Source organism: Salvelinus fontinalis, chromosome 33 (genome assembly GCF_029448725.1).
Source record: "Salvelinus fontinalis isolate EN_2023a chromosome 33, ASM2944872v1, whole genome shotgun sequence".
Taxonomy (NCBI): Eukaryota; Metazoa; Chordata; class Actinopteri; order Salmoniformes; family Salmonidae; genus Salvelinus; species Salvelinus fontinalis.
In genome coordinates, this window is record NC_074697.1 from 40,684,060 (window position 1) to 40,754,748 (window position 70,689).

General features: G+C 44.2%; 2 protein-coding genes across 9 annotated transcripts; both read left to right on the top strand.

Moving 5' to 3' along the window:
• Positions 1–3,950: 3,950 nt before the first annotated feature.
• Positions 3,951–14,548, top strand: LOC129832277 (tubulin-specific chaperone cofactor E-like protein). 3 transcript variants are annotated; one of them, XM_055896212.1, is made up of 10 exons: positions 3,951–4,088; positions 5,557–5,675; positions 6,138–6,202; positions 7,521–7,754; positions 7,940–8,079; positions 8,280–8,461; positions 8,732–8,988; positions 9,364–9,490; positions 10,203–10,319; positions 10,579–14,548. In XM_055896212.1, exons 2-10 carry the CDS (start codon positions 5,671–5,673, stop codon positions 10,961–10,963), a joined length of 1,512 nt encoding a protein of 503 aa, XP_055752187.1. In that variant the 5' UTR covers positions 3,951–4,088; positions 5,557–5,670; the 3' UTR covers positions 10,964–14,548. The 3 variants fall into 3 exon arrangements, with proteins under 3 accessions (XP_055752187.1, XP_055752185.1, XP_055752186.1); XM_055896210.1 differs by having other exon boundaries at positions 3,956–4,088; positions 7,581–7,754; XM_055896211.1 differs by lacking the exons at positions 3,951–4,088; positions 5,557–5,675 and having other exon boundaries at positions 6,181–6,202; positions 7,517–7,754.
• A 994-nt stretch (positions 14,549–15,542) lies between these two features.
• LOC129832278 (ubiquitin carboxyl-terminal hydrolase 2-like) lies at positions 15,543–53,295 on the top strand. 6 transcript variants are annotated; one of them, XM_055896215.1, is made up of 14 exons: positions 15,543–16,030; positions 17,194–17,240; positions 18,163–18,280; positions 23,890–24,683; positions 45,165–45,215; positions 45,946–46,072; positions 46,212–46,323; positions 46,853–46,963; positions 47,202–47,266; positions 47,729–47,832; positions 47,960–48,119; positions 48,475–48,579; positions 48,675–48,795; positions 49,747–53,295. In XM_055896215.1, the coding sequence occupies exons 4-14, from the start codon at positions 23,934–23,936 to the stop codon at positions 49,829–49,831; spliced, it is 1,791 nt and encodes a 596-aa protein (XP_055752190.1). In that variant the 5' UTR covers positions 15,543–16,030; positions 17,194–17,240; positions 18,163–18,280; positions 23,890–23,933; the 3' UTR covers positions 49,832–53,295. The 6 variants fall into 6 exon arrangements, with proteins under 6 accessions (XP_055752190.1, XP_055752189.1, XP_055752188.1 ...); XM_055896214.1 differs by lacking the exon at positions 17,194–17,240; XM_055896213.1 differs by lacking the exon at positions 15,543–16,030 and having other exon boundaries at positions 16,054–17,240.
• The last annotated feature ends 17,394 nt before the right edge of the window (positions 53,296–70,689 follow it).

A 70,689-nucleotide genomic window follows, 5' to 3' on the forward strand; every position in this document is an offset into this window, starting at 1 on the left:
TAGGTTTCCTTGCTCGATTAAGCTTTTTCAGTTCTGCCCACATATTTTCTATAGGATTGATGTCAGGGCTTTGTGATGGCCACTCCAATACCTTGACTTTGTTGTCCTTAAGCCATTTTGCCACAACTTTGGAAATATGCTTGGGGTCATTGTCCATTTGGAAGACCCATTTGCGACCAAGCTTTAACATCCTGACTGATGTCTTGAGATGTTGCTTCAATATATGCACACAATTTTCCTGCCTCATGATGCCATCTATTTTGTGAAGTGCACCAGTCCCTCCTGCAGCAAACCACCCACACAACATGATGCTGCCACCCACGTGCTTCACGGTTGGGATGGTGTTCTTCGGCTTGCAAGCATCCCCCTTTTTCCTCCAAACATAATGATGATTATGGCCAAACAGTTTTATTTTTGTTTCATCAGACCAGAGGACATTTCTCCAAAAAGTACAATTTTTGTCCCCATGTGCAGTTGCAAACCGTAGTCTGGCTTTTTAAGGCAGTTTTGGAACAGTGGCTTCTTCCTTGCTGAGCGGCCTTTCAGGTTATGTCGATATAGGACTCGTTTTACTGTGGAAATATATACTTTGTACCCGTTTCCTGCAGCATCTTCACAGGGTCCTTTGCTGTTGTTCTGAGATTGATTTGCACTTTTCGCACCAAAGTACGTTCATCTCTAGGAGACAGAACGCGTCTCCTTCCTAAGCGGTATGACGGCTGCGTGGTCCCATGGTGTTGATACTTGCGTACTATTGTTTGTACAGATGAACGTGGTACCTTCAGGCATTTGGAAATTGCTCCCAAAGATGAACCAGACTTGTGGAGGTTGACAAATTTTTTCTGAGGTCTTGGCTGATTTCTTTTGATTTTCCCATGATGTCAAGCAAAGAGGCACTGAGTTTGAAGGTAGGCCTTGAAATACATTCACAGGTAAACCTCCAATTGACTAAAATGATGTCAATTTGTCACGATCGTCGTAACTTAGAGGAAGAGTGGACCAAGGCGCAGCGTGAGAGAAATACATCTTTTATTTAGAGAACACGAAACACGAAAAAACAAACACTTTTACAAAACAACCGTGAAGCTACAAACGTAAGTGCATACACAAGCTACAAACGTTAAACATAGACAATTACCCACAAAAGCCTACTGCCTATGGCTGCCTTAAATATGGCTCCCAATCAGAGACAATGAATGACAGCTGTCTCTGATTGAGAACCATTCAGGCAACCATAGACTTACCTAGACACCTACACTCAACACAAACCCATACACTCTACCAAAACCCCCTATACCATACAACCACCCCAGACGAGACAACTATACACAAATATCCCCCCTGTCACACCCTGACCTAACCAAAATATTACAGAAAACAAAGATAACTAAGGCCAGGGCGTGACACAATTAGCCGATCAGAAGCTTCTAAATCCATGACATCATTTTCTGGAATTTTCCAAGCTGTTTAAAGGCACAGTCAACTTAGTGTATATACATTTCTGACCCACTGGAATTGTGATACAGTGAATTATAAGTGAAATAATCTGTCTGTAAACAATTGTTGGAAAAATGACTTGTGTTATGCACAAAGTAGATGTCCTAACCAAGTTGGCAGAACTATAGTTTGTTAACAAGAAATGTGTGGAGTGGTTGATGAATGAGTTTTAATGACTCCAACTTAAGTGTATGTACATTTACGACTTCAAATGTATGTCTCATTATTCTATCTGTGGTTAGAGTTAGTGGAAGAGTTAGCTAACATACTAAGTAGTTGCAAAGTGACTAAAAAGTAGTAAGTATTTGAAAGTTGCTAATTAGCTAAAATTGTCTGTGATGAGATTTGAACATGCAACCTTTGGGTTGCTAGGCATTCACAATATACATTTTGTCACGACTTCAACCGAGGCAGGCTCTCCTTCCCGTTTGGGTGGCGCTCGGCGGTCGTCGTCACCGGCCTACTAGCTGCCACTGACTCTTTTTCCTCCCCCTCCTTATGTGTTTATTTGTATCACCTGTGTTCAGTTAATTGTTAATTAGTGTGGCTTTATTAGTCAGCCAGCCCGTACGCTTCTTTGTGCGGGATTGTTTCATTGTGGCTTTTGGATTTCGGGAGTGGATGTTATTATTGTGGACTGGGTTTGTTTATCGTGTCGTTGGACCGTTGTGTGTGACACCCAGTACGTCCGTGTTGGACATTGTGTTTGCAAGTTGAGTATTAAAAGACTCAACATATTGAAGCTCTGCTGTTCCTGCGTCTGACTTCGCACCTCCCGACACTCAGAGCGTTACACATTTATTACATTTTTTAATTTTACCTTTATTTAACTAGACAAGTCAGTTAAGAACACGTTCTTATTTACAATGATGGCCTAGGAACAGTGGGTTAACTGCCTTGTTCAGGGGCAGAACGACAGATTTTTGCCTTGTCAGCTCGGGGATTCAATCTAGAAACCTTTCGGTTACAGGTCCAACGCTCTAAGCTACCTGACACCCCGACCAACCACCCTCCTTTCATTTCTGCCTTAAGTAAACTTGTGTCTTATGCAACCATAACAAAAGTAACATACTATATGAAAATTAACATACTAATTTGAGTGTCATGGATTTACGTTTACTATGTTACGTCCCTATCCATATCGACGGGACTGCAGGGGAGAAGGTGGGAAGCTTCAAGTTCCTCTGCGTACACATCACTGACAAACTGAAATGGTCCCCCCACACAGGCAGTGTGGTGAAGAAGGCTCAAAAGAGGCTTTTCAACCTCAGGAGGCTAAAGAAATGTGGCTTGCCACCTGAAACCCTCACAAACGTTTACAAATGCACAATTGAGAGCATCCTGTCGGGCTGTATCACTGCCTGGTACAGAAACTGCACCACCTGCAACCGCAGGGCTCTCCAGAGGGTGGTGAGGTCTGCCCAACACATCACCGGGGGCAAACTACATGCCCTCCTTGACACCTACACCACCCGATGTCACAGGAAGGCCAAAAAATGTATCAAGGACAACAACCATCCGAGCCACTGCCTGTTCACCCCACTATCATCCAGCAGGCGATGTCAGTGCAGTCCCATCAAAGCTGGGACCGAGAGACTGAAAAACAGCTTCTATCTCTAGGCCATCAGACTTAAACACCCATCACTAGCACCTTAGAGGCTGCTGCCCTATATAAATAGGCTTAACATCACTGGCCACTTTAATAATGGAACACTAGTGACTTTAATAATGTTTACATATTTTGCATTACTCGTCTCATATGTATATACTGTATTATATTATATTCTACTGTATTTAATTAAATGCCACTCCGACATTGCTTGTCCAAATATTTACATGTTCTTAATTCCATTCCTTTACTTTAGATGTGTGTGTATTGTGGGTATTGTTGTGAACTTGTTCGATTTTATTTGTTAGATTTTACTGCACTCTTGGAGCTAGAAACAAAATAATTTAGCTTAACCCGCAATAACATCTGCTAAACATGTGTATGTGACCAATAACATTTGTTTGGTTTGATTTAGTATGAGACCAGGCTGGGATGTTCAGTAGAGAGGGCGCCAGCACAGTGACAGTAGTTTCCCAGCAGGGACAGCGCCTCTTCAAATTGAACCAAAACAACAAGCTTCTCTACCAGGAGAGGACGCTGCAGGACATGGTAATAAAGTGACGTACAGTCATTGGAATTTCAGTGACACTTGTCATGTACAAGTGGATGTACTCGGTTTTGCCCACCAGTCCTTCAGTCAATGTCATCAAACTGAATTCATCATTTGTATTTGTATGCAACAGCAAAAGGGGCAGGAAGTATATCCCTGAAAACGTTTTAGCAGAGATATCGATGTGCAACATATCACATCATTTCAAACCTTTCGCATCATTACCAGTCATGTCAGCTATAGTAGCATTACATATGATTGTAGATTGGTTATTATTACAAATTGTTGTATTGTATGCTATACAAAGCTGCGCATGCAAGATATCGGGAAAATATGCAGACGTTTCATAAAGCTACGTCATTTCCGGGATGATAGAGGGGCAATGACAGCTTGATCAACAACAAGACATTTACACAGAACAGATCAATAAAGGTGAGTTTGGAAATGCGAAAATATGAAATGTAAATATATTACTTTAGATTATATCTAGCTAATGCAATCGTATTATGACAATAGTAGTTGCGTCATGTTGATACATTGTCTTTGCATGGGTCGCTCAATGATGCTGACTGTGGAGTCTGGACCAGTCCCTGACCGTTCGTAGAAGAGCATATGCAATGTACAGTAACGTTTTAGATAGCAAATCTAGCTAGCCAATCGTACTTGTGTAATCGTAATACATTGCAAGCTAGCAAACCACTGATCCTGCAGATAACTAGCAGCTGAAAGCTACAGTCAAATTGTACAGAATGTTTACGTATAATATTTATGAAATCACGTTGTAATCAGCCTCGACGTTTATCCTATAAAATACGTTTCAAGCTTGACATATTTATTTTTCTAACGTTCCCTGTTTTTATTTTTTTGTGTTTTTTTTCATGCTCGATTTGATCTGCACGTAATTGTCCCTGATATGATTGCCATCTTTTTAGCAACGTTAGTTCTCTGCAGTAAATTACTCATTATGTACATTTGCTGTACTGTAGCACTAGCTAGTATATCAACTACTTAATTTGAGCAATATCTGAGCTGTAAATTAGCTAGATAGCTGTGACAAGGATTTGGCATGGATTGCACAAACAATGTTTGGCTTGACAATGACAGAAATGTAATTGGCAATAGCACAAATATATATGAACCAGGCTAATTATTCTCACAATCTCATGACCATATTTAAACCTCTGGAAAAAGATATGTAATTTGGTCCTTTTATTTCTTCTATTCTGAAGTTAACAGCACCATATTATGGTCAGTTTATGTGTCTCTTGATGTTCATCAGAGCCAAGCTATTCACAAAACATAATACAACGTCAGGGACATAACTTAGCCAGGGTTCCTCAACTTGGGGCCCGTGGGTGATTTTTATTTGGCCGGCCAAGTTTTCTGAGCAAAATGTCCAAAAATGTTTTAAATGTTGGACATAAAAGACAAAACACCAGATTATCAGTGCCAAGTGATTTTAATTTTGGAAATCTGTTCCAAAGTATTCTCACGCATAATAGAGAAATATAGTATAAGTGATCATATAAAAATGTAAGCCAGGTTTGAAATGATTATGTTTTAGTCAAATATTATATCTGTTTGGGTTCTTGCAGTCAATTTGCAGTCTACAAATGATTTGTAATGATGTTCCGGTTCCCTAACCATCCGCTCAAGAAAAAATCATTCCACGGCTGAATCTAGTTGATGATCCCTGGACTAGGATTTAGCCTAGTCAAACTAATATAATGAGTAGGCCTAGGCCTATTTACAATCTAAATTCATTTCCATACTGATATTTATTTTACCTGCCCCTCAAAGTTATGCTTTAACAAGTCAACAATACATATATATTTATGTAGATTTCTTTAATGTCATTTGAATATCATGCATAACTGCATATGGTTTGTTTTGATTCCAGTGTCTACTCACACGTGGTGTCTGCGTGTCCCTCCTGTTCACCTAGCAGCCCCTCACTGGAGAGAAGTCTGAAGGAGGAGGGCTCAGTCTCTCTTCCCCTGCCCAGCCAGCCACTATGGAGTAAGCATTGAGAATTCTAGAGATATTATCTTTATAAATGTCCCATTATGGCGTCTGTGAGCACACAGACAGCGCCATCACAGATAGAACAAAAAGCCAGATGTTCCATCATATGTATAAATCAAGTATGGTGAGGAGAGGAAGGCCAGTGGCCGGCAGTGGGAGAGTATGGAGCGAGATGGAACTGGGCCGACATTCTGCAGATTTTTCTCATCGATGAAAAGCCCGATCACAATACAGTTTTCTGTTCCCAAAACTACAATCTATTGCGAACAGAGTGCACTAAGTTTTGTAGATTTAAAAAAAAATTGCATTATTTGCAAAGAGTGCAAGGGCAAATTGAGTTATTGCACACTGTTCGAAGAAGAGATTTGTACTTCCTTTTATACTGGTGTTACTTGCCAATCCGTCCCACCAGCGCATGAATATCCCTCAATTCCAAAAACTGTGTTCCTCTGACAGAAATTCTCTGCAGAAACCCACAATGAGCTGTGATAGTGGACTGGTGGAGAGGAACATTGCTGGAGGTAAGACTCTCTTGTTACTGTAGTATCATTGTACTTTATATGACCTATTATTTTCCTCACACTCATATATGTTAATGAAATCATTTTGCTCATATTAGTCAATAACCTAATAGTAACGTGTCAGTTTTGTACAATGATAAGTATAAGGATATTATGGCTACTGTAATGTATCACTTCCTTTTATTGTTATTGTAATATAACACATACAGGCCATATCCCCTGTTTACTGTGACCTACACGTTCTGGTGAAGTACTTTAATATGATACTATTACTTTAATTTCAGTATAACCTCTACATTATTTATATAGCCAGCAGCAGATGGTGGTTTATCTAGGGCAACCTGCGAGGCGTTCAAAAATGTTTTTTTTTTTTTTCACAGTTGAATATTGAAAGAGAAATTTCACCACTTAACAACCTCATTCATCATCTTCAGCACCACCCCAATATCAACATATTTGAAAATGACGGGTTTCTATGTTTTGTTGTCAAACACTACTAACGCTTGCCTGCTCATCGTTGTTTAAAATCCCCTGATGCACACCAGATAATGTCATCAGTGTTTCCGGATTGTGTCAAACTTTGCCTGTTCAGTTGGTTATAAACATTCAAAAGGCACTCGCACATCTGAGCTATCTTTTTTTACAGGTGCATGGTAACAGTTGAATGAAATGAGAAAAAATAAGAAACCCACAAACTGCTCTTGATAGTATTCACTGCTCTTTAATACGCTTTACATATCGGCCTTATTAAAGCTTATTAAAGATCTGTGAATACTATCAAGAGCAGTGTGCGGGTTTCTTCATTTTTCCTCAGTTGGTTAAACAGGAAATATTATGTCCAAAGAGCAGAAGTCTATCCACTTTTTCAATTCATTTGTTTTTGATTTCGACAACATAATCCAGAAAAACTGTTTGAGAATCACCGATATAGGCCTGCCCTTTTCTCAGGCGTTCAGAGAGCTATGAAGTTTCAATGGGAAAGTCTCACTGTGTTTTACTGATAAGGACTTCAGGACAGACGACTGAATGTATTATTATGCTCTGGCTGTTTTGTCTCCAAGGTATTTATATCAAGCAGCTTCAACTGAATGACCATGCAAAAGAGTAACTGTTAACATGCCCGATTGAAATACTGTAGATGAGAATAGAATGTGTCGTATGTGAATAGCATACTTTTCAGTGAAGACTGGTATGTATTGTATGATCATAGCTGTTTAGAAGGTGAAACAGGTTAGGCTAGTGTTAGTGATGGGCGAGCCCCTCCAAGTGATTGGACGTGAGTGTGAAGGTGAATGACTTCCACTATTGTCTCAGCCAGCTGACCCTGCCAAGCTAACCTCTATGAGTGTTTGGCTCTTTTACCACTTCGGCGTCCCAGCCGACCCAGAGGGGATGTGGGACAGTGGGGCCGTGGATCCACCCGAGGAGGAGGGCCGCACCTTCATGCAGGTTCTCAGCGAGAAGTACAGCCCGGAGAACTTTCCGTACCGCCGATGGCCCGGCATGGGCATGGTGGTAGTGCCAACTCTACCACAGGGCTCGCCCTTGAAAGGTGAGGACTTCAATTTGATCCATCCACAGTTTTACCCATTGAACCCTGTTTTAAAAACGCCATTGGCATCCCTGAGTAGGTTCCTTCCTCTTCAGCAGCTCAGTTAAGATGAAGATGAGGATGATGATTGAGCGATGGTAGAGAGGCCCGGTTTACTCAAGTCATCCTGCTGTTTCTCTCTCCAGATCGTTTGAACCTTCCCAGTGTGCTCGTCCTGGCTGGCTGTGGAATCAGCCATGCGGGAGAGCAGAGAGAGATCGCAGCCTTCTGTGCCCACGTGATGGAGCTCGACCTGTCCCTCAACAAGCTCCAGGACTGGCATGAGGTGGGTGGGCTCAACTAGGGTACTCTGTCAAGATGGGAAACATTGAGTACATTTAGTATACGAATTGGGTACATTTTATAGTAACTTTGTACATGAATTCCTCTACCAGTATGCAATCTCACCCATATCCTTGTAGCTAGTTACATTTATGAATAATTATATTGAGGACATCACACTAAGTTTGAAGCCACTCCTTTCAGATCAGTAAGATTGTGTCAAACATCCCCAACCTGGACTTCCTCAACCTGAGCTCCAACCCGCTAAGTGAGGTTGTCTTGGAGCCTAGCGGTGCTAAGGCCTTTGCCCGAGTCCGACGCCTGGTCCTCAACAACACTCAAGTGTCCTGGAACACAGTGCTCGTACTAACACGGGAGATGCCTGAGTAAGATAAACCTTAATGCTACACTGCTTTTAAACACCTTTTTATCAAAGGCAACTCTGATTGTTCACTTCTCAAGACGGAAAATGTTGTTTTCCTAAGTCAGTGAGAGGGATTTTGTGTCTTTCTCAAGTATTGTGGACTGGAGGGAGTAGTGAGTGGTTATCTGTCATGAGGTCCAGGTTGCAGGCAGCCAACAGTACATTACAGTAGAAGCATTAAGAAAAGTTAATGGTCTATATACTGAGCCTTGTGTTAATCCCTGCCCGCCAGGCTGGAGGAGCTGTTCCTGTGCCTTAATGAGTACACCACCGTGTCAGCCTCTACTGTGCCCTGCCCCACACTGCGCCTGCTGCACATCACCGACAACAACCTGCAGGAATGGGCCGAGGTGCGCAAGATTGGGCCCATGTTCCCCGGCCTGGAAACTCTGGTCATGTCCAACTGCAACCTGAGCTCCATTCAGGACTCAGAAGAAATGCTGCGGCGCCTCTTCCCCAACCTACGCAGCATCAATCTGCACAACTCAGGTATCAACCAGAGCAGAGTCTATTGGGGTTGTGTCCTTCACTGGAAACTGTCCTTGGATATTTTAAGTGCACCCAACATCCTTATCGCTAACACTGCCCTCTACTCGGTCGGTCGGTCGGTCGGTCGGCCTGTCTGTCTGTCTGTCTGTCTGTCTGTCTCTCTGTCTGTCTGTCAATCCCCCTCTTCTCCCATTCCCACCATCCTCTTTGACCATCAGTTATCTCAACCGTTTGTGTCAGAGCTAGGGCACAAATGTAAAGATCCTTCTTTTTGACTGCTTATGGAAGTTATGAGTTTTAATCTCATTGACTAACAAGGTGTGCGTGCATGTGCATGTGCGTGTGTGGTCTGCTATGCGTCTCTGTGTGTGCCAGGTCTTAACCGATGGGAGGACATAGAGAAGCTGAACCAGTTTCCTAAACTGGAAGATGTGAGGCTGCAGGGGATTCCCTTACTGCAGACCTATACCAACACAGAACGCCGGAGCCTCATGGTAGCACAGTAAGTTTCTCTGGGAGTTACTGGGTGAGTGAGGCAACCACACAGACCTCAACACACAAATTAGTTGAAAGATCTCATTTTTCACTGAGTGCGGTTTTCATCCACACAATAATGCGATTTAATATAGTAGCTTGATTAAAACGTTTACATGCTTTGCAAGAAGAACAATTTCCCTAATAACCCTGTTTACAAGGACACATCTGAAATGGCGATTATTTATTTTTTTGCCAATCAAAAGAAACATTCTACTACATCGACCTTGTTATTTTTGGAAAGCAGTTTTCTTTCTGAGTTCGGACATTATACAGTTTGTCTGTGAAAACTACTTCTAAGACGGATACATTCAGTTGTTCCGAACTCACTTCTTCACTCACGCTAAAGAGGGAGACTCACTCGGCTAGCACATACACAGATCAAATACACCGCTGGAACGCCGATTAAGGTGTTTACATGTCCTAATAATATGAAAGATTATTCAGAAAATCTGGTGTTTTAATGGGCGTATGCTTACTTCGATTTTGACCGCACTCCGATTAAGATCAGCAGAGTGAGGTGTTTACATGACTATTGCATAAGCTTCCTACTGCCATAATTAGTTTAATATCAAATTATTACTGTGCCTGTAAACATACTCACTGTGACATTGCATTAACACAGACACACACACACACATATCTCTAGATAGTGAAAAGCTCACCCTTTATCCTCGCAGCCTGCCCTCTGTATCATCGCTCAATGGCAGTGTGGTGACGGACGGGGAGAGAGAGGACTCCGAGAGGTTCTTCATCCGTTACCATGTCGACTACCCAGAGGAGGAGCTACCTTACAGGTATACAACACAATGCTTCTCCTTTCACTGATCCAGTGAAACTGCATATCCATTCAAAGGATTTGGCACATGCATAACTGGCTTAATTGTAGTATTAGGTGCCTATTAAAATGTGTATATTAAAAATCTAATCTTCACATTCATTAAATGAATTACTATAACCTCACCTAACCATAATGTAAAACAACTTAGCCTACATGACTGTGGTCTATGTAGTGTGTTTGTGTGTTGATTAACCTGTCTTTACCTTCCGTCCTAGGTATCACTGCCTGGTGACCAAATACGGGAAGCTGGAACCCTTGGCTGAGATCGACCTTCGGCCCCGCTGCCACGCCAAGGTGGAGGTGCACTGCGAGGACAAAGTGGAGGAGGTGAGTATCCGCCTGGACCAGACCGTGGCCGAGCTGAAGAAACAGCTGAGGACAGTGGTGCAGCTGTCGGCCAATCAGATGCGTCTTTACTACATTGACAAGGAGTGTGTCTTTGGGCCGGAGGAGATGAAGTACCACACCAGAGCCCTCCACTCCTACAGTATCCAGGACGGGGACGAACTCCTGGTGGTGCCTAAGGCTGGCCGAGGGACTACCACCACTGCCAAACCACTATCAAACCTTAACTCCAAAACCTTAACTCCCCCGCCATAAAAAAATAATTACTAGAACGGTCCACCTATCATGGCACATTGACTTGAATGGGGATGCAGTTCTAGTAATTATATCTCTATGCTCATACCCTTCCCCATCCTAATCTTGTCTGAAGAACTCCCTGCACCCCTCCTTATGCCCATCCTATGTTTTACATTCAGTGTGGGACACACTATCAGGAATAACAGCGACTCTGACTCTGATTGGCTTGTGTTTCACCTCACAGCACCACACATGCACACACACCAATTAATCAGAACGAATGTGTCTTGTATGCTTCCCTCTGAAGGTGTGCATATTATGTGTGACTGAGTCCCCTCTTCGTCTTGGTGTAACGCCTCTGCCCTTGACTCCTAAAAAGTCGATATTTCGGGGGAGGAGCACAGGAGATATTGTGGAATACAACCACAGTATCTTTTATCTTTAAGACAATCTCTCATTTGCATACCCTGTGGTGTGCAGAGGATGTTGATGAAAGGATATGGTATACTGCTGTGCCACAGACTATTTTTCGAGTGTACTAGGTTGATTGTACTGTACCTAACGGAAGTCTTCATCGCGCTGTGTCATTCCACTTCCTCACAAGACCGAGCCATAGTTTTTGATGGGTTATTCTAAGTTAGGTTTAGTTCTTCTACGTTTAGTTCAGTAAGATTAGTATTTTTGGAGGATACTTGATATTCAAACTCAAATCGTGCTGAGTTTTCAAATTGTCTTTTTTTGGCCAGATGTATCGTAGTGTTTATAGGATATTGATGCCTCTGACTGAAATCATTGATGTACCATAGAGTGCTGCATGAGACTGTTCTTTCCTAAGTATGTTTTTATGTCGTTTGTGTTGATCCTTCCATTGTCTGGGACCGTCCGTACATGTTAAGCCTAAATTACGTTTGAACACCTATTGACACGTTTGCTTCTGTGCCAGAGCCAAAGTATCTCAAGTCTATTGCAGACAGAGGCTTTGTGTGTTCACCAAAGATTTGTATGAACTCTGTGTACTGTTCATTGCATTGTTGAGGCATTTTCCTTGTGTGTAAAGAGGCTCATGCTTGGTGTTATTTTTGTTATTGCGAGGGCAAAGGTCACTATGTCAGTAGCGGTTGTCTGGGACAGTAGAACTAAGGCATTGCTTGGTACCTCACAGCTAAGGGACACCGCCACTTAAAATCCCAATTTACAGGCTGTTTGTGTCCCTGTTGTATCTTAATTTACATAATTTGTTGTATTATGTCATCGTCTGATTTGGAAGACAGTAAAGTATTGGAAGATGCACTTAGTAGAGCTAGATCTCTCTAAAGTTTGGAAATTAGACAATAGCAACATATTTCATACCGCTTGTTGTATTTATTTAGTCACTACAACATTGTAATAAGCAGTAAGGGTCCGTTATTTTTGGTAGGCATAATATTTCTATGTCGCTTAGATGGCTACTTGGTCTACTCTAGACAGCTTCTCTTGGTTAGTGAACCCATATTTGAATGTAGTCAGTATGCACTGGCAATCAATCAATCAATCAAATTTATTTATAAAGCCCTTTTTACATCAGCCGATGTCACAAAGTGCTATACAGAAACCCAGCCTAAAACCCCAAACAGCAAGCAATGCAAATGTAGAAGCACGGTGGCTAGGAAAAACTCCCTAGAAAGGCAGGAACCTAGGAAGAAACCTAGAGAGGAACCATGGTCTGAGGTGTGGCCAGTCCTCGTTCATAGATGACCAACAGGGTCAAATAATAATAATTACAGTGGTTGTAGAGGGTGCAACAGGTCAGCACCTTAGGAGTAAATGTCAGTTGGCTTTTCATAGCCGATCATTCAGAGTTAGAGACAACAGGTGCGGTAGAGAGAGGGGGTCGAAAACAGCAGGTCCGGGACAAGGTAGCACGTCCGGTGAACAGGTCAGGGTTCTATAGCCGCAGGCAGAACAGTTGAAACTATAGCAGCAGCACAACCAGGTGGACTGGAGACAGCAAGGAGTCATCAGGCCAGGTAGTCCTGAGGCATGGTCCTAGGGCTCAGGTACTCCGAGAGAGAAAAAGAGAGAGAGAAAAAAAGAGAGAGCATGCTTAAATTCACACAGGACACCGGATAAGACAGGAGAAATACTCCAGATATGACTGACCCTAGCCCCCAGACACATAAACTATTGCAGCATAATTACTGGAGGCTGAGACAGGAGGGGTCGGGAGACACTGTGGCCCTGTCCGACTATACCCCCGGACAGAGCCAAACAGGCAGGATATAACCCCACCCACTGGCAGCCACACTAATGCATTAATGTGAATATTGAGAGTGGCACTGTCTAAAGGGATAAAGATTTAATCAAATATAAAGGAATAAAACATTCATCTGATTCTGGAGCCATGGCTCCATGTACATTTAGATAATGCCATAGACCTAGATGTAATGGCTTCCTGTGATTTCTGAAATAATGTTTTAGTGTAGGAAGTAGACACTACTGCTAACAATGTGTGAGAATTGAGAGTGGCACAGTACAGTAATTAAAGGAAAATTGAATCCGCTATAGGCTGATGGTATGCGTCAGTCATCTGAGCCTGTACAATTTTGCTCTTTGTACATCCAGTTCATACTGTAGTGATGCCTTTTATTTCTGTTTCATCATCATAAACATAGCACATTTAAGGATTCTGAATTAAGTTATCAACTTATATCTGCTAGAGTTTGACACGTTTGAAGTGCAGAAATGTGTAATTATTTTTTATTGATCATTTTAATTTATAATATTTATTTATTTATTTTTGTGTGATGCTTTCCCTAGTAGTGTCAGCACACACTGAATTGATGCACTAGTTATTTTCAAGAGCAGTATGTTTTCGTGTAAAGGATGTGTTTGGCATGTATTCCAGGTCACCACCTTACTCTAGTCTGGGTTTAATAGCCAATGCTTTATAATTCATTCATGTGTTATTTGTTCCGGAGTAGTACAAATATTTATCGCTGTTGTGGGTTAGTGCCTATCCTGAAACGCAAATTATTTATAAAGCCATTATGCAGCTCCACAATAATCAGGTACAGTACATATATCTCCTGCTGTTCTGTTGTAGGTATGAATCCTTCTGCTTATTCAATCTAACCTTGTGTATTCTCATCATTGTGTAAAATGTGGGAAGAAGAAAGGGATACTAAAGTAATGTACCACCTACTGTTGTTTTGAAGGTAATGGTTTAAATGTGGCAAAAGAATCTGAGAATTTCAGCCATTACAGGCTAGGTAAACCGGGCAGCTAGCTACATCGAAATTAGCATGATTCTAAACACCTGATATATGTGTGTTCCATGAGTTCAACCAGTATAGAGACTGTTTTCTGATTGTCTGCCTCCTGGATGTAACAATGCTGTCCAAATGTGTTTACTACAGTACATGCAAATGTTTAGAAAAGGTATATATATGTGTGGCATAAAAATATAAGTATGGAACATGTATCATTCAATGATGGCTGTATGAGTTTGTATGATTGAATGCAATTTAAATGGCAGATGAGCAGACTGATGTAATTCCTCTGAACTCCATATTAGTCAACTGTGTAGAGAAAGATGCATACAAGAATAAATAGTATTCTTCTTTCTACAGTGTAGCATTCAATTATTCTACTATTACTTTGGCTGGGAGATGTTGAAGGTCGATGCTGTCATTGCTATCCGCCTATATTTTTTTGTACAGCTGGCTTATTATGATGTTGTCTGTGGTATTGTTGCCAGTCCCAGTTGTCTTACCTTCCATTGCCTTGATGGAAGTTACAAAAAATTGCCCCATTTCAGCTCAAATACTTTACAACAATGTAAATCCAAATAAATGTGGCACTTTTGTTTAGGGCATGGGACTTATAGAGGTGTTGCTATGATAATGTTAAAGATTATGTTGGCTTCTAAACCTTTCTTTTCATAATAAGAGGCAGGGCAGGTGATAAAACATTCAATGACACATCATTTTCTATTAATGATTTGTATTATGTGAATTATCTGTGTCCCCCTCCTGAATTCCAAAAAAGACAATCGGTCGCTGCAGTGTGAGTAGACTGCAAATAACAACATTATTCTTATGATCTTTGGTAGCTGTGAAACAAACTGAAGGATTTATAAGGGACACACATGCACCTTTTTAATACATTTTTTTATGTTACCTTCATTTAACTAGGCAAGTCAGTTAAGAACAAATTCTTATTTGCAATGATGCCCTATGGGATTCCCAGTCACAGCCGGTTGTGATACAGCCTGGATTTGAACCAGGGTGTCCGTAGTGATGCCTCTAGCACTGAGATGCAGTGCCCAAGCCCAATTTATCTCATTGAACATTGCATTAAACATTTATTAAATATTTAATGGTGTTGTGTGTGTATATTATGTGGTATTGCTGAATTCCAAATCTAACATTTTGAAATGTCATACCCACTATGCTTCTCGTTAACCATGACATCTATGAACATGGCTGTGGTTATTTGACCAGAGAGATAGTAGAAAATCTTTGTTGTGACGTAACAGGCGCTCATTATGACACAACGCTGCCCTCTTCTGGATTGTCGAGTTTTATCTTGATTATTTTTCCGAGCCGTGTGTGGTCTTGGCTACGAACAGCAATCAAGGAAAGGCAAGCCACTGGAGTCAGAGTGGGGTCTTACAACCCCACGGACGCAAGGGGATTTATGATAAAGAGATAATTGTTTGCAAGCAGTTGTGTGGGCAATGTCAGATCAGATGTGAACGTGAGTGTGCGGACCTGAATCAGTGTGGGGGTCTTTTTATCTGTGTGCTGTTTACATCCGTCGCCAAGGTGATCGTAAGGGAGGCGGTCCTCTGGTTTTACGTTCGTGGACAGGAATAAACCAATCCACGACAGCTATTTGCTGAACTAACGTCACAGTTAAAGAGAAGGGTCTGTTACTTGGTCAGCTAAAAACTATTGAAATGCAAAGGCAGTGATATTTTATGTCTATCTATTTTATGTCAAATGTTATCGGTTCAGCATACCGATATTCAAAACTGTGGTCTAACGACGCCGGGGACGCTCTGCCAGTCGGACTGACAACAGACGGGATGATCTCAGAGTGGGGGTGAGTGAAGAATGCAGTGGCCACTGGCCAGTGGCTGCAGGCAAACCTTGGTACAGTTGATTTCTTGCCACTCTGATAGTTTATCTAAAATGTGTATGCTTCAATCTCTTAGTATGAATGCAGCTAAGCTAAAACTGGTGGTCTTGAGTCACAATCAGATGCTTAGCTAAAAAGAGACCCGTCCCGTAAAAAAATAAAATAATACACGCCCGCGCTCTGACTCGTTCGCGCGCACACTCTGCTAACAAGTTAGCTAGCCTAGCTAGCCAACTTGCTTGCCCTGGGACTGGTAGTGATATGTGGTTCTAGCCAATTGCTGCCGTATATAAACTCGGGGAGCTGCTAGCCCCTAGTGTATTGGCGGTTAGTCCATAAACTGTGCAAATTTATCACCCGTGAATCGAGATCATTTATCAATTTCGAAATCAGCCTAAAAAACTTCTGGCTGACTTTTTAGGTCGATATCGTGGAGGCTAGCTATCATTGAATTTGGCGCTGACAGTAGCTAACGTTAACTGTAACGTTACTGCTCCCTCGCCCCCGTACAGTACACCCACGCCCTTCCCTGCACTCAAAGTAGCTATCAGCCCAGGGTTTCAGTTTTCATCACTCAACTATCCATTATGTGATATGCATTTCAAACCAGACAGTGTAATATTGCGGAAGAGCTATTCTTAAAACATTCTTAAAACCCCCATTCTTAAAACAGTCCTAACACAAGTTATGACTATAGCTGCCTGTTTGTATCCTAATTGTGTCATACACCCGTTATAATATAAATATATTTAATATTTTTAATATAAACTAGCCATGGTTAGTTGTTGATAATCAATATGTAAATTAGTATTTTTCCACTTTTGGATGAAACTGGACATTTCACTGACTTCCATTCCTTGTAGGTTTACAATGAAAACACCTTTAGATAACAGAGACAGCACATCCCAGTGGTTGCTGCTGGCCTACACAGCGTGGTCTATTCGTGGCCTATAAAAAAACGTAATGCTAATCCTTTAAGAGCAAATTGGAATGCCAATGAGTGTTGAGTGACCTGTGGAGGTCATAGGCAACTGCTATATTTACCGTCTCTGTAACTTGATCTCTGGCATTCTGGATCGCTGTGCTCATACAATCCCTCCCTGGCTCCTCTCACTCTGGGGCCACAGCCTCCTATGCAGCACCCTACCCTGCCTGTCCGCTTGATACGCCACCGGTGAGTCCCTTCACCAATTTACACTTTGTTTCCCTTTTACAAGGGTACCTTTCTGTTATTTTCCCTGCCAATCATTGTGTGTGGTATTGGCTGTTGGTAGCCTAGGCCTACTTTTTGTTCATTTTGCTTATCCATCTTTTGTTTTGTTGAAGAGACAAGGGATATTGTTTGTCCGAAAATCATCTTGAGACCTATTTATTAATTTGCAATTTTCTGTTGGCTGTGCTAGACCTATTCATTGAACTCTGGCTGTGCCAGTGTTGTGGGGACACAGGTCTGTTGGTATGGTGTGTTTGGACCATATTGGGATGCAAGTGCTGGATTATTAAAATACTCAACAAGTACAGAATTTCTGAAACAGGACTTTAAATAGGAAGGCAAAATCATTTTTCCTGAAACCATATTTTCAAGGAAGATAATTTTTGTGGATTTGACAACAAGCACTGAAGAATAGTCTGTAGTCATTATACATTTTGTTGTATTATAGCTGAACCTAAAATACTGAGAACTTGTTGACTGGAGGCCTGTGGTGAATGATCACTTAGACCTATTTCTGTGCCTGTCAAGTGATGCAGTTGATGAGGAGGCATGAGTTGTAGCCTAGGCTACTTTAGGCTTCCGTTAGATTGTTTTGTTATGGGATGTTTTGCTCCTCCCATAAATCAGTCATGGAGCAGTGTTGTTTTAATGCAATTCATTGAATTCTGTGTAAATTGAAGAGGATAATTGGGCATTATAAAAGCAGTAATGTTATAAAATTCATGTTCTAAGCTCAATATCGATCTGCTAGCCTCATTGTATCCAACAAAGTCCATATTAGCTAGACTGCAAATCCATTACCTTAGTCATTTCCGCCCAGGTAATGTCCGCATGGCTATGTGATGTGTATCTCTCATTGGATTGTGTCTCTGTCTCCCCACAGGTCTGATCAGTGAGAAGTCCCTGTGACTGTGAATGTGTCTGTGAGGTACATTAGGATGAGCGAGCCCCACTCTATCGCTGCCTGCGGGGACTGAGAGACACCGCTCTATACACAGCAGGTAATCATAAATGAACAAATACACGCGCTGTCAGCAATCAGCATGCATCTCACAAATGCGATGAAGGCAATACTTTCTCATTGGTACTGAAAACATGTTCAAAGGATGCAGTGGCTCCGACACTCACACAGACACAAGGCTTAAAGGGGCAATCAGCAGTTGCTACATCCATTTTTGGACTTATAAATATGTACCCAATGATTGTTATTATATTGTCCCATCGCTGCAACTCCCTTACGGACTCAGGAGAGGCGAAGGACGCATGGCTCTCGACCTCCGAACACACCAAGTTGTCTGAGGAAACACCTCCAGCTGGCGACCAAAGTCAGCTTGCAGCAGCCCGGCCCGCAACAAGGAGTCGCTAGAGCGCGATGGGACAAGGAAATCTCAGCCAACCAAACTCCCATAACCCGGACAACGCAGGCCAATTGTGTGCCGGCTCATGGGTCTCCCAGTCACAGCTGGCTGTGACACAGCCTGGGATCGAACCTGGGTCTGTAGTGACATCTCTAGCATGTGTGCCTTAGACCGTTGCGCCACTCGGGAGGCTGAAGAATATAACTTAAATGCCTCATGAGCTTAGTTCAACTGTCGTACCTCATCAGGACCCCAAATATAAGCTTGTTTGTAAACAAATTAAATGTAAACAAACAGTATATAGCCTCAAAACATGGTTAAAACTATAATTTTGATATTATCGGTGGTCGCACCTTGCATCCATAGCTCTGTCTATAAACCAACCCCACTTCTCAGCTTTTTGTCAAAACAGGGGTGGGGAAGACACTTTGTTATTGTTTCTACTGCTGATTGCCGCTTTAAAGGAGACACAACGTTTGAGTTGACTCTTTTCCTATAAGTATTCAGTACAGATCAACATTTTACACAGTGGCACAGAGCACAGATTGATGGTGTTTAAAATATTAATGATGTCTAATTGAGCTAATCTTTAGGCCAATGAATAAATGAATAAGGAATGAAATCACTTACAGCAGAGATTGGAGCATCAATCACGCACACATACTGCCCTTTTGGTGTGTCACTTTTAGCTAATGCTCTCATCTGAGTTACAAACAGAAGAAAAGGGTTGTTGTTAATTGTGATATAACTAAGTAGGCCTATCTCTCAGCTGATATCAGAGTATAATCGTTACAAGCGTATGGTACACTGTAAAAAAGCCAGCTTAACCAATTTGCTCAATCAGCATTATTCTGTGAGCTGGGTAGACTTCCGAAGGACAGTAAATTGAGCTAATGTGTGAAAGTTTGCCCACAGTGAGCTCAATGTATAAAAACTTGTTGAGTCAAATTACAAATTCATCTTTGGAACGTATGTTGGTTCAGCTTGGCTATATGCCCAAATGTTTAGCAAACTCACAATGCTATTGCAACTGGTTGCCTTGCAATTGTACTTCGAATCAACAAACTCAGCTTGAAGTGAGCTGAATTTGAACAAGCTTGTTGAGTAAAATTACAAATGTATGTTTTCTCAAAATCACTCAAAGTCATGCCCATCATTATCATATTTCCCATCATATTTCCCATCATGCTCTACTGCAGGTTGCTTTTCACAATTGTTTATTTCAATACCTGTATTTTTGCATGTACATTGATTGGTTGAATAATCTTATGCAACACAAACATAAATAACATACATTTTTATAAACTAATCGAATCTGTCAGTAATTTGACTTAGGTAATCTCAATAATCAGTCTTCCTTACCCTGGTAGTCATTCTAAATGCAGGTGATTAAAAGCTCCAATTGTTGGATATTATGTTGAATTGTATGTTTGCTCAAGCTAAAATGTACATACAATTCAAATTCAAAATGTATGTTGGTTCAGCTATATGCCCAAATGTTGAGCAAACTCACAATCCTATTGCAGCTGGTTGCCTTGTAATTGTACACTGAATCAATGTATTTTTTTTGTGCATTGCGTTCTGATGTAGACTAGGCTGGCATGGACAGTTTGGTGCGATTGCCGTTGGGCCGAGTTAGGGCTTTGGCGTCAGTGCAGCCCTCACAGACACGAGTCTCTATCTGCTCACATTTCAGGGTAAATATAGCTCCCCCTAAGATCCAACCAACAAGGTACATTACGTGCACTGATTTCTAACAGTATTCCTATGAGAATTTGGTTCTGTAAGGAGAGGACCTTATATGAACTCAGCAAAAAAAGAAACGTCCTCTCACTGTCAACTGCGTTTATTTTCAGCAAATTTAACATGTGTAAATATTTGTATTAACCATACAAGATTCAACAACTGAGACATAAACTGAACAAGTTCCACAGACATGTGACTAACAGAAATAAAATAACGTGTCCCTGAAGAAATGGGGCCATACTGCTCGTTCTGTGCGTGATTTCCTGCAAGACAGGAATGTCAGTGTTCTGCCATGGCCAACGAAGAGAACGGATCTCAATCCCATTGAGCAGTTATGGGACCTGTTGGATGGGAGGGTGGGCTAGGGCCATTCCCCCCAGAAATGTCCGGGACCTTGCAGGTGCCTTGGTGGAAGAGTGGGGTAACATCTCACAGCAAGAACTGGCAAATCTGGTGCAGTCCATGAAGAGGAGATGCACTGCAGTACTTAATGCAGCTGGTGGCCACACCAGATACTGACTGTTACTTTTGATTTTGACCCCCCCCCCCCCCCCCCCCCCCCCCTTTGTTCAGGGACACATTATTCCAATTCTGTTAGTCGCATGTCTGTGAAACTTGTTCATTTTATGTCTCAGTTGTTGAATCTTGTTATGTTCATAAAAATATTTACACATGTTAAGTTTGCCGAAAATAAACACAGTTGACAGTGGGAGGACGTTTCTTTTTTTTCTGAGTTTATATATGATTATATGTTGTTATGGCACAGATACACAGGGATTGTGCATTTTAGGAGGTAAAAAAACACACTGTAGACTTTCAGTATCTAAATCGGTGATGTGCCATAGCTAAGGTAGATAATAATATAGGCTAGTAGGTGAGGAGCATTCTATTGCTAGCTAGCTTATTTGAGTTACTGTACCACACTGTCCTGTTATGGTGGCCTGTCTTGATCCCTCTCTGTCAGACTCACCTACTGGACTTTTTCACTTGTTTCAGTTGAGGCGCAGGCCTTGTGACTGTTTTTGAAAGTGTCAGGCGATCTACTTCGCTATGAGAGCATGAGCATTTTGAAACCCTCTGCAGACCATCGGCAGGCAGTGCTAGGTACCGCCCTGTCCACAGAACCCACAATTTGCGTTAGCACAACACTTGTTACCTGCCTCCCCTCCCAGCACTCCACAGAGAGTCCACGCTGATCCGACATTCTAACATGCAATGTCACGTTGGGTGTAACATAGAGCGTTCCTGCGTCATCACACATTCTATAACCCCTGTTAAGCTGAGAGATCAGAATAACACAGTTGCACTGTCATAAGAGGGAGAAGTAGGGATGGACAGAATGTGTGAAAGAGTGGCTCAGTGTGACGTTTCAGGGTTTAGGCCCTATTCAATTATATAGCCTACATCCGCTTGGGAATCACTGGATTTTCCAGGTAAAGATGGTAACAGGAATGTATCGTCTTTGGGAATAAACTTGGATTAGGTCTATAGATTGAAAAGACTATCTGCCCTTTCTGTATGCTCAAGTAGAGTCCCATCTACTGGGCCCTAGGCTATAGCTTGATGGACCTTATATTTCTGCAGGGCAAGGGAATCAGGAAGTCAATGGGATCAGTGCAACACCTGCTTTGACACATATTGTGTGGCGGTCAAATTATGCTTGTTGCCGTGTAGTTATGGAAACCACCGTTTAGTAGAGCCTTTGGGGAGGCTGAGATGCAGGGCAACCAGCAGATTTGTGTGTTTTTTGGTTGCAGAAGTGAATAACGTAATAGTGCTGTGCTGCAGTCATCTTACAAATCCCATGTCCATTTAGGCTGTACTCCCCATGGAGGGATGTTGTTTGCGTCTCTTTTTTCAGGTGGTCGCCAGGCTCGCCTGAACTTGTCTCAGTCAGGGCCCTCATTTATTGGACGAGACACCTGCAGTAGCCTAAATGATGTTGTGTATGTTTATAGGGAGGGCAATTAGGAATGTGTGGAAGTAGTAGTCAGGGGTTACAAGTACAATCACTCTCTCTGGTTATTATTCAAATAGACATGTCCAGATTTGCCTTGCAGTGCAAATTGGCACTGTCACTGTTATTTTGTAGTGTGGTGGAGGTAGTGCTCTATGTTTGTTATCACCCGTTCTCTTTGTATTTGAAGACATTTCTATGTGGCCAAAGTTGATTCTGACCCTACCGTAGGTGGCCTGTTGCCACATGCCAGGTCTGCTCACGTGGACATCCGTTAGATCAGGGTTGCCTATTTCAACAACACACTAAGAGAGGTTGACTTTAAAACATGAATCCCAGGGCGGACAGAGAACCACAAACAAGGTATAGTATGTCAACCTACTCTAGGACCTAGGCTTTGTTCTAGTACTGCTGTTTTATTTGGAGACGGGGGGAGGAAGAAAAGAGATGAACAAAACACAATAGTGATGCAGACTTGAGGTACTGGCCCATGTTTACAGCTTTTACAGTCCAGCCATCGTTGCGCAGGATACATGGCGAAATGGTAGGCCAGTTATACCCACATATCCACTGTGGTGTTTTGGTGAGAGCCAAAGGCAAGGCTAGGTTGGGCATGGCCTAGCTAAGCTAACCCAGCAGTAGTGCTCCAGAGCCTGAGCAGCCCGGCTGGGTCTAGCTAGCTGCACAGAGTATGTCTTTGCCTGGCTTCAGTGCTCTGCCTACTCCAGATCCATATGCTGAATTATTGATGCCCCTGTGGCCTGGAATGAGAGAGAGAGAGGAGGAGAGAGAGAGAGAGAGAGAGCGAGGCGAGAGAGAGAGAGAGAGAGCGAGGAGAGAGAGAGTGAGGAGAGAGAGAGGAGAGAGAGAGAGAGATTAAAGAAACAGGAGCCTCCCCCACTGAACCCAACACGGATCGACATCACCAGATACTTTTATTTATTCAGATGCTGCACTGCCTTGTGAACAAGAGCCCTGTCTCTCCTCGGGAACAGACTGTGCCACCAGAAACATTCGGTGCTTCGTTGACGGGGACTCTCCCGTTACAGGATGCCCAGGGGTGCGTTCAGCCGGCCACAACGTTGTGCTGTGCAACCCATCACTACGACAGTACATCACATTACCAAGCATCACTTTCCAGTTGGTTGCGTGAGCAGTGTTTCAGCGTTCTACTTCAGTTTGAATACTGATGACACAGCTGATATTGTGTTAATGTGTTCCAAGGAAGGTCACATGACGTTGCTTGTTGAATATCTGCATCCTGTACACGAGTAAAACCTCAGTCTCGAGCAATGAGAGATTGTATATTCAACCTGTTGATAAATAGTGCACCTATATGTTAAGAGTTGGACTTTGGCATCCTACCTCTCTTGTGATCAGATGAGACTAAGATGGAGCCGATCTGATATAAAATATAGAATTTAATTTAGTGGTTATAAAGATTCAAATATTGCTAAATAAGTTTTCATTTTTGGAAATCAAGTTGTTCCCACTCACAGTCTGAAAATAGAAACGCACTGATTTCTGCTCTCTCTCTCTTGTCTTGCAGTCGATGCGGTCTTCCACCGCATCACCCGTGGCTGAGAATCCAGCATGTCTCGCGTCTCCACTACCGCCAAGCGCTACACCGGCTCCTCCTATACCAGTACCTATAGCTCCTATGGCTCCTCCCTGACGCCCTCCTCCCTCAGCTCCTACACCTCCGACCGGGACAGGCTGCCCTCCTACAGGAGCAATGCTGCCTCCTCCTCGGGCTACTCCTCCTCCAGCTACCTGAGCAGCGCCGCCAGCCGCGCCCGCAACTACAGCACCTCCTTGGAGCTCGACCGGGGCCGGCCCATTCCCCGCACTGACCTCCTGAGCAGCAGCAGCCGGCGCAGCGAGAGCCTGAGCCGCACCCCGGTGAAGACCTATGGCTCGTCGGGCCTGAGCGGCAGCTCCGGTTACACTGGCTACAGCAGCTACTCCTCTTCCACCACGCCCAGCCGCTCCAGCTACCTCTCCTCGTCGCCTGGCGCCTCCAGCATCTCCCTCAGCCGCCGAAGGTCGTCGAGCCAGAGTGACCTGACGCGGGACCTGTCGTCCCTGGGCCTCAACGAGCCCACCTCCTCTTCCTCCTCCTCCAGCGCCCTGAGGGGTTACCGGAGCAGGGCCAGCGATGTGGCCGACTCCTACAACAGCAGCCTGCAGAACTCCAGCTATGGCCTGTCCCACAGCTCCACTCAGGAGGCCTTGAGCAGCAGCAGCTTGAAGAGCGGTGGTGGTAGCCGGTTCACCTCCTCCTATGAGAGGAGCGACAGCAGCAGCAATGGACGACCCAGCTCCCCCACCAGGGACTCCCCGGTAAGACCAATGTTCTTCTGTTTGCTTAACTTTTTGCTGTGTTGTCAGATTTAGACCTCAGGCCACTGACATGACAGGCTGCCACCATGTGGGGGGGCTCATGGTCAGTACAGCTGCTCTGCACTGTTACTGTACAGTACTAAGGTCCTGTATTGAGGAACACAGTCACTCACTGGCTTAGGGCAACAATAGGTGCATATGATGGGAACACTGTCACTCACTACATAGTATAAAGTAGGTCTTAGACAATTGTTTCAGTATTCATTCATTCATACAGTATTGATGTATAAAATGCCGCCATGTCAGCTATCTATATTAGGTCTATTTTCCATAAAAAAGGAAATTCATCTTACAGAGACAAGAACATGCTTAAAGAAATCTCCATGCCCCTGTATGTAAGATTGTAAACATGCCTGTTGCCATAGCTCCCAGAAGGTCCTCAGAAATGCACTTTTTTCCCTATGATGATGAATCAGGAAGTTCCTCAGTGAGGCCGTAGCTATAGCCCGGTCCCAGATCTGTTTGTGCTGTATTGCCAACTCCTATGGGTCCTGCATGTTTGGCGTGACAATGACCATAGGGGTTGGCAAGGCACTGGGACCAGGCTAGCCAAAGAGGCTGTGCGTCTGTCTGTGTGTCACTAATTATGTTTCCATGAACTTGTCCAGGGATTTTTTTGTTGTCGACATTTAGAAAGTTGGCATAGAAAATAGATGCGACAATTGCCTGCTAGGGTGCGTGTCCATTTAACTATATTGTGTAATGATGTCACACCAACAACCATAAATGACCCATTTAGGCAAATTGCGCATTAATAAATTGGCGACAGCCAGTATGCCATCCCACCTATCATGTCTCAGGTAGACTGCGAAAGCCAGCGTGGATAGAATGCAGTAATTTACAAATATTTGCCATATTCAAATAATTCTCATGTGCCAACGTATCGCCATGGTCCGTGCCATAGTGAAACTTGCGCTTCTGTATATCTGAAACTTGCCAGGCAACCAGAAAAACAAGGCGAAGCAATTCAGGCCTTGAAAGTCAGGACAATCATTGTTCTGCAAAGAAACATATTTTTGTTGTTGAAAGAATCGATTTTGCAAGCAGTAGGCATGTAAAATGAAATGTGGACTGGAGCTTATAGTTACATGATTACATCACATGCCCTGCGTACCTTCAAAAGTATTCAGGAATCATCATTTATTCTGAAAAATGGGTCGAAAATAAAGAAAGTTAGACAAAAGAAAAAATACACCCCTGTGGAACGGATAAAAATGTTGCGGATATTTAGAAAATGTCTCCTATGTCTGCTGTTTCCATTAAACATGTCGCAATAAAAAAAAATCCGACATTGCTTTTGTCGAATAAGCCTGGGTCACTGGAAACCTGCTTACTGACTGTCAGAGAGGCAGGTGTACCATTGACTAGACTCCTTGTGTTCCCTCTGTGACGCATGGAGAGTAATGACATCTGGGGGAGTAGCTGGCCTGGCTATCCTCCTCTCCCTCTCCATAGAGAGCGGAGTGTGAATTAACCCACTTACGGGATTAGCCCTGATTACTGACCACTGTGGGAAGGAGACGTAGGAGCACATTTGTTTCACAACCAGCCAAGCCGATCTCTTTGACAAGGCTGTTTTGTTGTTGGTGTGGAGCTGCTTTCGCAACATCTATCACAATTAGCGCAGGCAGGCAAAGAGGGTGTTGATGCGCTGTAATGAAACTCTTCAGTGAAGGATGCATCGAGGCTAACCGTTGTTTGCCACCATCTCTGAACTACCGATGCCACTCGCAAGTGGTATGGCATGTTCTCTGTAATTAACAGTCACTAATCAACGAGGGAATGACTCTCCTGTACGTGGAACAGTGGAGCTGGGTTGCCTATTGGGGCCAAGAGGTTGACACTTTTCTCTTAATGTCACGAGAGAATTTCCTGAGCCCTGGGCTCGAATGTTCTCATCAAGTCATTTAAATTATCCTTCCTAATTTGTATAATGTTCCATCCGGACCGGTTTAGAGCAGGGAGTTTATACAGTAAATCTCCTTATCATGACAGGAGAGTAGGCAGGTGCCCAGAGGGGGGGGGGGGGGGGGGGGGGTAGGGTTAGGGTTAGGGTTAATCTTAACTCAATCTTACTCTTGGAAAAGAGGTTTCTAACCGCAAGGGTCTTTCCTGGTTAAATAAAGGTTAGCATAAATAAATATCTGTGTTGAATCTTCGTCCCGACTGTCAGGCAAGCCTGTGAGCTGAGTCACAACGGTTTGTCAGCTCATCCACTCCACGGGTTGCAAGGAAAGCCTTTGTTCTCGGGTATGAATCCAGAGGAGTTTTTATGGAGTCATGTTTTGAGGAACGTGTTGGGTCATGCCTCGGAGAAACCAGTCGGACCAGCAGCTTCTCATCAGAGCAGCTCTCTCCCAGGCTGAGTGATGGAAGGTCCGGGTGGGAGAAGGGAGGTTGTGTAGGTCAAGTACACTGCGGTATTGATCGTTCTAGGAAGACAGATCTTTCTCTAAGAAGACATCTGATTATTCACCTCTCTCTCTCATTGATAAACAAGCTGTTGTGTTTAACACAAGCACCAGAAGACAACTGGCCTAGCTGCTTACTTTAACCAGGTTTCCATCCAGGAATTACCCGACGCATGGAAAAACTCACGACAGGGCTGATGGAAAGAGGACATTTCGCTACAGTTTCATAATTGTCGATAAACTATTTGTTCTCCAGACATGGTGGGATCTTTTTGTCGGGTAGAATTAATTATGTGGGAAATTAAGGTGGACACACCTTTATGCGCAAATATTGTAATAATAAGCACCATGTCAAAGTAAACCTGGAGTTACGCGATGACATGTTGTGTGGTCCTCCCACTACAAATTGGGAAAGCATGCAGTTTATTAGGCTACAGATGAACTTTTTTGATGAACTTCACAGGGTGGTGAAAGTGAATGGTGATGAGCATGGTGCTTCTTTCCAGTAAATATTGAGTTTTATTCTGGTGACATGATGATTGATGCTTGGCTGCCGTTTGACAAATACAAATGATCTCGCTCTTATCCATGATAATCTCATCATCATGTAGGCTAGCCTACCCACACTGTATCTGCAAGCTGCTGGCTAGAGCGCAGGTGCCAAGACCAGTGTAACGCAACAGTTTTTGTGACAAAACCATCGGTAGAGTTGAAAATGCGATGCATTTTTTATTTAGTACACGAGAGCTTAACTGCAAAAGTTATTTACATGTGCACTACGTCATCACGCACAGTTGGATGGAAACGTCTCTTGTGGGAAAATGTTTTATATTCGCATGAAAATCAAGTAGAGGGAAACCTAGCTAATGATACCAATCAATCAATGAAATGTATTTTTTTAAAGCCCTTTTCCCTTGTTAAGGTCAACAACATCATGAACTTTACCCAGTACCAGGACATTTTAGCCAAAAACCTGGTTGCCTCTGCCAGGAGGCTGAAACTTGGCCGCAAGTAGACTCCAGACTTGAACCCTATTGAAAACCTGTAGTTTGAATTGAAGAGGGCAGTCCATAAGTGCTGACGAAGGATATCAAGGATCTGGAAAGATTCTGTATGGAGGAATGGTCTAAGATCATTCCCAATGTGTTCTTTCAATCTCATAAAACATTTTAGAAAAAGGCTCAGTGTCGTTATCCTTGCAAGGAAGAAGGTGCTAATGGTCGGAGGACACCTTGGCCCCGTCCAAAGTTACCCCAGGACGGGGCAAAACATGCAGATATAACCCCACCCACTTTGCCAAAACACAGCCCCCACACCACTTAAAGAGCAACTGCCCCTAAAAAACAACTTCTCATTTAGAAAACAGCCTATGTGGCATCGATGTGAGTCAGAAACATTTATTCTACTGTTAAAATTGACTATAAAGTGAAAATAGGATAATTTTGAGAGTTTTGTGAGAATTGTGGTCGTGACTGCATCACAATGTAAATTAAGGTTGTGTTTGTTTCAATAGACTTTCCAGGTCTATGCCCAAACAGTTCGAACTTCTAATTTTAAAAATTAATCTCTCCAGAAATAAGTCTCTCACTGTTGCCGCCTGCTACCGACCCCCCTCAGCTCCCAGCTGTGCCCTGGACACCATCTGTGAATTGATCGCTCCCCATCTAGCTTCAGAGTTTGTTCTGTTAGGTGACCTAAACTGGGATATGCTTAACACCCCGGCAGTCCTACAATCCAAGCTTGATGCCCTCAATCTCACACAAATCATCAAGGAACCCACCAGGTACAACCCTAAATCCGTAAACATGGGCACCCTAATAGACATTATCCTGACCAACCTGCCCTCCAAATACACCTCTGCTGTCTTCAATCAAGATCTCAGCGATCACTGCCTCATTGCCTGTATCCGCCACGGGTCCGCGGTCAAACGACCACCCCTCATCACTGTCAAACGCTCCCTAAAACACTTCTGCGAGCAGGCCTTTCTAATCGACCTGGCCCGGGTACCCTGGAAGGATATTGACCTCATCCCGTCAGTTGAGGATGCCTGGTCATTCTTTAAATGTTACTTCCTCACCATATTAGACAAGCATGCTCCGTTCAAAAAATGCAGAACCAAAAACAGATATAGCCCTTGGTTCACTCCAGACCTGACTGCCCTCGACCAGCACAAAAACATCCTGTGGCGAACTGCAATAGCATCGAAGAGCCCCCGCGATATGCAACTGTTCAGGGAAGTCAGGAACCAATACACGCAGTCAGTCAGGAAAGCAAAGGCCAGCTTTTTCAAGCAGAAATTCGCATCCTGTAGCTCTAACTCCAAAAAGTTCTGGGATACTGTAAAGTCCATGGAGAACAAGAGCACCTCCTCCCAGCTGCCCACTGCACTGAGGCTAGGTAACACGGTCACCACCGATAAATCCGTGATAATCGAAGACTTCAACAAGCATTTCTCAATGGCTGGCCATGCCTTCCTCCTGGCGACTCCAACCTTGGCCAACAGCCCCGCCCCCCCCGCTGCTACTCGCCCAAGCCTCCCCAGCTTCTCCTTTACCCAAATCCAGATAGCAGATGTTCTGAAAGAGCTGGAAAACCTGGACCCATACAAATCAGCTGGGCTTGACAATCTGGACCCCCTATTCCTGAAATTGTCCGCCGCCATTGTCGCACCCCCTATCACCAGCCTGTTCAACCTCTCCTTCGTATCATCTGAGATCCCCAAGGATTGGAAAGCTGCCGCGGTCATCCCCCTCTTCAAAGGGGGAGACACCCTGGACCCAAACTGTTACAGACCTATATCCATCCTGCCCTGCCTATCTAAGGTCTTCGAAAGCCAAGTCAACAAACAGATCACTGACCATCTCGAATCCCACCGTACCTTCTCCGCTGTGCAATCCGGTTTCCGAGCCGGTCACGGGTGCACCTCAGCCACGCTCAAGGTACTAAACGACATCATAACCGCCATCGATAAAAGACATTACTGTGCAGCCGTCTTCATCGACCTGGCCAAGGCTTTCGACTCTGTCAATCACCATATTCTTATCGGCAGACTCGGTAGCCTCGGTTTTTCTAATGACTGCCTTGCCTGGTTCACCAACTACTTTGCAGACAGAGTTCAGTGTGTCAAATCGGAGGGCATGTTGTCCGGTCCTCTGGCAGTCTCTATGGGGGTACCACAGGGTTCAATTCTCGGGCCGACTCTTTTCTCTGTATACATCAATGATGTTGCTCTTGCTGCGGGCGATTCCCTAATCCACCTCTACGCAGACGACACCATTCTATATACTTCCGGCCCTTCCTTGGACACTGTGCTATCTAACCTCCAAACGAGCTTCAATGCCATACAACACTCCTTCCGTGGCCTCCAACTGCTCTTAAACGCTAGTAAAACCAAATGCATGCTTTTCAACCGTTCGCTGCCTGCACCCGCACGCCCGACTAGCATCACCACCCTGGACGGTTCCGACCTAGAATATGTGGACATCTATAAGTACCTAGGTGTCTGGCTAGACTGCAAACTCTCCTTCCAGACTCATATCAAACATCTCCAATCCAAAATCAAATCAAGAATCGGCTTTCTATTCCGCAACAAAGCCTCCTTCACTCACGCCGCCAAACTTACCCTAGTAAAACTGACTATCCTACCGATCCTCGACTTCGGCGATGTCATCTACAAAATAGCTTCCAACACTCTACTCAGCAAACTGGACGCAGTTTATCACAGTGCCATTCGTTTTGTTACTAAAGCACCTTATACGACCCACCACTGCAACCTGTATGCCCTAGTCGGCTGGCCCTCGCTACATGTTCGTCGTCAGACCCACTGGCTCCAGGTCATCTACAAGGCTATGCTAGGTAAAGTGCCGCCTTATCTCAGTTCACTGGTCACGATGGCTACACCCACCCGCAGCACGCGCTCCAGCAGGTGTATCTCACTGATCATCCCTAAAGCTAAAACCTCATTTGGACGCCTTTCCTTCCAGTTCTCTGCTGCCTGCGACTGGAACGAATTGCAAAAATCTCTGAAGTTGGAGACTTTTATCTCCCTCAACAACTTTAAAAATCTGCTATCCGAGCAGCTAACCGATCACTGCAGCTGTACATAGTCCATCTGTAAACTACCCACCCAATTTACCTACCTCACCCCCCATACTGCTTTTATTTATTTACTTTTCTGCTCTTTTGCACACCAATATCTCTTCTTGCACATGTTCATCTGATGATTTATCACTCCAGTGTTAATCTGCTAAATTGTAATTATTCGATTTATTGCCTACCTCATGCCTTTTGCACACATTGTATATAGATTCTCTTTTTTCTACCATGTTATTGACTTGTTTATTGTTTACTCCATGTGTAACTCTGTGTTGTCTGTTCACACTGCTATGCTTTATCTTGGCCAGGTCGCAGTTGCAAATGAGAACTTGTTCTCAACTAGCCTACCTGGTTAAATAAAGGTGAAATAAAAAATAAAAAATAAAAAAAAATCCCGCCCATCTGCCCTCAGCTGTCAGCACACAAGTAATCATCAATTCGGGCAGCAGCTGCCTATGGGGCTAATTAGGACCATTGGTAAATTACACAATATACATGGGACAATATGTTAAAATTCCAATAGCTCCAAATTTCAATGACTTCAAAACCTCAAACCAATGATACATTGTAGAAATTCATATACAAATATTAAAAGCATTTAATTTAAAAAATCAAAGGTGTTTAATCTGAAAATATTGTCTCATTTACGTTGTGTAATTTATTGGTGGTCCCTACCTAGCCCGGAGATAGACTATCCAAAATCAAACCAACTTTGCCACGGTCGCACACCAGCCAGCTGAAGCTAATTGGCAAAATAGTTTGGCTAATTCTTCCCACCTGCGAACACACACAAGAGACACCCACATCAAACCACACCCCAAAACAAACTCACGGTTGAATTCAGTCAGAGCCACTAGCATTTCTTAATGAACCACATCTAAAACGAGGCAAAATCACCAAGTGCAGTCGCCCTTTAAGGGATATCAACAGACAATTTACTTACTAACCTGAGACAAGGCTGAGTATAGCCCACAAAGATCTCCCTCACCGCAAGAGACTGAGGGAGCGCAAAACCGGACAGGACGGTTACGTCAGTAACTCAACCCACCCAAGGGAGTCGAATATAGCGGGGAAAGGCCTGGCATGACGAGATGTGCTCTGCTAGGGGTGGCATGGGAGAGCGCGAGCAAGCTAGTGACTCAGCCCCCATAAGAAGGTCAGAGGCAGAGAATCCCAGTGGAGAGTAGGGTGGTTCGTCACTCCGATGCCTTGCCATTCCACCTTCGCTCCCCTGGGCCAGACTATACTCAATCATAGGACCTACTGAAGAGAAGAGAAGAGATGAGATGAGTCTTCAGTAAAGACGGAGACTGCCTCACTCACACGGATCGGCAGACCATTCCATAAAAGAGGAACTCTAAAGGAGAAAGCCCTGCCACCAGCTGTTTGCTTAGACATTATAGGAAGCAAGTCCATGCAATGCTTTGTAGGTTAACAGTCAAACCTTGAAATCAACCCTTAACAGGAAGACGGTAGAGGCTAGCGCTGGAATAATACTGTATGATTCTAACAGCCGTGTTTTTCACTAGCTGACGTTTATTTAGCGCCTTATCCAGGTAGCCGGAGAGTAGAGCATTGCGTTAAGCTAATCCATGCTTTTGCCACTTCAAGATTAGACTTTCTGCATAATTTTTGGATAAAGTTGCTGATTTTTGCAACGTTGCGAAGATGGAAAAAAGCTGGTCTTGAAATATTTTTCATACGTTCGTCAAAAGAGAGATCAGTGTCCAGACTCAGAGAGTAGCAACGAGGTTCTTCACAGATACTGATTCAAATGTAAACTTATTGTGTTAGACTGTGATAGTTCCTAGTCAACTGAAACCGTTCCTAATTAAGAGCATCAGAGGTAGGTAGGATGACATGTGATTGGGTGTCACTGCCTGTGACTGTAGCAAGCTGCATTGTAAAATAGTCCTCAGTGCCTATTATACTGCGTGTCCTTAGGAGTCGATCCACATAGGCCTACTGCCTGGGATTTGTGTTCAGCCTCACAAAGCTGACTGACCGACGAGCCATGGGAAAACATTGTGAAGGAAATGTCCAGTTAGTCAAAACGAAGGCTTTTGTGACGCCATCCTGATCTCACGTCATGCCATTTTAGGTCATCCAGCCAGGCGCGGCCAGGCAAACGGTTTAATCCTGAAGCTCAGTGCTGCCTGCTCCAGCTGTTGCACACTACCCAGTGCCCTAGGTTGTATTCGTTAAGGCACACTGTAGCAAAATGTTCTGCAACGGAAAACGAAAATGAGCGTTTCTTATTGGTCAAGCACATGTACTCCCTCCCTAATTCAGTTATTCTTCCATTTGGAGCATAATGAATACGACCCCAAGACACAGCTCCTAGTTACAACGAACAATGGCATCGACATTAGAAGTGGCACTGAGAAAGATTGCTCCATTATTTTCCCAAACCCCATGAACTCATGTTCCACGCCAACTCACTAGTTTGGTGGCGTCTAACTCTAAACTACCTTGTGCCATTGACCCTAGAAATAGCCCTGGCAGTAAAGTCAACTCCATCATCCTATCTCTTTATCCGGGACGAGCTAGCTGGCACAGTCCTGGACACAGTAATAATAACGCTGTGTAGTGCTGCACCTTCATGCACAGCCTACTGGTCTGTCTTTTATACTGTGCTGTAGTCTGGGTGGAAAAGCCTGGGATTCTACAATGGAAGCAGTTAAATGAAAGAAGTCATTTGAAAAGTAGGCCCACCCCGTGCTAAAGGTTTTGATCAGGTAGCCTAGCTTTTAGGCTACTTCTCTATCACCCTTAGCGCTAGGTTTTAGTTACATAGGCCTACTGTGTTTTATAACCTTTTTCCCTTTACCTCAGAGGACTAGGAGGGGTTTTGTTTGTGTAGCTGAATTAGTGGCCGGGTAATTACAACAGGTATTAACACACTTTCAGAACCGTTGCGCAACTCCTGTCTGATGGGACCCCCCAGGCATCCCAGTATGTGTCCACAACTCTGCATCAGTGATGCCAGCCTATCACACGTGGGTGACATTTGTCTGCCGTTTGTTTCTTGGTTGCTAGACTCCCGCGGAACCAACAGTATATTTGTTGCATGTCTGCCACCTTGTTCAGTCGGCGACAGTAGTATAATGCTTTGATTAAAATGTAACGCCAGTCTGGTCTGTGTGAGAGCTTTAATACTGAGCCCTCTGGATAAAGAAAATGACCCAGAACTCATTAGGCATTGTATTATTTCTGAGTTTAGCGGTCTGGATCGTGAGAAAGAAGATCTACCACTCAGCAAGCTGCCCGTGATGATGTCAAACAGTCAAATAACTTTTTTCATTTAACTGCTTCCATTGTAACGTTCACACTGCTCAACGTCAACATCTGGTTGGCTGCTGAATTTGAAGCCTTGGGGAGTGGATTCAAACAGTTCAGTATGTAACAAAACTGTATCTGTACTCTACTTGGCACTGAGAACAGCAGGCCTTTTGTGATGAAGGTATTTTAAGTGCAACGATGACCATTCAGAACGTATTCCTCTGCTCCGTTACAAACAGTGCTCGCAGAATGACGAATAGCCTAAATATCAACAGAAACAGAAAGTAATTTTCATTCATGTTGTGTTCTGTACTTGGGTGATTGTTGCATTTAGCCGAGTTTCAAAACTTTGAAATGTATCCTAGCCCAGCTTTATGCTGAACTACGGGATTACTTTCCTTTTGGTTGTGCTAACCAATTTGGGTGTTTGCTTAAACAGATGAATCTCCTTGATGTGCTCTTATCTAGGAAATGTGGTTGGCAGATGTTCATTGATCAAATGTGTCATGATTTGCCTAGCTAACCAGGTCTTTATCTCAGAAGTCAAAATGCAAAAATACTTTGTTGGATTTTGTAGTTTGCTATTCTTTAGGCTCTGTGTTTTCTTCCGTATTCCCTCAAGGTGGGATTGTTACACACACACACACACACACACACACACACACACACACACACACACACACACACACACACACACACACACACACACACACACACTCAGCCTGGTAAATAATGGAATGGCTGTTTGTTGTGTACACATGCTAGGCCACAAGACTGAGCTGGGGACATACTGCCCTCTCTCTTTACCATTTAGCCTACACATCACTTCAATGAAACAGTAAGCACAACAATATACCTCCCCTTTTGACTCACATGTGACTTTCTGCCCTATTGATGTTTTGTTATGAAACATAAATATTTGATTGAACCTTTATCCAGGTTTGTCTCATTGACATCAAATACATTTTTCAAGAGAGACCCGGTCCAGACAAGACAGCAGCAGTAGTAGGGGGAACAATGTTTCAGACAAATATCCGACATAACAACTTACAGACCTAGACACCATAAAAAATAATTTAGATGTAGATGACACATACAATTACAGAAACATGCAAGCGTCATAGACGCAATGCTGATGGCGTTTCATTAGGTTAGTCTAGTACAATTTAGCTCAGTTGAGCAGGAGTCACGTCACAGCCAGCGATGCTTTCGGTAGGATATGTGAATTTACTGTCACGTTGCTTCTAGATCAGGAGCACATCACAATTACAGAGGAAGACGTTTCTATAGACCAACGACTAAGGAAGTAGCTGTGGCAGCATGAATAATCTACGCCATTGTTGATGCATTTTAGTAGACCCATTTAGTAGATCATTTCATATGGAATCAAGGTAATAGTCTAGGTAGCTTATATTGATGATACAGCCTATATCCAGGCTGTATTACCACCGGCCGTGATCGGGAGTCCCTTAGGACGGCGCACAATTGGCCCAGCGTCGTCCGAGTTTGGCCGGTGTATGCCGTCATTGTAAATTAAGAATTTGTTCTTAACTGAAGTAAAGGTTACATTTTTTTTTAAATCAACATTTAAATGTAGGTAGGCAGGCCCACTAGCGGTTCCCTGTGACAACAATTTTGGTCCCCCATGTGGCCCCCCTAAATGTGGAGTATGAAATAATTTTTCCATAACTAATTTTTGCTATCGTTCTTTTTTTACATCCGTTATTAGACAGTGGCAACGATGATGATTATGAACATGGTCTTTTGCCTGCTAATGCCTGCAATGCAGTGAAGAAAACGATGTGACAACAATAACGTCTAATGTAACTGGCCCCTCTAACAGTACAACTGGCCCCAGCTTGGCCCCCCCAGTTGAAATGGTCTAGAACCGCCACTGGGCAGGCCTCTTGGCAGCAGTCTGCTGTTCATACTAGGCCTATGCTAGTTTCTGTAGCCATTATCAGACTCTAACCGAGGCTAACTTAAGTTGATGGCTGAGGATGTTTAGATTTTCATTTTCACGTCCGCTTCATAATGTCTCCTGCTTACCAATCAATCCCCTTTCTTGGCAGACCGCTGCTCTATGTGTGACTGGTGTGGGGAAATGTCATTCTGGATCTCCTCAAATGTAATAGGCAACATCATTGCAAATACAATTAGCTGTGTCGGGGACTCTGTACTTTTCAAATGCTAATGTCATTTGTTAGGTTTTAAGAGAGGTGGTGAAATTGAAATGGACTGATGGAATTTTAGCTGCATAAAGCCGTCTGTATTTTCCCACTCACTTTTTGAGTCCTAATAAATCGGGGTATTTTTAGACTTTGAGCAAGAGGGGTGTGCAACAAGATTGAGTGTTGAAGCCTGTAAACAAGCAAACATGTTTGTCTCTCATAGGTGAGAGTTCAGAGCTAACGGTGCTAAATGTTTATTACAGAGGGTAAACTGCAGTCAGCACTTAGTTTTATTGATTGACAGCAAATTGACATGGGTTTGGCAATTAATCCTATTTGTTGCTTGAGGAAAACATGTTCTAGCCTACAATCTGTTTTGCCATGTTGTAGAACCTCGCCTTTTGTACTTCTCACCTTTGGTACTGAATGTAGCTAAGATATGTTAGGGCTACCCTATTCTCCTTCAGCAGAATGTTCACATTCCAGAGAAGGAGCTCTTCTTTACTAGGAATTTACAAAAGGCTTGATGGTTGATCCTGATGTTCCTTCCCATCTGCCACAACGCACAGAAGAGACATACTGTAAGCCAAATTTAACAGCTGATTCCATCAAAGTTTGACCTTCAAATGGTCTGAAAATCTTATGCAGTGGCATAATACTGTCACAATGACAGTATTCCTCTGTGAAGCTAACTAGGAAGAGATGTATTATTACAACAAGAGTATTATAGCCATGGCCAATAGCTGAACAGATTATGAGCATGTAGTAGCCTACTCTCCCAAACACGATATACTATGCTCCTCTGAAAGGTAGCCCTGCACTGAAATGAATGGACCTCGCACTGAGTAGCCTTTAAAAAAGGACACATATTGGACAGTGAATGTGTTGTATCGCATTGCTTGGCGTATGGACAACGGGAATGAATGTTCCACCGGTGTCCTTGGAAGCACCATTCGAGTCCCTCAAGTAATTCGTAGAAATGTGAATGGACCAATCTGACGGTGTTTGACGTCGGAGAGGTTTGTGGCAGCGGCTGACGTCTGTAGTATTAAGCCGAAAAGAGGCGGGTCTATGACTGTCCGTGTTGTAAAAAGATTGAAGAGGTAGTGTACATTTACTGCTCAATCAGCCCTATGATTGATTACTGCACGAGTGATAAGTGTTGTGATTTGCGTATACTGGACGTCTTCGATTTATGGAATTCATGTGGGAGAAAACAAGACATTGCTCAGTCTGTTTTCATTACGAAACTATTGAATTAATGTATTGTTTATGTGTTTTTTCATGATATCAGGAGTGTCAGCCTGGTATGTATCGCTTGTAAATCGACTGTAGATGAATGGCTCGGTTTTTCATGACAACCGCAAAAAGGAAACGAGCAAGCTTGAGCGAAAATACTAATATATTCGTAACGTAGGCTACACTTTCACACAAAGATCCTGCGACATAGAAATCAGGAGAACGAGCGCAACTCCCGGTGAATCAAGAGCGCACCGGCTCTATCTGCCTGATACCGGCAGAGCATCAGAACACACCGATAGCCGACTATCTCAGACAGTCAACATGCCCAGCATAAGACAGTCATACACGGTGACCGTACCCGAAGAACCCCCGGCCTCTGCTTTCCCGTTCTTGAAGCAAGAGATGCGGCGGAAAAGCTCGAGCATGTCTGGCTCGGTGCTGGTGTCAACCTTTGTAGGACTTCTCATTAATCAAGCCAAGGTAAAACAAGAGAGGATATATTGTCACCAAGATGATCTATCGAATGCTTGTCTGCGTATTAGTTACAGTAATATATGTGTTGTTAATCAATAAGGAGCTAGGAGGCTTGATCTCACTAGGGGTTCTTCTACACATCAGCATTGACAGCAATATAGCATTGCATTCAATCTAGCAGTAGGCTAAACCTCCGTTAAGCCTCTGGAGGATCAGTATTCTGGCAGGTCATTAGACTAGTTATACAATCTCAAATTAATCTCACTCCACAGCGGCATTTGCTCGTATATTGAATGATATTACATAGCCAAGTCCTGTATCAAAATATATTTAGAATTAATCTTTAAATTATTTGTATTACGCAACAACTGTAATACATGAGGCATTATGTCCCACCCTCTTGCTATTTTTATCCATAATTTCATGTACAAAGAGAGAAACAAATCAAGGTACAATTGTTGGTCAAATCAAATCAAATTTTATTTGTCACATACACATGGTTAGCAGATGTTAATGCGAGTGTAGCGAAATGCTTGTGCTTCTAGTTACGACAATGCAGTAATAACCAACGAGTAATCTAAGCTAACAATTCCACAACTACTACCTTATACACACAAGTGTAAAGGGATAAAGAATATGTACATAAAGATATATGAATGAGTCATGGTACAGAACGGCATAGGCAAGATGCAGTAGATGGTATAGAGTACAGTATATACATATGAGATGAGTAATGTAGGGTATATAAACTTAAAGTGGCTAGTGATACATGTATTACATAAAGATGGCAAGATGCAGTAGATGATATAGAGTACAGTATATACATATACATATGAGATGAGTAATGTAGGGTATGTAAACATTATATTAAGTGGCATTGTTTAAAGTGGCTAGTGATACATTTTTACATACATTTCCATCAATTCCTATTATTAAAGTAGCTGGCGTTGAGTCAGTATGTTGGCAGCGGCCACTAAATGTTAGTGGTGGTTGTTTAACAGTCTGATGGCCTTGAGATAGAAGCTGTTTTTCAGTCTCTCGGTCCCTGTTTTGATGCACCTGTACTGACCTCTCTTTCTGGATGATAGCGGGGTGAACAGGCAGTGGCTCGGGTGGTTGTTGTCCTTGATGATCTTTATGGCCTTCCTGTGACATTGGGTGGTGTAGGTGTCCTGGAGGGCAGGTAGTTTTCCCCCGGTGATGCGTTGTGCAGACCTCACTACCCTCTGGAGAGCCTTACGGTAGTGGGCGGAGCAGTTGCCGTACCAAGCGGTGATACAGCCCGACAGGATGCTCTCGATTGTGCATCTGTAGAAGTTTGTGAGTGCTTTTGGTGACAAGCCGAATTTCTTCAGCCTCCTGAGGTTGAAGAGGCGCTGCTGCGCCTTCTTCACAACGCTGTCTGTGTGGGTGGACCAATTCAGTTTGTCCGTGATGTGTACACCGAGGAACTTAAAACTTACTACCCTCTCCACTACTGTCCCATCGATGTGGATAGGGGGGTGCTCCCTCTGCTGTTTCCTGAAGTCCACAATTATCTCCTTTGTTTTGTTGACGTTGAGTGTGAGGTTATTTTCCTGACACCACACTCCGAGGGCCCTCACCTCCTCCCTGTAGGCCATCTCGTCGTTGTTGGTAATCAAGCCTACCACTGTAGTGTCGTCCGCAAACTTGATGATTGAGTTGGAGGCGTGCATGGCCACGCAGTCGTGGGCGAACAGGGAGTACAGGAGAGGGCTCAGAACGCACCCTTGTGGGGCCCCAGTTTTGAGGATCAGCGGGGTGGAGATGTTGTTACCTACCCTCACCACCTGGGGGCGGCCCGTTTGGAAGTCCAGTACCCAGTTGCACAGGGCGGGGTCGAGACCCAGGGTTGATGACGAGTTTGGAGGGTACTATGGTGTTAAATGCTGGGCTGTAGTCGATGAACACCATTCTCACATAGGTATTCCTCTTGTCTAGATGGGTTAGGGCAGTGTGCAGTGTGGTTGCGATTGCGTCGTCTGTGGACCTATTGGGTCGGCAAGCAAATTGGAGTGGGTCTAGGGTGTCAGCTAGGGTGGAGGTGATATGGTCCTTGACTAGTCTCTCAAAGCACTTCATGATGGCGGAAGTGAGTGCTATGGCGCGGTAGTCGTTTAGCTCAGTTACCTTAGCTTTCTTGGGAACAGGAACAATCGTGGCCCTCTTGAAGCATGTGGGAACAGCAGACTGGGATAAGGATTGATTGAATATGTCCGTAAACACACCAGCCAGCTGGTCTGCGCATGCTCTGAGGACGCGGCTGGGAATGCCGTCTGGGCCTGCGGCCTTGCGAGGGTTAACACGTTTAAATATTTTACTCACCTCGGCTGCAGTGAAGGAGAGCCCGCAGGTTTTGGTAGTGGGCCGTGTCAGTGGCACTGTATTGTCCTCAAAGCGAGCAAAAAAGTGATTTAGTCTGTCTGGGATCAAGACATCCTGGTCCGTGACGGGGCTGGTTTTCTTTTTGTAATCCGTGATTGACTGTAGACCCTGCCACATACCTCTTGTGTTTGAGCTGTTGAACTGCGACTCTGCTTTGTCTCTATACTGGCACTTAGCTTGTTTGATTGCCTTGCAGAGAGAATAGCTACGCTGTTTGTATTCGGTCATGTTTCCGGTCACCTTGCCCTGGTTAAAAGCAGTGGTTCGCGCTTTCAGTTTCACGCGAATGCTGCCATCAATCCACGGTTTCTGGTTTGGGAATGTTTTAAACGTTGCTGTGGGTATTACGTCGCCGATGCACTTTCTAATGAACTCGCTCACCGAATCAGCGTATTCGTCAATGTTGTTGTTGGACGCAATGCGGAACATATCCCAATCCACATGATCGAAGCAGTCTTGAAGCGGGGGTATATTTTCAGACTGATGTTGAAGTTGTCTGATGTACGTTAGTGAGCTAATGGTGCTTGTGGATCTAGCAGTGACTGGATAACTCCTTGGCCACCGAAACAGTTATCCACCAATGATTGATGATTTTATTACAACCTTGAACATTGACGCTTCATTGATCATCTTCAATAATCTGACTTCATCCCAGAGAGAGTGTATTGTATTGAATGCTTCAATGAATAAACTGAAGGAGCAGAGTGGCATGACTGAAAGTATACCTGGCTACGCTATCCTTGGCTCCCGGGCTTCACTCTCATGAGGTGAAAGCCTGTGGCAGATGCTAGTACCTGGCTATCACGATGAAGAGTGTGTTTTTTCAGTTGTCCCTCAAATGTTTTATCTATGGATCATATTAGTTCTTGTAAGGGTTTTCTATAACCTGTTTTGAAAGGAGGGGAAGTGTTGCTATTGTTTCAGTGGATTATCTTGGTGTTGAATATTCAGAGAGACAGTGGATGTAAATATCAGTTGATTGAGCTGGTCCATGACTGCTTAGTCACTCCATGTGAAGACAGTTGGTGGGTTGCTGTTGTATTTGTTTCCTGTTAGGGGCCAGGCACAGGAAGGTCAGAACAAACTGTTCTCCGTCTCCGGCAGCTCTCACTCAACACAACCCACTACTGCTAGCTAATGATTATACCGCATTCCATGGAGCAAGGTGGAACCGTGTCAGGCAGGCCTGGCCTGGCCTACTCAACCCATTCAGGGCACAACTTGTACCTGGCTGTTTTATACCAGGCTCCCGAGTGGCGCAGCGGTCTAAGGCACTGCATCTCAGAGCGTCACTACAGACACCCTGGTTCAAATCCAGGCTGTATCACACCAGTCTGTAATTGGGAGGCCCGTGCACAATTGGCCCAGCGTTGTCCGGCTTTGGCCAGTGGAGGCTGTCATTGTGAATAAGAATTTGTTCTTAATTGACTTGCCTAGTTAAATAAAGGTAAATAAAAAAATAATTTTAAAAAATTCATCATGAGATAGTTCAGCTCAGTGTCTGCCAAGGGCCATGGAACCCAAAACACCGAAATCCCAACAACAACAGATAACATTTCAATGAGATGTCTCGGATTGATAGCGTGGCGGCAGCGATCATGTTATGTGTAAATACATTGAGAATGCACAGCAATTAATTCATCAGTCTCCGTGTTATGTGAAAACAAGGTCAACTCTGTATCCCCTGTAAATGGAATGACTGGACTAGCTACAGTTTGAACCACACACTGCCTCTTACCCTCCATCATGCCTTTCAACTCATCACCTTTTGGTGGCAGCTGCCAGCTGGATGCAGATGGCATCATATTCTGGATCAATGTATAGATTGGTGTAATGGATGTGCATGTTGTAATACTCCACATAGCCTGGTCCTGTTTGAAGTGTTCTGGCATGACAGCCTGGGATCTGCATTCACACAGAGAGATATAACAATACTTGCTTTATTGGTCCAGCTGCACAGATATTCTTTATTGTCCCAGTACCCAACCTGACACACAACACAGTATACAGGGATATTGAAGCCGGTAACTCTGCCGGATCTGTAGATTTTCCCACAGGCAGCTTGCGGCTTTGATCCGGCAACCTTCCGGTCACAGGCCCTGTCTCTCTAACCTCAAGGCTACAGCCACCCCCTGTCGTGTAGTATCCATCCACAGTCACACATTGGTCACAAGCTTACTGTAACCAGTCCTTCAACCATTCTGCTGAAATAGAACTGCTCATCGCTCACTGCTTCGAATGGCTGTCAATGCAGTTGCACTGTGGTGTAGGCCTGAATGTAGGGTTAGGCGGCCATGGACAGAGAATTCAAACCCATTTGCCAAGCTTTCACAGTATTTATTTTCAATTTGTGTGCATTGTGTATTCTGGTGTATCTGGCGAATCTAGAGGAAGCATGTTCTCTTGTGACAGTTGGTCCGACTAGACAAGGCTACTGTCTGACAGGGATCAGGACAGAATAGCATTCTCTGCACTTCTATATCAGCCCATTCTTCCTCTGTTGCCTCAGGCTAGAGCTTTGTCACCCAAAAGGATCCTCCAAAAGCCTACAGATTGAAGTAATCTCCAAATTAATTAGTATGTCAGGCAAGATTGTCGCTAATGATGTTGCGTTCAGCATGAATCCTCTTGCATGTGCCGGGGCTAGTCACACCACTTTGAAGACTAGCGTTCTATAAATAAGCTCATCATCAATTGTTAATGAATGAGACGTTTTCAAAATGGGTGACACTGATTCATCTGTTGCTAGTCCAAAGAAGAACACAAGTTGTTCAGTCAGTTGCCAGATGTGAGTGTGACCAAGTGCGTTTGTGATGTCATATTGTCCTCTAGCTTGTTCGTGTAAAAATAGCGTTCCCCGGGCGAGCGGCTGTCAGGATGACTTGTGCAGTGACAGTCACACCGCTCTGACTGCAACCCAGCCAATGAGAACGCGGCAGCAAGTTCTGAAGGAAAGGTGCTATTTGGAGCTCCGATGATGTTACTCAGCAAATGTGACGTCATGAGGCTCGTTCTGGAAAACTCTTCTGGAGGTGACAAGCGGTGTGTGTTTGTTTTTAGCATTATCAGTGGTCCTCCTGACGTTTAGCCTACACTCCCACACCACTTCCCACAAATGTAAAAGCAAGTAAACCAATAACTGACAACAGGAAGTGTTTTGTTCACGTGGTCACGGACTAATAAATCGCTTTATTTTACATTGGAATTGAGAAAGGAGGATTTAGTTAATCCTGAGTTAATTAAACTGTTGGATGGGTTTTTCCTGTTCTGTTGGGAAAGGGGGATAGATGGCGTGGGGTTATTTATGTAATAGTAAAACGCTACAGCCCGTCCAAGTTGGTGTTCTCATAACTACATAAGCTGGAAACACTACACACTGTCCTGGTTGGACTCCCAGATCCCAGGAGCAGATGGGTGTGTGCCTGTTTTTCACTGTGTGTCCCGTGGTGATTGGTCACTCCTGCGGTCATGGGTAGGGACTAGGGAGGGAGGCTATATGAGCCAGAACAGAACATGCAGGTGAGAGTTACTGGAGAGCTTCAGTCAGGGTCACTTCAGTGTTATATTGAGTTCCACAGGAAGCTGGATCAGGTTTCCTCTCCTGTTCCCCAGCAGCACTGTGCTCTACATCAACCCATGAAAACACCATTGTGAACGGGTTACTGGCCTGTCTGACTCTGCGTGAACCGTTTTCATACCGACCCCAGTCGCCCTTCCGCTGGTCTAAATGTGGGGACTGTATCATTGTGATGGGGCCTTGTGTTCACTTGTGTTCAAAGTACTAGGCTTAAATAATTGATTGTAGCATTTCTACAAAGGCCTTAAGGCACAACACATCGCATTCCATATTAAAGAGATAGGCTCTACTGTATGTAATGAAAGTTTTGTCCGCAGTCAGATTGGTGCTTTGGTAATTATTTCCGTTACTACTCAATTATAAAACAACTGAACTTCTATAATTAAACTGCAGTGATGTCAGTCATTTTCTTCTCTCCAAAGCCCTTAGTCTACAATTGAAGACCGTTATCCACCTTAAAAACCTTTTAGGCTATTGCTAAGCCGCGATCTTTCAGTTTTGTAGAAAACACTGTACATCTGCGGGGGTGTGATTCCCTCTGTATTGAAATAGGACCAGGCTAGTGTTTGACAAAGAATATGTCCATCTTTAGATCTCATAGCATTTCTATTAGCCTAACCTATAACAAAGGCTCCGTGTTTTTCTGAGGATGGCCCCATGTTTATCGCACACGTCCTTCCACCGTGGGCCCATGCCAAAAATGACATTCGCTCACATGCTTTTGTCGTAAATGTTTTCCTTTTTGTGTTCTTCTCCTCCCCAGAACTCCAAGAGTGCCCAGGGCCTGGTGGGCCTACGGAACCTGGGAAATACCGTAAGTAGTGGCCTGGGTGCACACACACACTCATACATGTGTACACAGACACACATCATATGTTTACAATATATTTAGGCCTCTATTTATGTGTGTTGTGTAAGAAACGTTGAGTATTGTCAGTGTACCGAAAACAGTGTAATCCAAATGTCCTATCCTCTGCCATCAGCTTGAGGGATGTGTTTCGATATCACTAACACATTCCCTTAGCCAGTCTATTTGCATTAGCTGAGATTATTTGCCATGCCATCTCATGGCTCTACAAACAGGAGGAGGGGAGGGTACGGGGTATTTGCCAGGCAACAGGGAGAAGGATGGGTCCCAAAATAAACTGTCTACTTGCACTGTGTACAGTAACCTTATCAGAGTGCTTTCGCTGCTGTTGAACTCTGTACCGGCTGGGGGACTTGACTGTCTCTCTGTCTCTATCCCTGCTACCTTTCATTCACTCAGCCCACTGTCCCTTGTTTCCCCCGTGCTTGCACGTGTCACGTGATGTTAGCTGTTCCTCTGTGTGTGGTGCCTGCGTGTATGTAACAGAAAATATTTAAATATAACTCCAGCAGTCACGATTTCACCCCTGCACATTTGTCTGCAACGTTGACAACGTTATTGTCAAAGCTGTGACTTCCTGTACCATGAACAGCAGGGTAGTGTGCGTGTTAAGCCTCTTCTAAAGACTGTGTGTTTGTGTGTGTGTGTGTGTGTGTGTGTGTGTGTGTCTCTACAGTGCTTCATGAACTCCATCCTGCAGTGTCTCAGTAACACACACAACCTCCGGGACTACTGTCTCCACAACTCCCACCGACGCGACCTTAACAAAAACAGCCGCACCAACACCGGAGCGCTCATGGAGGGTGAGACAGCTAGCCTAAGTCCCCTGCAGTCAATGAATGCTGAACATTTTATTTACCATCAAGTCTCCCATTTTACAATGTCTGCCACTGTTCCGAGGGGATTGGATCTATCTTCTTGGTTTCCCGGTTGTGCTTCTAGAATTTGCCAAGCTCCTCCAGACCATGTGGACGTCCTCGAGCAGCGAGGCGGTCGGCCCGTCAGAGTTCAAAACTCAGATTCAGAGATACGCCCCCCGATTCGTGGGATACAAGTACGTGTTGTTCAACTAACTATTCACCAAGCCTACCTCTGAAATGGCACCCTATTCCCTACATAGTGCACTACTTTTGACCAGTGCAGAGCCCTATGGGCCCTGGTGAAAATGTGTGCACTTTATACAGATGTAGAATCTTCATTTGAGCCAGTTTGCTACAGCAGGAAAATAATCATGCAGCAACAGGAAATGTGAATTATTATATGGATTATAGTTAACAGACCTTTTTGTAGGGGTTGATACATTTTTCGTAAGGGAAAATCAAGTCAGAAATGTCAAAGTGGAAATGACAAACTTCAGAAGTGTTTTTAAAGCTCAAATACACTACAAGTTTGAAATTTCCTGCATTGCAGGAAAGTTCTCCTGCAACAGGGTGATCACATTAGGATCCTACATCTGTAGGGAATAGGTTACCATTTCAGAGGCACTCCAAATCTAATAACTTTGTATCAGTAATAGTATTGTAGATGATTTTCCAATGCGTTAAAAAAAGAACCTGTGTGTCTGTCTGTGTCCCTCCCTCCAGCCAACAGGACGCCCAGGAGTTCCTGCGCTTCCTGCTGGACGGGCTGCACAACGAGGTAAACCGGGTCACGGTGCGGCCGCGGGGCAGCTCAGAGGACTTTGACCACTTGCCGTGAGTGTTGCTCTCCTCTCCTGCTCTTACTTTCTCCATTAACTACCATGGGACCATGGTCAAGAGAATGTTAACCGGGAGGGTAGGGCACATCACACAGTATTAGTATGCAGTCAGTGGGTGTGGAGGCGGGATTTCTCATGGGTTTACAAGAGGGGAGGCGTGGGAGCAATGAGCATGAGGCTTTAACTCACTGAATACTGACACACCCTCTCCTGTCCGGTCGTCCCTCCCACAGTGACCGAGAGAAAGGGGATAGAATGTGGAGCAAGTACCTGGAGAGAGAGGACAGTAAAGTAGTGGGTAAGGGCACGCATCAACACCCACAGGGGTTAAGTAACACTCTGTGTTGTTAATAAATAGTGTTTTCTGGTAATGTGTAGTCTGCTGATTGGTGTTTCTGTGTGTGTGTGTGTTTGTGTGTGTGTGTGCGAGCAGGTTGGCATTTATTTTCATGTATTTTTCCCCCTGGTGGCAGCTCTGCGGAGTTGTCACTAGCTGGCACTGGCACAAAGTCATAAAATCCCATTTTAAACCTAACCTTAACCACACTGCTAACCCTAATACCTAACCTCAAACACATTTTTAACGATATAGCTAGGCAATTGACTTTGCTGCTGGCCCATCTAGCAGAAATTGCTCCGTTTTGCCTCCAGTGCAAAATGCATGACAATAAATTCCAACCTGCGCACACGTGTGTGTGTCTGCATCTGTGTCTGTGTGTGAGGGGGTAGTAATGGTCTCTCTCTGTCCTGCCCTCCACAGACCTGTTTGTGGGTCAGCTGAAGAGCTCGTTGACATGCAGCACGTGTGGCTACTGCTCCACTGTCTTTGACCCCTTCTGGGATCTCTCTCTACCCATCGCCAAGGTCAGTATCGACAATCCACACCAGCTTCCTCCCCGCAGTATTGTACATTCACCGTTCACCAGACCCGCATACAGTCCCAGCGTTTTTTTTTTATGTAACCTAATGTGCCGTGTGTCTATGTGTCAAGAAGGGCTACGGAGAAGTGAGTCTGATGGACTGCATGAGTCTCTTCACCAAAGAGGATGTGCTCGAGGGAGATGAAAAACCAACGTGCTACAGGTGTAAAGCCAGAAGAAGATGCACAAAGAAGTTCACTGTACAGAAATTCCCCAAGATCTTAGTGCTTCGTATCCTTTCTCAAGCCGCTCATATTTCTGGGCTGCGTTTGTCCGATGATACTCTTATCCTATTCGAGTTGGCTAGCGCCTGGTCCCAGATCTGTATATGATCTGCTTAAGCCAACACAACATGTATGAGACAATCGTAGTCCGAGGAGTTGGTTATGGTTCAACTAAAGCACACAGATCTGGGACCAGCCTAGAAGTGCTCTCTGTTGCTATAGAGGCTTGCCTATGTGTTAATGTATGTATGTGAACCTTCATATGAAACCCACTCAAGGTTCCATATGAAGCCCCCGTCTCTGTGTATTTACGGACGCTTCCTCCCTGCACTGCGTTTTCCTTTACCCACCTACTTGTCCAGATCTGAAACGCTTCTCTGAAGCGCGGAGAACCAGCAAACTGTCCACATTTGTCAACTTCCCCATGGAGAAACTGGACCTCAGGGAGTTTGCCTCGGAAAACAGCAGTGAGTACCATCGTCTGTCGGGTAGAATCGTCTGTCTAAGTACAACAGTGTAATTCTACTGATTCCTCTCTTTCCCCTGTCCCTTTCCCCCACAGTAAATGCAGTTTATAACCTGTACGCAGTGTCCAATCACTCAGGCACGACCATGGGCGGCCACTACACAGCGTACTGTCGCAACCCCACCTCGGGAGAATGGTACACGTTCAATGACTCCAGGTATGTCTTTCCCTACACTACCCACAAGGCTCTGCTAGCAAACCATACTGCTCAGAACTCATCTCATTTAGGTTGAATCGACTGGAAATCGTAGAACACTTGAAATACTCCTGTTTCGAACATTCAAGCTCTCTTCCACCTCACTCCATACACAGGGTGCATCTGAAATGGCACCCTATTCCCTTTATAGCGCACTACTTTCATCCCTAGTCTGGTCAACAGTAGTGCACCATTATATACAGTAGGGAATAGGATGTTGTTTAGAATGGACTACCACAGTGTTGGACCTTATTTGCTGAGCCTCATGTTGAGAGTGCTAGAGCAGAGACTGTCAGGGAGAGGACATGAAGAGCCTGTTTCTGTCTGTCTGTCTTGCTGGCTACATACCACTCACCCAGAGCTACTTGCTTTCTTAATAGCGGTACCTCCCTGTAATTCTGTCAAGTGTGCAGTAGCTTACCTCCTTCCTCTCTCTGCCTCCCCCTCTCTTCTCCTCGCTCTCTCACCTCTCTCCCACTCATTGCCTCGTGAGAGCCTATCTGCTTCTCTCTCTCTCTCAGCAGCCACCTGTCTTCTTTCCCTGCTCCTCTGCTCTCATTCATTATGCAGTTCTCACTCTCTCTCTCCTAAATTCTTTCCCTCCCTTTACTCCTTTAACCTTCTCTCTGTTTAAGGCACAGTATGATAGTACCCACGCAATGTTACTCTAAAATCTCCCTGCCATAAAACGAGTACCTTTGTAAGATCAACAACCATCTGAATACACCATCCATTTTCATGGTTTTGTGACATAATAGTTGAAGGGAACCTCAATATGGCTGTTCCCAGTTCAACATAGTTACATTTCTGTAATAATGTTGTCAATCCGTGTTGCTCTTTGCACCCATATGACTGTCTCAACAACATTGCAGCTCATCCACATGCATCCCCCCTTCCTCTCTCCCCTGACAGAGTAACGCCAATGTCCTCCAGCCAAGTGCGCAGCAGTGACGCCTACGTGCTGTTCTACGAGCTGGCCTCCTCCTCGCGGATGTGAGGGCCTCCCGGAGGAGGAGGGCACTGCAGACGGAGGGAGGGAGGGGGAGGAGGGCAAAGCCAGGCCCGTTAGGACTAATCACATCCACAACAGAGAGAGGCTACTACTCCCACTTCCCCATCTCTATCCACAACAGAGAGAGGCTACTACTCCCACTTCCCCATCTCTATCCACAACAGAGAGAGGCTACTACTCCCAGTTCCCCAACTCCATCCAAAACAGAGACTACTACTCCCCCCTCCCCAACTCCATTCACAACAGAGAGAGGATACTACTCCCACTTCCCCAACTCTATCCACAACAGAGAGAGGCCACTACTCCCACTTCCCCAACTCCATCCACAACAGAGACTACTACTCCCCCCTCCCCAACTCCATTCACAACAGAGAGAGGATACTACTCCCAGTTCCCCAACTCCATTCACAACAGAGAGAGGCCACTACTCCCACTTCCCCAACTCCATCCACAACAGAGAGAGGCCACTACTCCCACTTCCCCAACTCCATCCACAACAGAGAGAGGCTACTTCAACTGCTGGACGTCCACCCTCAGACTATGGAAACACTACAGGAATCTGTCATATTTGCTGTTGTTGTTCAACCCAGCCCTCCTCACTTCACTCCCTCTCGCTTCTCTCTGCTGCCTCTCTCTCTCGCTCTCTGCTCTTGGGGAGCAGGGTGGTCAGAGGAGTTGGCCTGTGCGTGTGTGAGCGTGTGTGTCTCAGAGAGAGTGTGTGTGTGTGTGTGTGTGTGTGTGTGTGTGTGTGTGTGTGTGTGTGTGTGTGTGTGTGTGTGTGTGTGTGTGTGTGTGTGTGTGTGTGTGTGTGTGTGTGTGTGTGTGTGTGTGTGTGTGTGTGTGTTATCACAGGAGACCCTCTCCAGGCAATAAAAACCAAGCGTCTCCTTCTCCGAAGTCCCTCTCTCTATGCACTGCAACAAACCAAACTCTCGTCCCGACTGCGCCTTTCTTCTCTTCTTGTTCGAGATCGCCTCAATATTAAAAGACTTTGTTTCAATTTCGATTTTGGATTTTCTTGTTGATTTTTGTATTGGTATTACCACCATCATCACGGTGGAAGATTTTCTGAACTGTTGCTGCAGCGCCCCCTGCTGACGGGATGGAGTAGGACAATATGGCGCCGTCAGAAATTCTTCTTAACACACCTCTCACACAAGCCTGAGTGTCCCCTCCGGCCTACACACTGCAATGTCTCATCCCAGTTTCTCTGTTCAGCTGTGTACAGTACTACTCTGTCCTTTCACTGCTGCTCTCTCTCCTTGTCCTGCATCTTCCTCTGAAAGTGGAGGGGTAGCCAGGTTGTCCTCTTAAGAGTGCTACGTGTTCAGAGGATGCCCTGTACCTTATGTTATTGTTTTCAGTGTGGCTGCTACTGATGTTTTAAAGTGCTGTGAATGAAAAGGACTATCCAGTACAAACGAATACTATTGGTCACAATCTTGTCAGTATGGATTTGTTCATCCTCGACTGTCATGCCATTGAACAACATGGAAAGAATGTTTTGAGAGAAAAAAAACACGATCTGTCTATTTTTATATTCTGATGCAATATAGAGAATGTACTTTACAGTGGTGCTGAAAAGACCCGTTGCTGTTTTCAGTTCATTTAACAGGTGAATGAGAAAGGCTCTTAATTATGCTTACAGGTGACTTACATGAAATACGAGTCGTACTTTTTAACAGTGGCAGTCAAAACACATGCATTTATTATAGATACACTACTGGTCAAAAGTTTGGGGTGACTTAGAAATGTCCTTGTTTTTGAAAGAAAAGCACATTTTTTTGTCCATTAAAATAACATCAAATTGATCAGAAACACAGTGTAGACATTGTTAATGTTGTAAATGACTATTGTAGCTGGAATTGGCTGATTTTTTATGGAATATCTACATAGGCGTATAGAGGGCCATTATCAGCAACCATCACACCTGTGTTCCAATGGCACGTTGTGTTAGCTAATCCATGTTTATCATTTTAAAAGGCTAATTGATCATTAGAAAACACTTTTGCAATTATGTTAGCACAGCTGAAAACTGTTGTTCTGATTTAAAGAAGCAATAAACTGTCCTTCTTTAAGACTAGTTGAGTATCTGGAGCATCAGCATTTGTGGGTTCGATTACAGGCTCAAAATGGCCAGAAACAAATAACTTTCTTCTGAAATTCGTCAGTCTGTTCTTGTTCTGACAAATGAAGGCTATTCCATGTGAGAAATTGCCAAAAAACTGAAGATCTCGTACAATGCTGTGTACTACTCCCTTCACAGAACAATGCAAACTGGCTCTAACCAGAATAGAAAGAGGAGTGGGAGGCCCCGGTGCACAACTGAGCAAGAGGACAGGTATATTAGAGTGTCCAGTTTGAGAAACAGACGCCTCACAAGTCCTCAACTGGCAGCTTCATTAAATAGTACCCGCAAAACACCAGTCTCAATGTCAACAGTGAAGAGGCGACTCCGGGATGCTGGCCTTCAAGGCAGAGTTGCAAAGAAAAATCCATATCTCAGGCTGGCCAATACAAAGAAAATATTAAGATGGGCAAAAGAACACAGACACTGGACAGAGGAACTCTGCCTCGAAGGCCAGCATCCCGGAGTTGCCTCTTCACTGTTAATGTTGAGACTGGTGTTTTGCGGGTACTATTGAAGGGAGTAGTACACAGCATTGTACGAGATCTTCAGTTTCTTGGCAATTAGCAATCATAGCAATCATTTCTCAGAACAAGAATAGACTGACGAGTTTCAGAAGAAAGTTCTTTGTTTCTGGCCATTTTGAGCCTGTAATCGAACCCACAAATGCTGATGCTCCGGATACTAAACTAGTCTAAAGAAGGACCGTTTCTTTGCTTCTTTAATTAGAACAACAGTTTTCAGCTGTGGTAACATAATTGCAAAAGTGTTTTCTAATGATCAATTTGCCTTTTAAAATGATAAACTTGGATTAGCTAACACAACGTGCCATTGGAACACAGGAGTGATGGTTACTGATAATGGACCTCTGTACGCCAATGTAGATATTCCATTACAAATCAGATGTTTCCAGCTACAATAGTCATTTACAACATTAACAATGTCTACACTGTATTTCTGATCAATTTGAGGTTATTTTAATGGACAAAAAATTTGCTTTTCTTTCAAAAACAAAGACATTTCTAAGTGACCCCAAACTTTTGAATGGTAGTGTATATTGTGTGTGTGTGTGTGTTCATTTAAAAAAAACTGTGGCTTTTAGTTTCGTATTTCATGTTGTGTTCATGTTATATCCGTTATAGGATATATATTTTACATTACAGACACGACAATGACATCGTGCTGCCAAGGCACATAGCCCTTACAGACCCTGGATGCCTCTGCACGTACTTTAAAATATTCAGGTCGGGGTTAACAGTTCTGTTCCTATGGATAAAAGCGTCTGCTAAATGACTATATTAATAACAAACCACCACGCTCATCCAATGCTGTATGTCCACTTGATTGACATGTATTCTAAAATGATTTCCCTGTACTGAGAACCCCCCCAACCCCCAACCATTCAACACTTTGTTCATGGGAATCCTGGACTGAGGTGTTGTTCCCTTAGCTCAGACCTATTTCTGTAGCCTATGGATGTCACTGTCCTGCTGAGGTCTGATACCATGTAAGTATAACACCCAGGAATAGTTATGCTCACTCTGCCCCCTGGTTACAATGGATGACATCCCTCAACGGAGAATACTGGGAGGATTCATTCTTAAATACATAATGGGATGTTAATTATACAGAATAACAAGGAAGTAAACTTGTATCTCTTGTTTACTTTGAGTCTATATCAGTCTATACACTGAGTAGACCAAACATTAGGAACACCTTCCTAATATTAAGTTACAGCCATGGGTGATGGGACAAGACTGTAACTACCAATTGGGGAGAAAAAGGGGTAAAAAGTACCAAAAAAAGCAAATGGGAAGTACCCTCTTCACAATATAGCAGGTTGGAGAAGAGATTTCCTGTTATCGCCGAAACGTAAGTCATCATGAACACAGGAGCATGGACTTGGCTTATTGCGATCTCCTGCACTTCCCAATAGTAAGAAAGAATGACACGTTCAAATGGCAGCTCACAGTTCAACCACTCTTGGTAAGTCTTTGACTGTTATTCTGTTCTTAAATCATTAATAGTGCCACACATGCATTAGCTATAATGAGATCATACATTGTTACTCAATAAAATGAAAGCATGAATAGATATAAAATACATTTGAGGTGTGTTTAACTCTTTAACTCCATATTAGGTCAAGACCCATGTATTTCAAAGCTGAGCCTGCTTTTACTTGGAGAGAGACCGAGGGGAAAGGGCTCAGTAGGGAACACCATCTTGGGCAAGAGGGAATTTCACACAGGGATAATGACAACTCACAGCTCCAAGAGGAAGGGCACTGTTGCTGGAAGACAGGTGACGGTGGTGGACACGCCTGGATGGTACGTGGGGCGCAGCACCCATGGCAACGTGGCACAGGAGCTGGGGCGAGTCGTGTTCCCTGGGGCCCCATGCCATCCTCCTGGTGGTCTCTGCCACAGGGGACTTCAGGCAGGGAAAATGGAGGACCATGGAAGAGCATCTGAGGCAGATCCAGGCCCCTATCTGGCAGCGAACTATAGTGCTCCTAACCCACTGAGCTGAGATACCAGGAGGAACCATCGTCGAGGAACACATCCAAGGGAAGGACAGGAGTCTCCTGTGGCTTGTGGAGAGGTGTGGGAACAAGTTATATTTTCTGGACAGCCAAGCCAGGGACAAAGAGGTTCAGGTCCAATTGCTGTTGGAGAAAATGGATAGGATGGTGGAGATAATAGGCGCCCAAGGGAAATACAGGAGAGGTTGTACAGCCAGGTGAGAGAGAGCTTAACGCTTCGAACACACCGACTGTGTTTCGATACACCAGAAGTGCATTCATTTCCAATGGAACGCTGCATTTGCCTTGCAGCATTGCGTTGCAGAGGCAGTTGCAGTGCGTTCTGTGTGGTGCATACGTTCGATAAATCGAACGTATGCATCAAATTGTATGGGTGGATTTGACAGAAAGTAGGAAAATATGAATGTAGATTTTTTTTTTGCACACATTCAGTACAAATTTGGGATTACATAAAAACAGTTTGATTGCATAATTTCTTTACATGTTTTATTTATTTATTTGCCAAGTATATTATTTATTCGATGACATCCTCAAATTAATTGTGAGAGCCTATAATATAATTTCCCTCCAAAATGCAGTTTTGGAGCGAAATGTAATAATAAATAGTCAAGATAGGCAGAGTAGGCTCTTTCAACAATGAGACCAACGTTGAGGAAGGTGGTCTTGATCGCGCTGTTGGGCCGGGACCAGCCCCGCCGAAAGCGCAGGTCTGTGTGGGTTCAGAGATGGTTAAAGTCCCGAAAGCAGGCAGGGGAGTTCCACCGTCTAATTCAAGAGCTTCGACTGTTTGGAGAGGAATTCCGAAGTTACTTTCGTCTGGACCGAAGCCAGTTCAATCACCTACTCCAGATGGTTGGAGCCAGGATCGCCCGGATGGATACCACCTACCGGGAGTCCATCAGCCCAGTTGAACGCCTGGCGATTTGTCTCCGGTAAGCTACATTCTAGTACATTTTTAAAGCCTTTGGTACCATAATTGATTGATATTTGATAGTGTTTTTATGTGCAACCTAGCTATCTAAAGGGCTCTAGTTAATAGTCCCTATTTGACATCAGATGTACTTTTACAGAATGTTCATTGGGACTATAACTTTTCCCAAAGTTGGTTTATAATCCTTTTTTTATTATGCAATGTTACCAAATGAAAAGAAAGGTGCCTTCTGCCCTGATGAAGGCATTGTTAATGATGGTTCATGAGTATTACAATATAATTAGTATAGCATAATAAACAGTAATGAGGTAGCTATATGAGTAGATATAATATGTGGGTGGAATTCAAGTTACACACAATATTTATGATTATATTTTAGATTCTTGGCGACAGGAGACTCCTACAGGACCATAGGATTCAGCTTCCGAGTTGGACGGTCCACGGTGGCAGGCATTGTCCCCTCTGTGGCACAAGCCATTTGGGACTGTCTGGTTGGTGAATACATGCCTGTCCCCAAGGAGGAAGACTGGAGGGCCATCGCTGCCGAGTTCCTGGAGAGGTGGAATTTCCTCAACTGTCTCGGCTCCATTGAAGGGAAACATGTAGTAATCCAGGCTCCACCGTGCTCAGGTTCACAATTCTACAACTACAAGGGTACATATTCAGTTGTACTCTTGGCTGTAGTAGATGCTGTGTTTCCGTGTTGTCGATGTTGGTGCTTACGGCAAGGGAAGTGATGGCGGGACCCTCCGGGACTCTGCCTTTGGCCAGGCACTTCAGGATGGCACCCTGGATATCCCACCACCTGCATCACTCCCTGGGGCTGAAGACCTGGGACCTGTTCCCCACATCTTCGTCGGCGATGAGGCCTTCCCTTTAAGACCCAACCTCATGAGGCCCTACGCTGGACGCCAGCTGCCATTGCCAAAGCCTGTAAGGATCTTTAACAAACGACTGTCCAGGGCAAGGTTAGTTGTTGAATGCGCCTTTGGGATTCTGGCAGCCCGATGGAGAATGTATCGGAGAGTGCTTGGTCTCAGCCCCTCAAATGTCGATGCCTGCGTGAAGGCCACATGTGTTCTCCACAACTACCTGCGGAGGTCATTCCAGGAGCCGCTCCGGATGGAGATGGGCACGCCAAATGGTCACCTACCTGATGTCACCAGGGCAGGTGCCAACAACGCCCCCAGACAGGCACTCCAGGTGAGGGAGAAGCTGACCACCTACTTCTCATCGCCAGCAGGTGAAGTCCCATGGCAGTATGCCGTGGAGTGAAACGGCTCTTTTAAGAGCCCCATAACACAAAGGTTATTTTAAGAACCATCCACCGTTGTCCATAAAATTGCATTTTTTCCACAGATTACTTTATGTATCATTGTCTCTCTTCATTTGGAAGCTATATTTAAGTGACATTTGGGAGTAAAGACCACACCTTAATAACCCCTTCCCTCTCCCATTTAACTTCAGTATTATACACACCTGGCATGGTACATCAGGTGAGCGGGAGCACTAATTAAGGTTATACGACATACAGTTAGTATGATAACAAAGGGAAAGGGTAACCTAGGGTCCATACAAATAGTACAGTTTACCACCATGTTCACTGGCCTGACAAAATACAGGTGAAAAAATAAATAAATAGGAAGAGATTGTGTTTTTACTTTCATCTTGTCTTAGATCTGCAAAGGTGTAGGGAAGAAATAAGCAGATTAAGTCTAAATTAGATATGAAACAACTGACTATGAAAACATTATAATTTAATAAGTATTCAAGTACAGGAAAGAACATGACAGGTATGTGTTAAACTATTGAAAATTAAACTATTGAAAGAGGTGTGTATGTGCGTGTAAAAAATAAATTAAATGAATGTGTAACCTGTAATCTGTAAGAGAACAACAAGAGCATGTATTTTTGGCACAACTGCAGACCATTAAAGGGACTACTCATAAAGCCTAGACGTAGTAGGGGAACTTCAGACATGGCCATAAAGAGAGAGAGGGCAGGGCACTGGAGATCTGAGGTATGAAGAGGTGTGTGTGTCTCTGTCTCTGAAAAAAAGGAAATAATATGTAGCCATAACACAGCTAAACAAATGGCCCCTGTGTCACAATGGCGTGTATAGGTGGCAGAGGAAGTCAGGCGCAGGAGAGTCAAAATAGAGTGTAGCATGGAGTACTTTAATAATAGTCCCAGTAATTAGCTCCATAACACTCACGGAAAATTATAATACAAAAATCTGGGTATGAAGACCCATAGCACACCTATACACAGAACACACAACACTTGACAACGAACAATCTCTGACAAACACATGAAGGGAAACAGAGGGTTAAATACACAACAGGTAATGAATGGGATTGACAACAGGTGTGTGGGAAGACAAGACAAAACCAATGGAAAATGAAAAGTGGATCGATGATGGCTAGAAGGCCGGTGAAGTCGACCGCCGAACACCGCCCGGACAAGGAGAGGCAACGACTTCGGTAGAAGTCGTGACATTACCCCCCCCCTGACGCGCGGCTCCAGCAGCGCGTCGACACCGACCTCGGGGACGACCCGGAGGGCGAGGTGCAGGGCGATCCGGATGGAGGCGGTGGAATTCTTTTAACATAGAAGGATCTAAAACGTCCTCCACCGGAACCCAGCATCTCTCCTCCGGCCCGTACCCCTCCCAGTCCACGAGGTACTGAAGGCCCCTCGCCCGACGTCTCGAATCCAAAATGGATCGAACAGAGTACGCCGGGACCCCCTCGATGTCTAGAGGAGGCGGAGGAACTTCACGCACTTCAGCCTCCTGGAGCGGGCCAGCCACCACCGGCCTGAGGAGAGACACATGGAACGAGGGGTTAATACGGTAATTAGTGGGCAGTTGTAACCTATAACATACCTCGTTCACTCTCCTCAGGACTTTAAACGGCCCCACAAACCGCGGACCCAGCTTCCGGCAGAGCAGGCGGAGGGGCAGGTTTCGGGTCGAGAGCCAGACCCTGTCCCCTGGTGCGAACACCGGGGCCTCACTGCGGCGACGGTCTGCGCCAATTTTCTGGCGCCTTATGGCACGCTGAAGGTGGACGTGGGCTGCCTCCCAGGTTTCCTCAGCGTGCCGAAACCAATTGTCCACCGCAGGAGCCTCGGTCTGACTCTGATGCCAAGGAGCCAGAACCGGCTGATACCCTAATACACATTGAAAAGGAGTAAGGTTAGTGGAGGAGTGACGTAGCGAGTTCTGGGCCATCTCAGCCCAGGGCACGAACTTCGCCCACTCCCCCGGCCGGTCCTGGCAATAGGACCGCAGAAACCTGCCCACATCCTGGTTAACTCTCTCCACCTGCCCATTACTCTCGGGGTGAAAACCTGAGGTAAGACTAACCGAGATCCCCAGACGTTCCATGAACGCCTTCCAGACCCTTGATGTGAACTGGGGACCCCGATCAGACACTATATCCTCAGGCACCCCATAGTGCCGGAAAACGTGTGTAAACAGGGCCTCTGCAGTTTGTAAGGCCGTAGGGAGACCGGGCAAAGGGAGGAGACGACAGGACTTCGAAAACCGATCCACAACGACCAAGATCGTGGTGTAACCCTGTGAAGGTGGAAGATCAGTCAAAAAATCCACCGACAGGTGCGACCACGGCCGTTGAGGAACAGGTAAAGGTTGAAGCTTACCTCTAGGCAGGTGTCTAGGAGCCTTGCACTGGGCGCACACCGAGCAGGAGGAAACATAAATCCTCACGTCCTTAGCTAAAGTGGGCCACCAGTACCTCCCATCAAGACAGCGCATCGTCCGACCTATCCCAGGATGACCAGAGGAGGGTGACGTGTGAGCCCAATAGATCAATCGGTCGCGGACAGCAGACGGAACGTACAGACGACCAGCTGGACACTCAGGAGGAGAGGGCTCTGCACGTGACGCCCGCTCAATGTCCGCGTCCAGCTCCCACACTACTGGCGCCACCAAACACGAAGCTGGGAGTATGGGAGTGGGATCCATGGACCGCTCCTCTGTGTCATACAGCCGAGACAATGCGTCTGCCTTGACGTTCTGGGAGCCTGGTCTGTAAGTAAGAGTAAACACAAAACGAGTGAAAAACATGGCCCACCTTGCCTGGCAAGGATTCATTCTCTTCGCCTGCCGGATGTACTCCAGATTGCGGTGGTCAGTCCAGATGAGAAAAGGGTGTTTAGCCCCCTCAAGCCAGTGCCTCCACACCTTCAAGGCTTCTACGACAGCCAACAGCTCTCGGTCCCCCACATCATAGTTTCGCTCCGCCGGGCTGAGCTTCTTCGAAAAAAAAGCACAGGGGCGAAGCTTCAGTGGCACACCCGAACGCTGAGAGAGCACTGCTCCTATCCCAGCTTCGGATGCGTCCACCTCTACCATGAATGGCAAAGAGGGATCCGGATGAGCCAACACAGGCGCCGAGGTAAACAGAGTCTTCAGGTGTCCAAAAGCCCTGTTCGCCTCAGCCGACCACTGCAAGCGCACCGGACCCCCCTTTAGCAGTGAGGTAATGGGAGCCGCAACCTGACCAAAACCCCGGATAAATCTCCGGTAGTAATTGGCAAACCCCAAAAAACGCTGCACCTCCTTCGCTTGGTCTATAACGCGCTTTTCCACCTCCATGGGCGTCGTGTCCTCTCCTGCTGACTTCATATATTATGGTCAGAGATTCTGTCACAATGGCGTGTATAGGTGGCAGAGGAAGTCAGGCGCAGGAGAGTCAAAATAGAGTGTAGCATGGAGTACTTTAATAATAGTCCCAGTAATTAGCTCCATAACACTCACGGAAAATTATAATACAAAAATCTGGGTATGAAGACCCATAGCACACCTATACACAGAACACACAACACTTGACAACGAACAATCTCTGACAAACACATGAAGGGAAACAGAGGGTTAAATACACAACAGGTAATGAATGGGATTGACAACAGGTGTGTGGGAAGACAAGACAAAACCAATGGAAAATGAAAAGTGGATCGATGATGGCTAGAAGGCCGGTGAAGTCGACCGCCGAACACCGCCCGGACAAGGAGAGGCAACGACTTCGGTAGAAGTCGTGACACCCTGGACCTCATGGACCAGTCAATGGAACATAACTTCACAAAAAGTTTCAACACCCTGGTTTTCAAGTGGTTTTAAAGGAAATAAATATATTGACCTTTAGTCTCGTAAGACACCAAGAGCATCTGTGAAAACTCTGTATGAGTTTCAATTCAGAAATCTATGTAACACTAATAATGAATGCTATCCTAAGAATTTATAAACAAATGACTTTATGAATTGACTGAATTTAAACTGAACTGACGTGTGTGAAAAGAAAGGTACAATGAGGGAGGCCAAAACAACTCCTCTCTTCTTCCTGTGAGCTGGCCGGCTAAATTAAGTCATTTAGCAGACGCCCTTATCCAGAGCGACTTACATTTAACCTTTTTTTTTTTTTTAACTAGGCAAGTCAGTTAAGAACAAACTCTTATTTTCAATGAAGGCCTAGGAACAGTGGGTTAACTGCCTTGTTCAGGGGCAGAACAACAGATTTGTACCTTGTCAGCTCAGGGATTTGAACTTGCAACCTTTCGGTTACTAGCCCAACGCTCTAACCACTAGGCTACCCTGCCACCCCTGTAGTTAGTGGCATAAATATAGGAACAGTGTGGTAAAGTTTGTAATACTTGCTGTTTACTCATGGAATTTGTATTTCAGATCAAAAGATGAATATGACAGGGAAATATTTAGACAGCAAACTGTTGTTTGAGGATATTTTCTAACCCAGAAACAACAGCTATACATTTGCCTCATATTAATACTTTGATCTGAAATACCAATTAACCTACATGAGTATACTCTAAAAATGACCTACTTTACTTCACTGTCGCACACTTATGACACTACCTGTGAAATGGAGAGAAAAAAACGTACCATTGAACTCGGCTTGGAAAAGCAGCTGATACATTTTAACCTTGACTGCTGCTTTTCTTTGCTGAGGCAGCCTCTTCAGGGTTGGCACCAGGCTCATAGCAAAGAGGGTCTCTTCATCCTCCTTCCTGTGAGCATCAGGTTGGGCTGCATCCCTCTCGACGGCTTGGAGGAGCCTCTGCTGAAATGAGTTAAGTGGATCTGGGGGCTGGTACCTCCGATGACGCCTGGTGTGACGTTGTTCCTCTTCGCTTCTCTCTCCGTTTCTCTCCACGGCCACATCCTGTTCAACGAGGTCCTCAGTGGTCACTTCCGTGAGGTTCATAATAATCTCAGGCGGTCCTAGATCCAGAGGTGCTTCCTCCATTTCATCATCTTCCATGGCTGCACCGGTGGTGGTCATACTCGTGGATGATGTTGTAGAGGGTCTCACTGCACCGGTGGTGGTCATACTCGTGGATGATGTTGTAGAGGGTCTCACTACACCGGTGGAGGTGATGGTCGCACTTGTAGGTGACGTTGAGGGTCTTGATGCACCAGTGGCGACAACACTTGTGGATGACGTAAGAGGTCTGGCTTTAAAATTGCCACTCGTTGCCCTAGGCACAATAAATGGATCCAGAAAAGACAGAATGTGGCAGAAGCGCCAAGGCTGCTGGCCTGAAGCTGCTGACCCAGACCTCTTCTTCTCTTTCTCTGCCCTTCTCTCTCTCTGATAGCTGTCCCTGAGTCCTCTCCACTTCCTCCTACGGTCTTCTTCTACATAGACATGAACATGATAAGCCAAACCATTACCATAGTTATTAGATAGCTATCATGGAAATGTCACCTACTGTACACATAGACACACACGGTTATTTGACCAAATTATCAGGGGTACAGCAGTATCTACCATTTCCATTACTATTTATCTAGCATTCACACTCCTTCAAACATGAACATTTGGTAAAGTTATCAGGGGTAGTAACTAGCATGATTTATTTGACTATTTCTTTCACACACACCTCATTGGCTAGCTAGGTTAGCTAGCTAACGCTAACTAGCCACATCTAGCACAAGATCACTACTAAACTGACTTGGCAATCCTACTATCGTGGACACTTGTCTCCAAACAGCATTTTTTTGTGTTTATGTCCCTGTAGCTGTCAGCAGTTGTGTAAAAAAGACACGGTTTTGAGGATACTGCGAAAATGATTCTCTCTTCCATGTCTCCAACCGCATGCGACCATTTGCAAAGGGTACCTGCATCAGTATAGTTGCCTAGCTGCGCAAAATGTTATGCAGCAGTGATGCAATGACGCAGTCGGTGTGTTCGAAGCGTAAGGATGGGAAGAGGGAAACAGCAGGGAGAGGACATAGAAATGCTTGTTATGCAGGACATGAGGACAAGGCAGAACCAGCGGGTCACAGCAGTGGTACCCATAGGTAAGTGCTCTGCTCTCACAAGGCTCAATGATGAGCTGGGGTGTAAAATTGCATGTTTGTGGCAAAGGTTAAAGAAGACAATTGCAAATAGAGAACAGGCTACTTAGTAGCATTTTATAACAGCACAGGCTATTCTGAGATGTTATTGTTTCTTTTTTTGACAGAGGCATCCAAAACGTAGAGTTCAGCAGGAAATACCATTCTTGGCAGAAGAGAGTTTGACAGTGCCAAAATAACAGTCCAGCGTGTGGTGGGACAGGGAGTGGTGGAAGGGAGGACAGTCGCAGCGGATTTTTTTCTCATTTTTACTAACGACATGCCACTGACTTTTGAGTAAAGCCAGAGTGTCTATGTATGCGGATGACTCAACACGTCAGCTACTACAGCGACTGAAATGACTGCAACACTCAACAAAGAGCTGCAGTTAGTTTCAGAGTGGGTGGCCAGGAATAAGTTACCCCTAAATATTTCTAAAACTAAAAGCATTGTATTTGGAACAAAACACTCACTAAACCCTTAACCTCAACTAAATATTGTAATAAATAATGTGGAAATTGAGCAAGTTGAGATGACTAAACTGCTTGGAGTAACCCTAGATTGTAAACTGGCATGGTCAAAACATATTGATGCAGTAGTAGCTAAGATGGGGAGAAGTCTGTCTATAATAAAGCGATGCTCTGCTTTCTTAACAACACTATCAACAAGGCTGGTCCTACAGGCCCTAGTTTAGTCGCACCTTGACTACTGTTCAGTCGTGTGGTCAGGTGCCACAAAAAAAGGACTTAGGAATATTGCAATTGGCTCAGAACAGGGTAGCACAGCTGGCCCTTGGATGTACACAGAGAGCTAATATTAATAATATGCATGTCAATCTCTCCTGGCTGAAAGTGGAGGAAAGATTGACTTCATCCTTACTTTTATTTATGAGACGTATTGACATGTTGAATGCACCGAGCTGTCTGTCTAAACTACTGGCCCACAGCTCCAACACCCATGCATACCCCACAAGACATACCACAAGAGATCTCTTCACAGTCCCCAAGTCCAGAACAGACTATGGGAGGCACACAGTACTACATAGAGCCATGACTACATGGAACTCTATTCCACATCAAGAAACTGAGGCAAGCAGTAAAAGTTGTCTTTTAAAATCTAATTTATGGAACAGCGGGGACTGTGAAGCAACATTGGTACAGACACATGCATACACACACACACAATAACATACGCACTATACATACACATGTATTTAGTACTGTAGATATGTGGTAGTGGTGGAGTAGGGGCCTGAGAGCACAGTGTGTTGTGAATGTATTGTAATGTTTTTTAAATTGTATAAACTGCCTTAATTTTGCTGGACCCCAGGAAGAGTAGCTGCTGTTTTGGCAGCAGCTAATGGGGATCCATAATAAATACAAATACAGTGGTCGACACTCCCGGTTGGAGTCTTACAGTCTGTCCAAATGAAAGCAGGTCAGACTGGAGATGAGAAGCAGTGCATCCCTGTGCCCCTATTCCTTATGGCCATACCGGTTGACTCCTTCACAGAGGAAGATAGGCATGCTGTGGAGAAATACCTGAGTGTTTTGGGTGAGGGGGCATGGAGAAGCACCATGGTGATGGGTTAAGAGGCGGAACCATTGAGGAGCACATTGGGGATACTGGAGAGCCCCTCCGTGGGCTGCTGGGGAAGTGTGGTCACAGGTACCACGTCTTAGATAACTATATTAAGGGCGACCTAACCCAGGTTCTTAAACTGTTGGAGATGATGGACCATTCACCTCTGCTGAAAACACCCTGAGATATTACATGTTTTAAATTATACATTGATGTTATTTGCAATAAACTATTTTAAAGGATGTTCTTGTATGTCCTAATCTGGAACAACGTTTATGTTTCTCTGTATCCAGTCAAATAATGTAAAGGTCCAATGCAGACAAAACTGTGATTTTTATATTTCCACACAATGAGGTTGGAATAATACTGTGAAAATTATGATAATGCCCTTTTAGTGTAAGAGCTGTTTGAAAAGACCACCTGAAATGTCTGCCTGTTCTGGTGGAATGGAGATTTGGTCTTCCCATGGTGACATCGCCATGCTGTAATTTAACATACCGTGATTAGACTATAATTGAATGAAAACATTTATTTATTAACTCAATCATGATTGGCTTGATTAAGTTAACAATTTTAGATGTAGACAATTCAGGAACACCCACTTTTCCCCTTTTGACGAGAAATTACCATATTGTATTTAATACATTGAAAATGAAAAGTAAGTATACCAACACAAGCTTTAAATTAATCAAATGTGTCGAATAAATTGCCACAGTAGATTCTCTGGTAAACAAGGAAATACCAACTATCACTTTCAAAAGAATTGATAGTTGTCAAATAGTTCATCTGTGCTTAGTGTGCTCAAATATTAGGTTTAATTTAAACCGAATATAACACCACCAGAAGGCTAAATAGCCTTAATTATCATGTTGGCAGCAAACAGTGCAGTCAACGTTCTGTTTTTCCTGTGTGAAACTAACACTGTAAAAGCATGATAAAATGTGATGTGTCATTTCCTGAGAGTTGCTGGTTGAAAATACAATCTACACATGACCTACTAATCTACTAATCAGACCTACTAATCTACTAATCAGCAGGATTGCATGGGTGGAAGTTGTCTTTCCATGGTGACATGCAGGGGTTTGCGGTGTTTATTTCCTTAGTGACTGAAACTGTACCTCTATTATTCATAGTACTGCATACATGATCATCTCATACCAAACACTATACTCACATCACAGGGCACAGGTTATAGATTAGAATGGGAATGCTTCTCAATGCACTGTGCAGTAGTATCAGTATTTTGGGGGGCTTTTTTAGCCTACACATATCAGACTAGTCAGCTGGCATTGACAGGCAGTTTATGATGCATTTTGTCATCACTCAAGAACGATACTTGACTCAATGCTCCAAAGTTGAAATATGATTGACCAAGATTGCGCAAAAAAAAAGATTAGATGTTCTCTCTGATTCTGTGTTCCACGGTGCTCTCAAGATGAGGTTAAATCATGACGTCAGTGATCTTCAGGTCGGAAGGTCAGAGCTCTAGAAAGATGCCCGGGTTTCAGACTTGGAATTCCGAATTGGATGACCGTAAAAAAATCCCAGTCGGAGTTCAGTTGTTTTGAACGCACTGAAGTTGTAGATTTCCTAGTCCCCTGTTGTTTTGATTGCTCCATTGATGTCAATGATGCTTCTTTTGCTGCTTGTGCTCCATGTCATGAGTTTGTCATTTTGATGTGTCACTATAGGAACGGTCTGTGGTCAGACATACTGTATGTGTGTCCATGTATTATACGGTCCGTATTACTACTACAATTGAAGTCGGACGTTTACATACACTTAAGTTGGAGTCATTAAAACTCATTTTTCAACCACTCCACACATTTCTTCTTAACAAACTATAGTTTTGACAAGTCGGTTAGGACATCTACTTTGTGCATGACAAGTGATTTTTCCAAAAATTGTTTACAGGCATTATTTTTTTTAAATAATATGTTTATTATTTTCCACAGACAGATTATTTCACTGTATCATAATTCCAGTGGGTCGGAAGTTTACATACACTACGTTGACTGTGCATTTAAATAGCTTGGAAAATTCCAGAAAATGATGTCATGGCTTTAGAAGCTTCTTATAGGCTAATTGACATCATTTGAGTCAATTGGAGGTGTACCTGTGGATGTATTTCAAGGCCTACCTTCAAACTCAGTGCCTCTTTGCTTGTCATGTGAAAATCAAAAGAAATCAGCCAAGACCTCAGATCAAAAATTGCAGACTTCCACAAGTCTGGTTCATCTTTGGGAGCAATTTACAAATTTTTATTTTATTTATTTTTATTTTACCGTTATTTTACCAGGTAAGTTGACTGAGAACACGTTCTCATTTGCAGCAACGACCTGGGGAATAGTTACAGGGGAGAGGAGGGGGATGAATGAGCCAATTGTAAATGACTGAAGGTACCACGTTCATCTGTACAAACAATAGTACGCAAGTATAAACACCATGGGACCACGCAGCCGTCATACCGCTCAGGAAGGAGACGTGTTCTGTCTCCTAGAGATGAACGTACTTTGGTGCGAAAAGTACAAATCAATTCCAGAACAGCAAAGGACCTTGTGAAGATGCTGGAGGAAACAGGTAAAAACGTATCTATGTCCACAGTAAAACGAGTCCTATATCGACATAACCTGAAAGGCCGCTCAGCAAGGAAGCCACTGCTCCAAAACCACCATAAAAAAGCCAGACTACAGTTTGCAACTGCACATGGGGACAAAGATCGTACTTTTTGGAGAAATGTCCTCTGGTCTGATGAAACAAAAATAAAACGGTTTGGCCATAGTGACCATCGTTATGTTTGGAGGAAAAAGGGGGAGGCTTGCAAGCTGAAGAACACCATCCCAACTGTGAAGAACTGGGTTGGCAGCATCATGTTGTGTGGGTGCTTTGCTGCAGGAGGGACTGGTGCACTTCACAAAATAGATGGCATCATGAGAAAGGAGAATTATGTGGATATATTGAAGCAACATCTCAAGACATCAAATCAAATTTATTTATAAAGCCCTTCTTACATCAGCTGATATCTCAAAGTGCTGTACAGAAGCCCACCCTAAAACCCCAAACAGCAAGCAATGCATGTGTAGAAACACGGTGGCTAGAAAGGCCAGAACCTAGGAAGAAACCTAGAGAGGAACCAGGCTATGAGGGGTGGCCAGTCCTCTTCTGGCTGTGCCGGGTGGAGATTATAATAGAACATGGCCAAGATGTTCAAATGTTCATAGGTGACCAGCAGGGTCACAGTGGATGTCGAGGGTGCAACTGTCACGCCCTTACCTTAGAGAACCTTTTATTTCTCTATTTTGGTTTGGTTAGGGTGTGACTAGGGTGGGAAGTCTAGTTTTTTATTTTCTATGTTGGCCTGGTATGGTTCCCAATCAGAGGCAACTGTCTATCGTTGTCTCTGATTGGGGATCATATTTAGGCAGCCTTTGCCTACCTGTTTGTGGGATCTTGTTTTTGTATTGTAGCCTTTTTTGCACTACAAAGCTGCACGTTCGTTTTGTTCCTCTTTATTGTTTTGTTGCTGGTTCACATTAATAAACGCCTTCGACGCTGCACCTTGGTCCAATCCTTCCAACAACGAGCGTTACATCAACAGGTCAGCACCTGAGTAGTAAATGTCAGTTGGCTTTTCATAGCCGATCATTCAGAGTATCTCTACCGCTCCTGCTGTCTCTAGAGAGTTGAAAACAGTAGGTCTGGGACAGGTAGCACGTCCGGTGAACAGGTCAGGATTCCATAGCAGAAGGCAGAACAGTTGAAACTGGAGCAGCAGCACGGCCAGGTCGACTGGGGACAGCAAGGAGTCATCAAGCCAGATAGTCCTGAGGCATTGTCCTAGTGCTCAGGTCCGAGAGAGAGAGAGAGAGAGAGAGAGAGAGAAAGACAGTTAGAGAGAGCATACTTAAATTCACACAGGACACCAGATAAGACAGGAGAAAACCTCCAGATTTAACAGACTGGCCATAGCCCCCCGACACAAACTACTGCAGCATAAATACTGGAGGCTGAGACAGGAGTGGTCTCGAGACACTGTGGCCCCATCCGACGATACCAACGAAACAGGCCCAGTCAGGAAGTTAAAGCTTGTTCGCAAATGGGTCTTCCAAATAGACATTGACCCCAAGCATACTTCCAAAGTTGTGGCAAAATGGCTTAATGAATACCAAGTCGAGGTATTAGAGTGGCCATCACAAGCCCTGACCTCAACCCTATAGAACATTTGTGGGAAGAACTGAAAAGGCGTGTGGGAGCAAGGAGGCCTACAAACCTGACTCAGTTACACCAGCTCTGTCAGGAGGAATGGGGCAAAATTCCCCCAACTTATGTGGGAAGCTTGTGGAAGGCTACCTAAAACGTTTGACCCAAGTTAAACAATTTAAATGCAATGCCACCAAATACTACTTGAGTGTACGTCAACTTCTGACCCACTGGGAATGTGATGAAAGAAATAAAAGCTGAAATAAATTATTTTATACTATTATTCTGACATTTCACATTCTTAAAATAAAGTGGTGATCCTAACTGACCTAAGGCAGGGATTTTTTACTAGGATTAAATGTCAGGAATTGTGAAGAACTGACTTGAAATGTATTTGGCTAAGGTGTACGTCAACTTCCGACTTCTACAGTACATACAGTTGCTTGTGCAGAATTATTTTTTTTTTGCTACACAAGTTGTGACGTTTCACCACTGGCCTTTTACCTTTTCCACCAAAAGACGACAACAAATCAGTTTGACAATTACAAACTTATCAGTGTGGATAATGTACCTAGTTTGACGGCCAATGGTTTTCCGATGTGAAACGGCAACGTCAGTAACGTGAAAACGGCCCGTTATGAGTTTAAATGTATTTGGATAAGGTGTATGTAAACTTCCGACTTCAACTGTGTGTGTATATACACTGCTCAAAAAAATAAAGGGAACACTTAAACAACACAATGTAACTCCAAGTCAATCACACTTCTGTGAAATCAAACTGTCCACTTAGGAAGCAACACTGATTGACAATAAATTTCACATGCTGTTGTGCAAATGGAATAGACAAAAGGTGGAAATTATAGGCAACTAGCAAGACACCCCCAAAAAAGGAGTGATTCTGCAGGTGGTGACCACAGACCACTTCTCAGTTCCTATGCTTCTTGGCTGATGTTTTGGTCACTTTTGAATGCTGGCGGTGCTCTCACTCTAGTGGTAGCATGAGACGGAGTCTACAACCCACACAAGTGGCTCAGGTAGTGCAGTTCATCCAGGATGGCACATCAATGCGAGCTGTGGCAAAAAGGTTTGCTGTGTCTGTCAGCGTAGTGTCCAGAGCATGGAGGCGCTACCAGGAGACAGGCCAGTACATCAGGAGACGTGGAGGAGGCCGTAGGAGGGCAACAACCCAGCAGCAGGACCGCTACCTCCGCCTTTGTGCAAGGAGGTGCACTGCCAGCACCCTGCAAAATGACCTGCAGCAGGCCAGGTCACTCCTTGTTTGGGGGTGTCTTGCTAATTGCCTATAATTTCCACCTTTTGTCTTTTCCATTTGCACAACAGCATGTGAAATTTATTGTCAATCAGTGTTGCTTCCTAAGTGGACAGTTTGATTTCACAGAAGTGTGATTGACTTGGAGTTACATTGTGTTGTTTAAGTGTTCCCTTTATTTTTTTGAGCAGTGTATATATAATTACAAAACCCTTCAGATTGCCATTCCACCCCAATAACCCTGAAAAATGTATCAAAACAATTGAAAAAATCCCTCCCCATTAAGGTTAGGACAGAACAGTCCTTCCTCTCCACTCAATGTTAGACCCGTGACTGAACGCAGCGGTGTCTCACTAAATAACCCTGAATTTCTCCCTCCATTTCCTAAATATCTTGCATTAACTGACACAATGGAGATATGAGAACGGCAAGAAATGCTGAATTGACTGAATGATTAAGCCTTAACGTAGCACAAACATGGGGAACTAACTTGCAAAATAATTCAGTGGTGATAGTTGACTTCTCTAGCTACGCAGTTATTGTCATAGCAACGAGACAAGTTTTTGCATATTTTTGATACTGAATGTTTTGAGATCTTAACCAAAACCTACCATTTGATAAAGGGAACCTGAGTTTACAAATAACACACAAAAAATTATACTTATTTTATTTATTTACTGAACAGAATTATAAACACAACATGCAACAATTTCAACGATTTAACTGTTACAGTTCATATAAGTAAATCAGTCAATTGAAATAAATTAACTCGGCCCTAATCTATGGATTTCACATGACTGGGAATACAGG

Bases quoted from the DNA above. Each gene is read 5' to 3' on its own strand.
- LOC129832278 (XM_055896215.1), top strand. From the start codon at position 23,934: ATGTCTCGCGTCTCCACTACCGCCAAGCGCTACACCGGCTCCTCCTAT. The intron at 46,324-46,852 runs GTACGTGTTGTT...CCCTCCCTCCAG, and splicing joins CCCCGATTCGTGGGATACAA to CCAACAGGACGCCCAGGAGT. The intron at 47,833-47,959 runs GTCAGTATCGAC...CTATGTGTCAAG, and splicing joins TCTCTCTACCCATCGCCAAG to AAGGGCTACGGAGAAGTGAG.
- LOC129832277 (XM_055896212.1), top strand. The intron at 7,755-7,939 runs GTGAGGACTTCA...TTCTCTCTCCAG, and splicing joins ACAGGGCTCGCCCTTGAAAG to ATCGTTTGAACCTTCCCAGT. The intron at 8,462-8,731 runs GTAAGATAAACC...CCTGCCCGCCAG, and splicing joins CTAACACGGGAGATGCCTGA to GCTGGAGGAGCTGTTCCTGT.